At 40.1% G+C, this 57,172-nt stretch overlaps 3 protein-coding genes and 2 pseudogenes across 4 annotated transcripts; 4 read left to right on the top strand and 1 right to left on the bottom strand.

The window, feature by feature from the left end:
• Positions 1–15,204: 15,204 nt before the first annotated feature.
• Positions 15,205–17,526, bottom strand: LOC131304275 (probable mannitol dehydrogenase; annotated as a pseudogene).
• Positions 17,527–33,527: 16,001 nt separating this feature from the next.
• On the top strand, positions 33,528–36,980 carry LOC131304271 (8-hydroxygeraniol dehydrogenase-like). Of its 2 annotated transcripts, XM_058331451.1 has the most exons (5): positions 33,528–33,723; positions 34,257–34,370; positions 35,268–35,781; positions 35,877–36,030; positions 36,503–36,980. In XM_058331451.1, exons 1-5 carry the CDS (start codon positions 33,626–33,628, stop codon positions 36,703–36,705), a joined length of 1,083 nt encoding a protein of 360 aa, XP_058187434.1. In that variant the 5' UTR covers positions 33,528–33,625; the 3' UTR covers positions 36,706–36,980. The 2 variants fall into 2 exon arrangements, with proteins under 2 accessions (XP_058187434.1, XP_058187435.1); XM_058331452.1 differs by lacking the exon at positions 35,877–36,030 and having other exon boundaries at positions 33,548–33,723.
• A 3,336-nt stretch (positions 36,981–40,316) lies between these two features.
• LOC131304276 (tubulin alpha-2 chain-like) lies at positions 40,317–40,804 on the top strand (annotated as a pseudogene).
• A 3,619-nt stretch (positions 40,805–44,423) lies between these two features.
• On the top strand, positions 44,424–47,716 carry LOC131304268 (8-hydroxygeraniol dehydrogenase-like). Its single transcript, XM_058331447.1, has 5 exons — positions 44,424–44,625; positions 45,149–45,262; positions 46,080–46,593; positions 46,682–46,835; positions 47,292–47,716. Exons 1-5 carry the CDS (start codon positions 44,528–44,530, stop codon positions 47,492–47,494), a joined length of 1,083 nt encoding a protein of 360 aa, XP_058187430.1. The 5' UTR covers positions 44,424–44,527; the 3' UTR covers positions 47,495–47,716.
• A 3,994-nt stretch (positions 47,717–51,710) lies between these two features.
• Positions 51,711–56,185, top strand: LOC131304267 (8-hydroxygeraniol dehydrogenase-like). Its single transcript, XM_058331446.1, has 5 exons — positions 51,711–51,981; positions 52,973–53,086; positions 54,203–54,725; positions 54,808–54,949; positions 55,712–56,185. Exons 1-5 carry the CDS (start codon positions 51,872–51,874, stop codon positions 55,912–55,914), a joined length of 1,092 nt encoding a protein of 363 aa, XP_058187429.1. The 5' UTR covers positions 51,711–51,871; the 3' UTR covers positions 55,915–56,185.
• The last annotated feature ends 987 nt before the right edge of the window (positions 56,186–57,172 follow it).

Raw genomic sequence — 57,172 nt, 5'->3', positions numbered from 1 at the left:
CTTGGGGTTGCCAAGTACAGCAGACTCAAAACTTGAAACAAAAGCTACGATGTGGAGGGCCAAGAGGCACAACCTCCGACTCAGAGCTAGACTTAGACGACTCAAAAGACTCTGTGTCAGACTCAGACAAAACGCCAATGCAAACTAGACGCGATTTGAAAATGCAATATTTAAAAAGCTACCCATAGCTTTCCACAAAAAGAGGTAGGATCCAGCGGGTGTCAGGCCCAAGCAACAGCACTTCGGCTTCCTCAGCTTCTTTGACCAAACCTACTCGGTGCTCCCATGAACAATGGACCTCAGCCCGTCAGTCAGCTCCTTTGTAAGTTCCTCATTACTGTCAATCCAGGTGTCGACAGTGAAGATCTCAATTGCCCAACCTAGAGCCATCATGTTAATCTCCGGTTCGAACGGGATGGATACGATTGGTTTGGGTTGGCTCTCTGGGACGATATAGTGGCTAGGGTTGAATATGGTGGAGCTTGGGTTGATTTGAGTGGAGGTGATAGATATTTGACCAACCAGAGGGTCAGAGTTGTGTTGAGGCAAGGAGTTGGAAATGACGTTGGGCTTTGGTGGAACTTGAACCGTGCCATTGTCAATGAGATCTTGAATCTCATGTCGAAGACGATAGCATGCGTCAGTGGGATGGCCAGGCATTTGGTGGAAGGCACAGAAATGGTTGGCATTGCAGTTGGCTGGTAAGACTTTGGGTGGGGAAGTCAGGGTCAAAGGCTTGAGATGCCCGGATTGGAAAAGCTTCTCCATTACTGTAGATAGAGGTGCCTCGAAGATAGAGAAACTCCAGGGTTGGGTTCGGGCTCGAAAGCTTTGAGCGTTTTGAACCTGATTGATATCGGCTGTTGATGGTGGTGGGGTTGTGATGATACCACAATCAACGAGATCTTGAACGGCATGTCGAAGCCGGAAGCAAGCATTGGTAGGATGGCCAGGCATCTGATGGTAGGCACAATAGAGGTTATACTTGAAGTTGGGTGATGGATTTTTGGGTAGAGGAGTTGGATTGAGGGGCTTGATGGAACCAGCATCGAGGAGCTTCTCATAAATTGAGGCCAAAGGTGTAGAGAAGCGTGAGAAAGTCCTTGGTGGGTTTCGGCGAGTGAACTGAGAATCCAAAGCGGAACCCTTGTTTGCTTCGCAGTTGTAACACATTGCCTCATCAATAGGATGCATTCTTTTGCCTTCGGGGCTGAATTCATCACTAAGTATGTCCTCCCCTTTGGCAATGGCTTCGACAAAGGAATCAACATCCTCCTTCGAGTGAGTCTTAGCCTCATGGAATTCAACCAGGTCGTTGAACATGTCTCCTGAGCACAGTTTGATTCCGACCGTTGGAGAGTGGTAGGCTTGAGGAGGTTCTTTGACTAGCCCCATATCTGGCTGCGGGGCTGTGGAGGTAACGAGGCCAACGAGTCCCTGGACCATAATCATCTGTTTGTCTATCTTGTGACCCAATTCTTCTACAGCCTTCTTGAGCTCAGCCAGCTCCATTTGTACTGCCATTCTGAATTGATGAACGAGGCAGGTGATATGACCTTGGAAGCAAAGGTGCAACAGCTCCGGCAAATGTTCCCAAGCAGGTTTGGCTCTTCTTTTCGGTACTCTCCGACGATGCAATGGCCTTAAGCTTTGGACAGCAAAGTAAGACAAAAGCTCAGTGGTGTTCCTACAGCAAAATGCAATGTACACGTCGTTGTCGGTGTCAACCCTAGACTCTAGAACTAGAGACAAGTCTGTCTCATGATGTTCGGACGCTGCCAGAATCCTCAGAATTCTTTTTGAGGGTGTATCCTTTGAATAGATCAAACTGATCCTAAGAGATGTCAAAACAGACTAAGTATTCGACTAGTCCCATTTGAAGATTCGACTTTGAATTAGAAACAAATCGATATTGACGGCGTGACACCTTAACCGGGGTGGCGTGAGCAACGCTGTGCTTTAGCCGGGGTGGTTGTAAGTGACAAGGCACTTGTAACCTGAATGATATCAATGTCACGACATCAATACTTTGTGGTTCCTTATTGTCGGTCGAATCCTTAATCGGGCATGAGCCAAGGACTTAATAAGGTTTGATTTCTCAAAGTCTCGCTGATCTAAGGACTTTGAAAAAAATTAACAACGTGCACCATCGAGATGCATGACTCTTCATTGGGTCTAGCAACGTCCTAATAAGCATAAGACAGACTCGAAAGAGAGAGACAACCTAGAAGCCGCCCTAAACATGCTCCTACGCAAAATAGAATGTATGTATGTACAGTGCATGCGATAGGAAAAGCAGTAACACGTAGACAGTATATGGGGTTAGATGCAAATAGATCTTAACCTGCAGGTACCTGTCCTAGTTTGGAGAGTTCTAATGCTTTGTATATGCAAAGGCTGGTTTTGGTTTGTAACGGGTTCCCCGGACTAGAGCCAAGATATACCTCCCGCTGCCCGCGTAATCGCAGAGCAACAGTCAAACGGTAGAATGACTCATCATCGTTGAAGGTTGTTGGTCATTCGGGGTCCCCGAGCTCCGGTAAACCGTGCCGGATTGCCAAAACGATCCAACGAGGCTTTATCCCGCATCGATGCATATGAGGATGCTAAAGAAATTGATTAATTGAATAGAATCGCAAATTCGTAAATGCCTTTTCAAATTTGGCTCTCTTTATTGATCAATACTTAGAAGAAACTACACGAGAGAACAATCGGAAAAGCCACAGATTGGATGGCCGAACACGAGGTTCCGTTAAATCACCAATCCTTTCTTTAGCAGCGCGAAGCTCACTATTTTGACAGACTTTTGTGGGTTTGTTCTCGAGCGTATTAAAATCTAAGTATAGACCAATATTGATTCGATCCCCAGCAGAGTCGCCACTGTGGGCAGCGTGCCCTTTGGAATTTTCGGATTCCGAGATGCGAGGGCCCAGATCGAGGGAGCTCGAGCGGGGAAGCAAGCGCTCGCAAAATACAGAGTCACCACTCGGGTTTGAAGGTCCGACACCCAAGGAACCGTATTTCGAAGCACTTGCCGCGCTGATTGATTTGAAAAAGTTAAGGAACCAGTCCGTCATAACCATATCTGGGTTCGGGAGCCAGGTTACGAGAGGGGAAGGGTTTTATGGCACCCCTCTCGCCCAATCCGGAGATCGGTCTCTACTTAGGCATTTGCGAAAGATGTTTGTTTGCGATTCTGTTTGATTAATCAATTTTTAGCCAATTAGGGCGGGGGAACAGTTAATCGGGGATTAAAACTGTAACAATTTGCAGGATGTGATAAGATAGCATGGATGAGCAGTTAGTATAGGATGAGAACAGACTGCTGTGAGAGTTTAAACAAACTGGGAGGCCCCTGTTTTGGAATAACGTGCGCAGGAAGAAACCATCATGCACTGAACAAGTCACTGCATGCTGCTTACTCTTGCGCGCACAAAATTCCAAGACAAGCGCTCGCCGGTGAGCTCGAACCCACAGCTCTTATTCTCAAACCATCTGGGCTCTGGAAGGACCAGTGCACACCCATGACAAACCACGCAGTTCATATAGCAGCATAATATACAGTTTAAAGGCTGTAAAGCCCTACAAATTAATAAAACACCCCATAAACAGTGTGGGGACAAAATAATGACCTAAAACTAAGCTACCCGTGCAAGGCCACTCACTGGTCAGAGGCATACTGTCGCGCGATGGAGTCACTCTGGGGCGCGAGGATGCGCCCTGGGGCACTGTCGCGCGACGGAGCGAGTCTGGCACGCGATGGTGCGCCTTGGCGCGGACCAGTATTTGGTTTACACATTTCTGGGTTCTAGGACAGGTCCAGAATGATCCCAGGGGTACTCCAAAACAGAAGACATGCAAATTGAACTACGGCTAGCAATTTCTAACAAAGGAAAGCAGTAAACTGGTTATTAACATGCTCAACAGAGTGATCTATACACAAAATAAAGCACAAAACAGTAGGACACCAATCCCCACGCGATCCATCTCATGCAGCACCGGAGTGTCGCGCGAGAGAGTGGGACCATCGCGCGCTGGTTCCTACCATGACGGTTTTTGAAACCTTGTCAGCTTTAGGACCAGAACTGGTATTGATTACCAGCCTTGGCCCTGCCAGCCCCCCTCAGAGATCAGAACAGAAAATAGAACAAAGGTAAGCTATACCTTTGGTTTTTGAATTTGAAAGGTGTTGAGCCTTGATGTGCTTGAGGCTTGATTGAGTGGTTTGAATGCTTGATAATTGAAGAACAAAGTGATTGTGCTTGATTGGGGTGTGAAAATGGTTGTGGGATGTGAATTTGGAAGAAAAGCACTAGAACTTGTGCTTAGTCTTTCAAATTTTTGGAACCCCAGGTGTATGGGTCTTCTAGCCCTACATGTATCAATTTTTTGAATCCTTTTAATGGAAGAAGAATGGGAGTATTTATAGGGATGGATGGTGATAAATCTGGTTGGTGCAAGGAGAGGAGCTCAACCAGTCCACGAGGCTGGTTGAGGTTTGCTTGATGGCTAAGCATCTCAGCTGATAAAGGTGATGGGGACAGCTTTGACCATCGCGCGACATAGTGAGTCTGTCGCGCGATGGTGCGCCCTGGCGCACTGTCGCGCGATGGAGTGAGTCGGGCGCGCGATGGTGCGCCCTGGCGCGGGATGGTTGCGCCCTGGCGCGCATCAGTAGGGTTTTTGGTTTTTTGAAGTGGCTTAGGCTAGGTAAGGTTCAAGGGTTTTGCAAACACTTAAAGCTCAAACACTCGACATTCCCAGGATGTTCTTGATCCGTTTCATCATCGGGGAATCAAAAACCGTAAGTAAACTAATCTGGAAGTCCAGATTGGGGTGTCTACAACGATTTTATTCCATTAATCAAATTCTTTAGCATCTTCATATGCATCGATGTGGGATAAGCCACGTTGGATCGTTTTGGCAATCCGAAACAGTTTACCAGAGCCCAGGGCCCCCGAATGACCAACAACCTTCGACGATAATGAGTCATTCTACCGTTTGACTGTTGCTCTGCGGTTACGCGGGCAGCGGGAGGTGTATCTTGGCGCTAGTCCGAGGAACCTGTTACAAGCCAAAACTAGCCTTTGCATATACAAAGCATTAGAACTCTCCAAACTAGGACAGGTACCTACAGGGTAAGATCTACTTATATCTAACCCAATATACTGTCTACGTGTTACTGCTTTTCCTATAGCATGCATTGTACATACATATTGTTTTGCGTAGGAGCATGTTTAGGGCGGCTTCTAGGTTGTCTCTCTTTCGAGTCTGTCTTATACTTATTAGGACGCTGCCATGGCCCGATGAAGAGTCATGCATCTCGATGGTGCATGTTATCAATTTTCAAAGTCCTTAGATCAACAAGACTTTGGGATATCAAACCTTTCTAAACCCTTGTCTAATGCCCGATTGAGGTTTCAAACAGAAAACAAGGAACAACAAAGTAATGATGCCATGTCACTGGCGCCACCCAGGTTGAAGTGCGAAGTCACTATACACCGCGGCGTTCAAGGTTAAGGTGTCATGTCATCTATGCCGAGTTGTTCCGACTCCAAAGTTGAAACTTCGAGAACGGAGTAGTAAAAGGCTTAGACTATTTTGACATCTCTTAGTATTAGTCGATTCAAATAAGGATACACCCTCGAAAAGAAATCCAAGGATTTTGGCAGCGTCCGAATGTCATGAGACAGACTTGTCTATAGTTGTAGAGTCTAGGAGGACACCGACGACGATGACGTGTACATTGCATTTCTTTTTGCAATTAACTATTGCTGCAGGAACGTCACTGAGCTTTCAATTGCTTTACAATTTAGTTTGAAACCATTGCACCGAACAAGAAAGTACTAAAAAGAAGAGCCAAACTTGCTTGGGGACGTCTGCCAGGGGTGTTACATCTTTGCTTCCAAGGTCATATCGCCTTCCTCATTCATCAATCCAGAATGGCAGCACAAATGGAGCTGGCTGAGCTCAAGAAAGCTGTAAAGGAATTGGGTCACAAGATGGACAAACAGATGGTTATGGTCCAGGGACTGATTGGCCTTTTTACCTCTATAGCCCTCCAACCAGATATGAGGCAAGTCAAGGAACTCTCTCAAGCCTGCCACACTCCTGCGGTTAGTCTCAAGTTGTGCTCGAAGGACATGTTCAAAGACCTGGTTGAATTTCATGAGGCCAGGACTTACCCAAAAGAGGATGCTGGGTCCTTATTCACAAACATTGTCGAAGGGGAGGACATGTTTAGTGATGAATTCAACCCCAAAGGCAAAAGAATGCATCCTGTTGATGAGGCGATGTGGTGCAATTGCAAAGCAAATAAGGGTTCCGTTTTAAATTCTCAATTCACTCGCCGGAACCCACTGAGGACTTTTTCATGCTTCACTACACCTTTGGCCTCAGTTTATGAGAAGCTCCTTGATGCTGGTTCTATCAAGCCCCTCAATCCAACTCCATTACCCAAGAATCCACCTGCCAATTTCAAACATAACCTCTACTGCGCCTACCATCAAGGGGCTGGCCATTCTACCAATGCCTATTTTCGGCTTCGACATGCCATTCAAGATCTCATCGACTGTGGCATCGTCACAACCCCACCTCCATCAACAGCCGATACTGTCTCCAAATCCTTCCCTTAGTCCAACTCTGGCTCGCAAGTTGGTCAGACATCTACTATCTCCACTCAAATCAACCCAAGCTTCAAGCAGACTGTACCCATCTTGTCTGAGCCCGAGGACAGCCTACTGGCTGCTGTTTATGCAAATGGGACTTTCTCTGCCAACACCTGGATTGACAGTCAAGAAGAACTTTCAAAGGAGCGGACTGACGGGCTGAGGTCCATTGTTCATGAGAGCATCGAGTAGGTTTGGTCGAAGAAGCTAAGGAAGCTGAAGTGCTGTTCCTTGGGCCTGACACCTACTTGATCCCACCTCTCTGTGAGGAAAATAAGGGTAGCTTTTGAAATTGCATTTTCAAACTGTGTCTAGTTGCATTGACACTTCTGAGTCTGAGTCTAACACAGTGTCTGTCAAGTTGTCTAAGTTTAGCTCTGAGTCGAAGGTTGTGCCTCTTGGCCCTCCATGTCGTAGCTTTTATTCGAGTCTTTTGTTGCACTTGGCAACCCTGATGGGCTTTCTTTTGAATGCATTATCTTGCTTCTAAGTACTTCGCTGGCTTTTTGAATAAACTGTGTCAACCCTGACGGCGAAGGGATAGATTTCGATGGGATCATCCTCAAGGAAATGTGTTCCCTCGCTGAAAGGGAAAACGAAAGGCATGCTCAGCCTATTAATTGAAATAGTAGTTTTTAAATAAACTTGAAAGATGAGGTAAACCTCCGAATGGTTCAAATTGGTTCAACGCTGTCCCCAGAGGAGCATTGTGCCAAGCATGCTCGAAGAGTTCATCGACATATTGGCAGGGTCTTGCAAAGACACGCCTGGTGTTGATCTTGAGATAAAAAAGCATCGAATCCCTTTGTTACCGGGTGCCAAACCATGTAAAGCAAAACTCAGAAGGTCCAGCGCCATATACCATGTTCAAGTTTGCAGGAACAGCGGTCCGCTAAGCACAAGTTAGAAAGTTCAAATTGGCCTGGAGCAAGACATGTCAACTAAAGCACTCTGGACCCTGTGCTATCAAAGCCATTTTATCTAGGGCTGCGGCCGAAGGTCATCAATCTCGACAATAATAAATTCAGTACCTTGGTCAAATTGGATCAATTCAAGAGCCTTTTCCCTAAGAGAAGCTCGTTGGGCTGAAAATCCCAAGGGTGGGCAGTTCTAAGCAAAAGTTAAAGCAGTCTGCTAGATCGAAAACCTATGAAGGCAATCTAGGCAAAAGTACATATGCAATATTTGAAAGCTCGCTAGACCGAAAACCTGAATGGGCGATTCTAGGCAAAAGTTAAAGCGTAAAAGGAGAGGTAAAACACATGAGTGAACCTTAGCCTCAACTACGTCTTGACCTGATTCCCAAAAAGGGATACGTAGGCAGTCTCTCTTCGAGGCTCGGTCACAATCTATCAATTTGATTCAAGGCTTTGGTGCATCACTGTGGTCGAGAAGGAGACGAGCTTCATTTATGCAGAAAGGGGGGAAAACCTTTCATCTTTCAATTTTGTTTCAAACTACTACTTCAATTTCAAAGTTGAGCAAAAGCCTTAAAAGATTTTAAGCATAAAAAACAGAACAAAATGTTAGCGAGGTCTAACGACTCATAGTTTATTCTAAGTTCAACGAAGTCTGGTGAAAGCAGCCGCGGCAGGTTTGTATTCACGCACGCTAGTTTGAGGTTCACGTGCCCTTGTTCATAGTTATGCGCATTGGTCTCAACCCTGCGCGCGCTGTTTCAATTCCAGCAGCAAACAATAGCAGTCAGCTACTGCCTTCAAGTCCTATTAAAGGGGCTTTTGCCAAGTTTTGTTATACCGTGCAGACCTAATGTACTGCACGGGGGTGTCAGTTTTAGTCCAGACCTATACGAGTCATCCTATGTCTTTATGTCTGTTTTGTGACATTTTTTCAACTTTCCAATCCATTGTCGCATCAAGATACTTTTCTCGGTTCTTGTTGGTTCGTATAGGTCATTGTACAACTATTTGACCTTATGCAAGTGTCAGTTTCACATGTCTAAAGGGATATTGTGAGTTTTGGCACATTAATGCCCAAAATTTCAATATTTTCTATGTGTCTAAGGGTCCATGTTGAATCCTAGGGCTCTTTCTCCCTTTTTGTTCGAGCTAGGTGAGTCTGTACATATATGTGTGTCTGTGTTGACTCAGTTCGCTTGTCAATGCAAATTAGATATTAGCGCATGGTTTACATGTCAATAAACTGGAAAATGCAATTTTTACGTTATTACCCTAATATCTGTAATCCGCAAGTAGTGGAATCTCGTGGACGGCAAGGGCACGTTGGCCCAAGGCCAAGCAAAGCATATCTCTGGAGCACGCCTGCGCAAGCACCAAAGAATGGGCACTCAGGCCCAATGCCGTTACTCAATCAACTGGGCACGCCAGCCCACTCAATGTCTCTTTGTATGGGTGCGCATCTCAGAAGCAAAGGTAGTAAAGTACTAGGGCTCAGTGATAGTCCTTAAGCATCGTTGTCCTCCTAGGAGCCGCCCTTAGCTAGGGTCTGCATTTTCAGTTTATGTATTCATATAGCATACATCTTTGCATATTGTGTATATCAACTGTTGAAAACATGAAGGTGGCCAGTTTGTGGAAGCTTATGCTTAAATGGTTTCCATCAAGTCTTTGTTGCCGAAGGATGCGATGCAATCTCTTGCGGTGTTGTTTTGTTTGTTTAGCAGAGGCAATGAAAATCTCCCTAACTCTCGATTTGTTTGCCGAAGGATGCGAAGCAATCTCCTGCGGTGTTGTTCTGTTTGTTTAGCGGAGGCAATGGAAATCTCCTTAACTCTCGATTTGTTGGCCGACGGATGTGATGCAATCTCCTGCGGTTTTGTTATTGTTGGTCAGCGGATGCGAAGAAATCTCCCTGAATCCACGATTTGTTTGCTGACGGATGCGATTGAAAATCTCCTGCGGCATTGTTCTCATAGCAGGATACGATAAAATCTTCTGCGGAACAAATCAACAACAGCCGGTCCTGTCCAATTTTTGATGGCTCGATCACTTTGTATAGTGATCCGCCCTTTCAAATCAACGACAGCCGGTCCTGTCCAATGCTCAACGGCTCGATCATTTAGACTGATGATCCGCCCATTAAAATCAACAACAGTCGGTCTGGTCCAATCTTCAACGGCTCGATCATTTAGACTGATGATCCGCCCATCCAAATCAACGACAGCCGGTCCTGTCCAATGCTCAATGGCTCAATCATTTAGACTGATGATCCGCCCATTCAAATCAACAACAGCTAATCCTGTCCAATATTCAACGGCTCGATCATTTAGACTGATGATCCGTCCATCCAAATCAACGACAACCGGTCCTGTCCAATGCTCAACGGCTCGATCATTTAGACTGATGATCTGCCCATCCAAATCAACGACAGCCGGTCATGTCCAATACTCAACGGCTCGATCATTTAGACTGATGATCCGCCCATTCAAATCAACGACAGCTGGTCCTGTCCAATCTTCAACAGCTCGATCATTTAGACTGATGATCCGCCCATCCAAATCAACGACAGCTGGTCCTGTCCAATTCGCAACGGCTCAATCATTTAGACTGATGATCTGCCCATGCAAATCAACGACAGCCGGTCCTGTCCAATCTTCAACGGCTTGATCATTTAGACTGATGATCCGCCCATTCAAATCAACGACAGCCGGTCATGTCCAATTCACAATGGTTCGATCATTTAGACTGATGATCTGCCCATCCAAATCAACGACAGCCGGTCCTATCAAATTTCTCAACGGCTTGATCATTTTGCACACTGATCTTCCTGTCTCCAGTTCAATGACAGCCGGTCCTGTCAAATTTCTCAACGGCTTGATCATTCTGCACACTAATCTTCCCGTCTTCAAATCAACGACAGCCGGTCCTGTTCTATCCACAACGGCACGTTCATCCTGAAGTATGATCAGCCGGTCCTGTCCAATTATCAACGGCATGATCATCCTGAAGCATGGCCAACCATATCATCAATAATAATCAGCCACATCGTCTATCTCTGTCCATTGAGTGATAACAATCGGCCACATCGCCTGTCTCAGTCCATTCAGCGATGACAATCAACCATGTCGTCTGTCTCAGTCCATTCAGTGATGTTCAACTATATCATCAACGACGATCAGAATATGGTTCGATGGCCAACCCATCCGCAACTAATTGTTCCCCAGAAGAGTCCGCCTTGTTCGGCCCTGAACGACTGCCTCTACATCAGTCTAGCTTCACGCGCATCTTCCAGCAGCCTTATTGCTTTGTCTCGGATGATCTTTGATAAGAAGATTGGCTCTGATTCTCAACAGATGGAATTCAACCTGATGAGCACCCAATATTGTAGATATTTGGTGCGACTAGTCCCGTTTTATGTTATTTTATCTTGCTCTTATTTAATCTTTATAGCGATATTGCACGTAAGGTGTGTTTTTAGTGTTTTCAGGTAAAATGTGCAAATAAGGCGCATTTCAACGCCATGGATGGCCCAAGTGCTTCCAAGTACCCGAAGACCCTGTCAGCTCTTTAAAATCTGTCTAAGTATGAAAAAAATGACTTTCTGAAAAAGTATCGATTTTCGAGATTAAAAATGGCGGTAATTGATCTTTGAATTTTTGTAAGAGTAACTACAAAGTTACAAGATTTTATTTGAAAAGCAAGGTCATGTTTTGAGCCGTTTTCTCTTGAGAAAAATGTGCAGCTTTCCATTTTACACTAAAAGTGGGGGGGTTAACATTTTGATTTAATCGGAATCTTGAAATTCTGATAATGCCATTGTTTTCAAATGGGGGTACTTTCTTATTTTCATTAAATAAATTAAAGTAAAAAAAAGGTAAAAGAAAGGTTTAAAATGTAGTTTTTACTTAAGTTTAGAGAATGAAAATAAGGTGCTGTGGAAGCTGCTGGGAGCCGTCGGGTGCCATGTTTTGAAGACTAACCTGAAGACTGGAGATAACCTCTCCGTATCGATACAGCCTTATTCTGTATCGATACGCATTAGCTTCGTGGGAAGACAGGTTTTGTAGTATCGATACGGCCTTAACCCGTATCGATACGGGATCACTACGGGAAAATGCCCTTTTCAACGTAGCAGTGTGATATCGATACTTTGCTTAATCCGTATCGATACCACGAGCCTTCGGCCAAATATTTGCTGCTTTTTGGACCTTCCATTTATGGAATAGTTGCTACTTTTGGTATGTTTATAGGATATTTGTTGGGAGAGAAGTTGAGTTATATAAATACCCTTCTCTCTCACTTTAGTGAAGAATCTACTTTATGCTCTAGGTTAGGTTTTCTCCATAGCTTTTCTCAAGCTTTCTTAGTTTAATTATTCAAGAATTTTTTAAGGTAATTGTTGTTCGTTAATTTTCCGCTTATTAGTGTTGTAGCTATGGACTAGATGCTCCTTAATATCAAGTTTATTTTTGTTTTCTTCGGTTAAACATGTTTTCTAGTCTTTTCCTTATGTGGGAGTAGTCGATTAGGCTTGGCTATTGGGTGATTAATGTCTCGTGACTTACGTTAATCTTGTTTTTCTCAATCTTAGAACTTGAGGTTTGGTTTGTAAATGTGCGTGATTCACCTTTTATGTAACAAAACTTGTCGATGTTAGCCTCCGGTAATCATGTGCTCGCTCACATGGTTCCGTGAGCTATGTCTCACCTCGTGTTTACCAAAAGAACCAAAGAACTTGCTCGTTTTCCAAACTATGCTTCTAGTTCATGACTTTGATATTTAGTTTAAATACAAGTCTTGGCGTTGTTAACCTCCGGTGATCATGTGCTCTCTCACATGGTTCCGGGAGCGATGTCACGCCTTATGTTTAGCTTGTTATTTAAACTCTATATCAAGTCTAACCATTTTCATAGCTAAATCTTCCGGTTGATAGCCTATGCCGTGCGATTCAACCGTATTTTCGTTGAGAATTGTTAGATGGCTTAAGTTACGGGCGTTAGTAACTCCATTGCCTTGCCGCCTTTAATTCTTAGTTAAAACTCATTTTTAGTCTTTTCCATAAGAGTGTTTCTCCACCTTTCAAAGGAAAACCAAAAGTTGGCCGCCTAAACGCCACAAACCCTCACTTCTAAAAATCCTAGCAAGTTATAAAGAATTTTCTCTGTGGGAATGATACCGGACTTCCGGATATTATGCTGACTACGACCTAGCCCTACGCTCGGGGTAAATCAACCTATTCCAACGATTAGGTTGGGACGAAGCACAACCTACCTGACACGACCTACCCGACACGACCTACCCGTGTTTGTTGGAATGTTTTGTGCCGAGGATAACTTGATCCCCAGCAACGACAGCCTGTCCCGTCTGAATCTGCAGCGATAGCCTATCCTGTCCAAATTCGATCAACAAGCGGCGATTCACTCGTCCACTTTTACTTCCATCCCCGACAATGGACCGCCCGTCCATTCCACCAATCAGGTTCCTTAAGTTTACAAGTCTACTTTGCTGGTATGCTTTTGTTCTGGATTGCCTTGAGGGGTGTTTAGAATTCTTTGACGTTACTTATACCAAGTCGATGATGCTTCAAGTGCTGTCAAAGAGGGACTACTGTAGACACCCCAATCTGGGCTTCCAGATTAGTTTACTTACGGTATTTGATTCCCCGATGATGAATTGGTTCAGGAACACCCCGGGAATGATAAATGTTTGAGTTTTGAGTGTTTACAAAACCCTTGAACCTAATCCTAGCTTAAGCCACTTCAAAAGGCCAAAAACCCTACTGATGCGCGCTAATTTGAAGCCTGCGCGGGTAGATCAACTTGACAAGTGTTGGTCAATGGTCAAAGCTTGACCGTTGACTAACGCGTGAGTAGGTGGTACACGCGCGCCAGGCGCAACCATCTCGCGCCGGGGTGCACCATCGCGAGACGGATTGACTCCCGCGCGCGACGGTCAAACTGCCAGATGGTGGTCAACAGTCAAAGGTTGACCATTGACCATCGCGTGCCAGGGCGCACCATCGCGCGACAGACTGACTCCATCGCGCGACAGTCAAACCTACCACTAACTTTTCTTGAGAAGGAAACTCAGCCACCAATGCAACCTCAACCAGGCTTCGTGGATTAGCTGAACTCCTCTCCTTGCAGCCCATATCTACCTCTCTCTCTCTCCCTATTTATACCCCCATGGTTCTTCCATTGAAAGGGTTCCAAATTTGAAGAGTTGGGAAAACCTATATAGGTTACAAAGTCAATCAAACATACATCCAAGAACAAAGCTTGTTCTTACACCTCAACCTTTTCAAAAACCTCAATCAAACCTCAAAGCTCAAATTCGTTTCAAACTCAACCAAGGTACAGCATACCTACTGTTTTCTGTTTTGATCCCTGATGGGGGCTGGCAGGGCCAAAGCTGGTAATCAATACAAGTCCTGGTCCTAAAGCTGGCAAGATTTTGAAAACCGTCGAGGCAAGAACCAGAGCGCGATGGAGCCACTCACGCGCATGACTGTTCCAGTCTGCGCGCGATGGTCTGTGTGGGGATTAGTGTTTTGCTGTTTTTGTGTATTTATTTACATATAGATCACTGTTAAGCATGTTAACAACTAGTTTACTACTTTTCTTTGTTAGAATTGTTAGTCTTAGTTCAATATGTATTTTTGTTGTTTTAGAGTACCACTGGGATCATTCTGGACCTATCCCAGAACCCAGAAACGTGTAAACTAAACACTGGTTAAAAGGCTCAGACCATCGCGTGCCAGGGCGCGACCATCGCGCGCCAAAACGCCTCTGACCAATGAGTGGCCTTACACGGGTAGCTTGGCTTGAGGTCATTATTTTGTCCTTGCACTGTTTATGGGGTGTTTTGTTAATTTGCAGGTCTCTTTTAGCCTTTAAACTGCTTAGAATTGCTTATCAACTGCCTATAAACTGCTTGGTTTATCCTGGGTGTGCACTGGTCCTTCTAGAGCCCAAAGGGTTTGAGAATAAGAGTTGTGGGTTTGAGCTCACTGGCGCGTGCGTGTATTGGAGTTGCGCGCGCAGGAGTGAACAGCATGCAGTGACTTGTTCAGTGCATGCTGGTTTCCACCTGCATACATCACTCCAAAAAGGGGCCTCCCAGTTTGTTTAAACTTCCACAGCAGTCTGTTTTCATCCTATACTAACTGCTCATCCATGCTATCTATCACATCCTGCAAACTGTTATAATTTTAATCCCCATTAAACTGTTCCTCACCCTAAATGGCTAAAGAATTGATTAATCAAACAGAATCGCAAATGTTTTCAAATGTCTAAGTAGAGACCGATCTCTGGATTGGGCGAGAGGGGTGCCTTAAAACCCTTCCCCTCTCGTAACCTAGCTCCCGAACCCAGATATGGTTCTGACAGACCTGTGCCTTCACCTTTTTCAAAAATCAAACAGCGCAGCGAGCGTTTCAAGTTCGGTCCTTAGGTGTCGGACCTTCAAATCCAAGTGGCGACTCTGTATTGAGCGTTTGTCTGCCAAAAAAGCGCCGCTCATCGATCCGCCCCTATTTTTCAAGGGCACGCTGCCCATAGGATCATCAACTAATTGCGTTATTAAAAAAAATAAAGAGAATGTTTCGATACTGACAATAACAGCCAAACAACACACAAACTTAACAAGACATCACACCATCCAATTCGCCCTTTCACGTGGCCATATCACACCACCAACGTAATTCACATCTCGGAAGAATGACCTAGGTCGATCGACTAAGCAGCTTTCAGCATGTTTCCAATGTCAAGGACGAACCGGTATTTAACATCAGCTTTGGCGAGACGCTCCATAGCTGTGTTCACATAGTCCATTGGAATGACCTCAATTTTTGGAGTAATGTTGTGTTTGCCAGCAAAATCGATCATCTCTTGCGTTTCCTTCATTCCACCACTGCAACTTCCAGCTACCATCTTCCTCCCTGCAATACCCAAGTCCGGTAGGACATACTAGTTAAATAGAAGAAACGAGAGACACGTACACACTCATATATACAACAAAAATGCAGACAGAGTTGGCTATGCTATTTAGACCTTGCGAATTTGCAAGCTAAATGAAGGAAAAAGCCCCTCGACAAGTAAGCTTCAATGTATGATTACAGTTATAGTGAATTGGAAAAGCTCTTACGTACCCATGATCAAAGGAAAGACCGGTAAATCGAGTGGCTTTTCTGGAGCACCAACCATGATGACCTTTCCATGACACTTCAACAGAAACAACAATGGTACCAGCGCATGAACTGCAGATACTGTGTCAATGATTCCATCCAAAGTACCCATTGCAGCCTATATATAATAACTCAACAAGTCAATATGTTTAATTTCGCTACAAACTTACGAATCTCTAATGTTTAATATCACTCATTAGGTGGAAAGAAGGAATACCTGCATTTCGTCTTGATTACCGCTGACCAAGAATGAATTGGCACCAAGTGCTTCGATAGCTTCCTGCTTCTTGCTGGGGGAGGTACTTATAACGGTCACCATAGCCCCGAAAGCCTTGGCAAATTTAACAGCCACATGGCCCAACCCACCACACCCACTTTCGTACCAGGCTTATCAAGCCCGAAATATGTCAGTGCGCTGTAAGTCGTGATCCCAGCACAGAGGAGAGGAGCAGCAGCATCAAGTGGCAGATTGTCAGGAATCCGAACGATGTAGCGCTCATTAGCGACCATGTGATCTGAATAACCTCCGCATGTCTTGGTTCCGTCATGATCCACGGCATTGTAAGTTAGTATCATTTTGGGACAGTAGTTTTCGAGGTTGTTCTCGCAGCTTTCGCATGTGTGACAGGCTCCAACCATGCCTCCCACCCCGACTCTGTCTCCAACTTTGTACTTCTGTACCTTGCTGCCAACTTCTGTCACCACTCCCACAACCTCATGCCTGCATGTATCAATCATGTTCATGCTTTTATGCGGCGTTGTTATTGACAAAATCAGCTTTAGCAGAAAGTAAATTATCTTGTTCTTGCTTGATACATGTTCTATAGCTTTAGTCAATAGGCGCTTAGCAAAAAAAAAACAGAAGAAGAAGCTTTAGCCAATAGGTCTTGAAAAATTCATATAATGAAACCACAAAATTCATAAGATTAATCCACCATTTCAGCTTTTTGAACCATTACTTTTATGAATTTTGGTGTTATTAGATTTTTGTGGCAAAATATATAAATTCATATGAATTTTTGCAGTAAAAAAGTCTTCGCAGGTTAAAAAAAAGACAGTGCAAAAGTTACAAAATTTTGTGGTGTTGGTTATGAATTTTTCTGGTCAAAGATACAAATTTTTTTGGTGTTCAATTGCGAGATTTTGTTGTAGGATATACATTTTTGTGGTTCAAAATACGAAAGTGTATATCGTAGGTGTGTACCGTAACCGTGTTTGATCAAACTATACACTCATAATCACAGAGTGTGTGTTTATATATATATCATTGAAAACGTACCCAGGGAGAAGGGGATAAGTGGAATTTCCCCAGTCATTCTTCACAAAGTGAAGATCAGTGTGGCAAATCCCACAGTACAAAATCTTGAAACTCACATCTTCATCATTTGTGACCCTGAAAATGTCGCCACAATCACTCTCAATTTCCAAGAAGAAACAAAACAAAACAAAACAGAACAGAACCCAAAACTCATTACTTGATTTCGATCAATTCATTGCTAGCTGGTAAAAAAAAATATGAAAGAATCCGCCCACAGACAAACTCTAACCTTCTAGAGAACGTGAACGGAGACAGGACTCCAGAAGTTTCCCTGGCCGCCCATCCGAACGCCTTCACGGGGTGCTCTTCTTCCGGTGCTTTCGCCATTGTTAGAGAGAGAGAGAGAGATGAATTTGTTCGCTACACAGAGGGAGAGAGAGATATTGGAGTCACTGGGATGGCATTGCTATATATTAGAGCGTTTGGAAATGCCCTGTGCTCTTGTAGCTTGCTTTGATTAATCAAAGTTTAAAGTACTAAAAAGAATGTGGGGGTGGAGCTGACGTAATCCATGAGGTATCGGGAGTAGGGGTTCCCGATTCTCTGGGTGCTGGCTCACAGAGTCACAGGAAGCGTGAGTAGAGACCGTTGTGTAATTTGTATTTTTTTTTCTCATCTTTAATATATATATATATTCTCCAAACTCATTGTTGTTTGATTTTTTTAAAATTTTTTTGGCACTTATTACAATTTGATACTTTTATTTCGTGAAAAATTGTGGGAACAAATTTATGCAAAGAAACAACTAACTCATGTGTCAATTGACATAAATGAAATCTGAGCCGTCTATTGCCGAACATGGACGGCTCGAATGAGACCTGTTAGCTCCAAAGTGCGATGCTATTTTTTGATTGGCAATCCTATTGACAAAAAGGATTTTCAAATGTATTCCTTTCTTTATCGAGTTGTATCTTTTTTAATATTTTCTAAGCATAGTGAATTTGTATAGGATTAGGGTGAAAGGAATCATAATTTATAATTAAGAGTGAGTGTGAGTGTTCTTTTTGAGCGGATTGATCGGCCTATAAACTCGCATCCATCGGGACCCAATGATCAAGTGTGGCAGCCGAACGAAATAAAAGCAGATGGAGTGACGGATTGATTCCCTGATCGATCGGAAGGCTATTATTATAAAAAGGGGGTTTTCCTTTTCAGCTAGGGCATCGAGAATACAGAGCAGCAGCAATACAAAAAAAAAAAACAAACGTAAGTCTTGGTTCAAAGGATGAAAGGATATTTCTACCTTTGATTTCTTGGAGTTCTCATCAGTTTCTGAAACCACAGTCAACCTCCAAGAGATGTTCTAGATTTTCTTTCAACAAACATAGGTTCGTTCTTCAGTGGATTTCCAAAAGGTTATTTGGAAGGCTTGAGGATTCGAGGCGGCGGTAATCAAGCACAGGGTATGGTGAAAGAGGATTCGACTATCATTCTTAAGTCAATTGTGAGGATTCTCAATTGTGTAGTAAGATAGATTTTAACCGTACAATGTTTTTCTATAGCGCTTGATTCCTTTCCGTGGTTTTTATCCGTTTGGGGTTTTCCACGTATATCTGGTGTTCATCGTTTATTCTTCGTTCCTATTATTTCTTGATTATTGGATTGGTAGGAAAATAAGAATTTCAATTGGTATCAGAGCGGGTCGCTCATAACTCTATAGGAATCTTTCCTGAGCGGATCCTTATTCACGATGAACATAGATATGAATAGGGCATCCTTCGAATCGTATACCAATACTGGATTGTGAGAACTTCGACTATTGGAAGTCTTAGATTAAAGCAATAATGAGGTTTGCAGACGAGGAAATATGGAACTTATGTGTGAGAGGGTATAAGCTCCCCACAAAGATCGTAGACGAGGAAACAGTTCCGATACTCACGCGTTGGTCAACGGTCAAGCTTTAACCATTGACCAACACTTATAAAGTTGATCTACCCGCGCAGGCTTCAAATCAACGCGCGTCAGTAGGGTTTTTGGCCTTTTGAAGTGGCTTAAGCTAGAATTAGGTTCAAGGGTTTTGCAAACACTCAAAGCTCAAACACTTATCATCCCCGGGGTGTTCTTAATCCAATTCATCATCGGGGAATCAAATACCGTAAGTAAACTAATCTAGAAGCCCAGATTGGGGTGTCTACAGATCTGTTAGTTGTGCATTTCGCTTGGGAAGAGCTTGATATGTTTTTGTATCTTGATTGTGTTTACATGTACTCTCTTCTATGAATTCCTATTTTGGCCAAAATAATGTATTCTAGTCATGCTATAGTTTATAAAAGTACTACGTGGCTTGATTGCCTCTAGTGGCTCTGTTTGTGTTGTGCTTTAGATTCTTGAAATCTTTTGTGCCACCATATTTTGATCAATACTAGTGCCAAGTACGTGTAGTCAATATCGATGAAAATATTGTATTCCCTCTGTCTCGTGAAAATAATTCTCTATGAAAGGCGCATAATTTTAGGATCAAACCATAAAGTGTTTGTGCGTATAAATTTTATATTTTTGGAGAGAGAGAGAGAGAGAGAGAGAGAGAGAGAGAGAGAGAGAGAGATTTCTTTTACAAGATGGAGGGTCAAATTTGGCATTTCAGAAAAATCGTTGTTGTCATGGGATTCCGTTTGTTGACAAGACGGTCAACTGAAGATGAGGCTGTAAAGTGGAATATGATTATAAACCGAAGGGAATGGGTTGTCATTTCCCAAAGATGGAAGGTGAATCGGTCTAAGTAGCATACCTTAGGAGGTGTGGGTGAAATTAACCCGGTGCAAATTTAAGAAAGACTAATCATAATCAAAATCAAAATATTGCTAAAGTTAGCAATGTTTACTCAAAAAAATGCTCATATTATGATAACCAAAACTAACAACCTTTTGTTGATAACCAAATTTAATGGACCACGCATCCTTCCAATCAAGTACACTCATTGTTACACAAAAATCCTCTCTCTCTCTCTCTCTCTCTCTCTCATATTGTAAAAAAACTACTTTAAAAAATATTTTTTTAAATAAAATAATTTGTACACACAAATTTTTTTGTTTTTGAATTCTTTTTACACAAAACTGTTTTTCTTATTTTCTTTTTTTTGAAAGCTTTTTTTTGAAAAAATTGTTTTGGAAAATTTATTTTGTATTTCTAATAAACAATTTTTATTAGTTTGAAAGTTATTTAAAAATGTTTTCTCTATTGATAGTTTTTAACTTTTTGTAATTTAGAAAAGGTGATGAATAATCAAAAGGTGATGTGGCAACTTTTGATTATCCAATTTTGATTAGTCAACTACGGATTTTATAGCCAAAATGATGGAAAGATAAGACAATTTAAAAAAAAGTAAAGAAATTATTAGTATTCAATAAGTTAAATTGCTAAAACCGTACGTGTATTTAAAAAAATTTAAAACAATTACTTATTAGAGATCAATCTTCTTGCATTTTAGCTCCAAAAGTGCTAATTATGCCAATATATTTAATTTTTAACTTAGTTAATATATTCATTTTGAACAAACATGATTAACTTATATTTATTGAACACTACACAACTTTTTTGGGGACCCTTCAAAAGTTTAGAGCCCCAAGGTGAACGTCCTTTTTTTTTTTTGGGGCACTTCGGAATATTGAACATCTTATTTGTCTTTACTCAGGACTGGTACCAATCCCAATTGATCGGAATATTATTATTTTCTTTCGGAGCACTACAGGGACTTTCTCTACCATATTTGTGTGGCTCCACCACAATGTATGTGACTCACACACTAATATATGGTGAAGGAAGCTCTTGGTGCATCACGTGGCGGTATTTCTAGAGCACTGAATAATCACTGTCTATACACATCAATTTTTTTCCATGAATATTTATCTGTTTTTTTTAGTCGTCTTCTTTTTTCATGAGAGTATTACGGGATACTTTAACAGGTTTGAATCATGAGTATATTTCTTGAAAAAATGTTTAAAAAGTGAATTCAAAGAAAATACAAAAAGAATCTAACTAGGCCACACTATCTGGATAGGATAGGTTTCTTAAGAATTCAATGACCAAAGCACGATACACGATTTCTAGAAATTGAGATCCAAGTTTGAACCAAAAGTCTTATAGACCTAACCGAACGAATTCGCGAATCACAGTTAGGTTCTAGTTTTTGTCCAGGGTTTCCAATTTAAGCAAAACATGCATTTCATCTACCCAAATGAATTGATAGGTCATAGGATTAGGACTTTAGGAGTATATCATTTTTTTTTTCCCATTTTGGGTATAATTACATTTAACCCCTTAGATTTATTTGGAATAAAGCAAGCATATATTTTTTATTAAAATGAAAAAACAAAACAGATAACATCTTATTATACTCTCAAATAAATATAATTATTTATTTGAGTTACATTACGTTGGCGACAAAAGTCCATAAGTAGCAATTTATTCTTTCAAACTTTTTTCTTCTCGACCTACTCACACCCAACGCAAAAGTGCCAGTCCTCGAAATATGAAAATTGCATGTGCCTCATGTTCCTTACTCATGGAACAACCAAAATAAATGAGGAAAAAGAAGAGATATTTACAAGGATTAATTTTAAGTTTGCACAAAATTAAAACACATTAATTACGACTTACTTGCATATATTCATTTCACACGTTAATATCATTTAGGCGGAATGACCAAACTACACACAGTCACTTATTTTTCCTTCTCTTAGAAAACTGAATTTGATTTCAAAGACAGTAATAATGAACACTTTCCTTCTTTTTATTTTTTCCAAAAACCTATTCCTCTATAAATTTTAAATATGATACGAGCTTTCTCTCTCTCTCTCTCTCTCTCTCTCTCTCTCTCTCTCTCTCTCTCTCTCTCTCTCTCTCTCTCTCAAAACAACCCATTTTCTAATCGAAAATAAAAAAAATGAAAGAAGAAAAAAAGGTTTGTCTTGAATCGAATGATTCGAAGGGGCAAAAAAAAAAAACGCAAAAAACAGAGGTAGAAATTGGTTATTGTGCTTCTCCTATTGTTAAAAAGCGGTAACGAACGAACATATCTTGTTGCCATGGAAAAGATCTATCTACTGAATTGGCGGAAAAATTAGGACTTTTTTTAGGTTTTCAATTCCAAAAGTAGATTCCAAAACAATAAAGAACAGGAGAGAGAGAAAAAGAAGAAGAGACAGAACAGCAACACATAGAAACAAGGTCAAAGGTGTTGCCGTCAGCAGAAATGAGGTCAAACGTCGCCAGCAGCCGTGGATGTGTCCTCTCCTTTGCAGCTATAGAGATACAAATTAGAAGTAGGGTTTTGGTTGGGTCGATAGGTGAGGTGTGTAATGGAGGTTATTATTGGTATTGAGTTAAAAAACCATGGATAAGGTGGTTATTTTGCAGGAGGGAGCTTGGGACAAGATTGGCAATACCTAGTACCCCATGGTATTACTAATCTGCCAAAAGTGTGAGATTACTAATCCAATCCTTTTCTCATTTCCATCATTTGTTTGACAACCAAACAAAGAGTTAAGAAGCACATGGGATTAGCAATCCTATCTATAGACACCCCAATCTGGGCTTCCAGATTAGTTTACTTACGGTATTTGATTCTCCGATAATGAAACGGATCAAGAACACCCCGGGAATGATATGTGTTTGAGCTTTGAGTGTTTGACACCCTTTTGAACCTAACCAAGCCTAAGCCATTTCAAAAGAGCCAAAAACCCTACTAGCGCGCGCTGATTTGAAGCCTGCGCGCGTAGATCAACTTGACAGGTGTTGGTCAATGGTCAAAGCTTGACCGTGGACCAACGTGTGAGTAGGTGGTATGCGCGCGCCAGGGCGCAACCATCCCGCTCCGCGGCGCACCATCGCGCGCCGGACTTACTCCCTCACACGACGGTCAAACTGCCAAGTGGTGGTCAACAGTCAAAGTTTGACCGTTGATCATCGCGCGACAGACTGACTCCATAGCGCGACGGTCCAACCTGCCACCAACTTTTCTTGAGGAGAAAACTTGGCCACCAATGCAGCCTTAGCCAGCCTCGTGGACTGGCTGAGCTCCTCTCCTGACACCAACCAGATTCACCTCTCTCTCCCTATTTACACCCCCATGGTCATTCTTCCAAAGTGTTACCAAAAATCAAGTAAAAAGGCCACACAAGCCCTAATACTCTTGATATTCTCTCATTCAATCCACTTCCATACACTCTTTTGACACCACTACCTACTTGTCCAAGCCATTTTCAAACACTCAAGCAAAGGTATAACATACATATTGCTCACTATTCTGATCTCTGAGGGGGGCTGGCAGGGCCAAGACTGGTAATCAATACCAGTCCTGGTCCTAAAACTGGTAAGGTTTCAAAAATCGTCAAGGCAAGAATCAGCGCGCAATGGAGCCACTCACGCGCGCGATTGTCCCAATCAGCGCGCAACGGTCCTCGTGGGGATTGGTGTTTTGCTGCTTTTTATTTATTTACATATTTACATATAGATCACTATTAAGCATGTTAATAACCAATTTACTGCTTTCCTTTGTTAGAATTGTTAGTCTTAGTTCAATATGTGTTTCTGCTATTTTGGAATACCACTGGGATCATTCTGGACATGTACCAGAACCCAGAATCATGTGAACCAAATACTGGTTAAAAGGCTCAGACCATCGTGCGCCAGAGCGCGAGCATCGCGCGCCGAAGCGCCACCATCGCGCGCCAGAGCGCCTCTGACCAGTGAGTGGCCTTGCACGGGTAGCTTGGCTTTAGGTCATTATTTTGTCCCCACACTATTTATGGGGTGTTTTGTCAATTTGTAGGGCTCTTTCAGCCTTTGAACTGCTTAGAACTGTCTATCTACTGCTATATAAACTGCTTGGTTTGTCCTGGGTGTGCACTGGTCCTTCCAGAGCCCAGAAGGTTTGAGAATAAGAGTTGTGGGTTTGAGCTCATTGGCGCGCTCGTGTCTTGGAGCTGCGCGCGTAGGAGTGAACAGCATGTAGTGACTTGTTCAGTGCATGCTAGTTTTTTCCTACGCACGTCACTCCAAAACAGAGGCTTCCCAGTTTGTTTAAACTCCCACAGCAGTCTGTTCTCATCCTATACTGACTGCTCATCCCTGCTATCATTCACATCTTGAAAACTGTTCCAGTTTTAATCTCCATTAAACTGTTCCCCACCCTAATTGGCTAAAGAATTGATTAATCAAACAGAATCACAAACATTTTCGCAAAATGCCTAAGTAGAGACCAATCTCTGGATTGGGTGAGAGGGGTGCCTTAAAACCCTTCCCCTCTTGTAACCTGGCTCCCGAACCCAGATATGGTTATGACGGACTGGTTCTTTAACTTTTTCAAAATCAAATAGCGCGATAGGTGCTTCAAAATACGGTTCTTTGGGTGTTGGACCTTCAAAACTCAAGTGGCGACTCTGAATTGAGCGCTCGTCTGCCAAAAAAGCGAGCTCATCAATCCGCCTTTTTTCCGAGCATGCTGCCCACAGTGGCAACTCTGTTGGGGATTGAATCAATATTAATCTATACTCAGATTTTAATACGCTTGAGAACAATCCCACAAAAGTCTGTCAAAATAGTGAGCTTGGCGCTGCTAAATAAAGGATTGGTGATTTAACAAGACTTCGTGTCCGGCCATCATGACTGGGGCTTTTCCGATTATTCTCTTGTGTAGTTTCTTCTAAGTATTGGTTAATAAAGAGAGCCAAATTTGAAAAGGCATTTGCGGATTTGCGATTCCATTTAATCAAATTCTTTAGCACCTTCGTATGCATCGATGTGGGATAAGCCTCGTTGGATCGTTTTGGCAATCTGGCACAGTTTACCGGAGCTCGAAGACCCCGAATGACCAACAACCTTCGACAATGATGAGTCATTCTACCGTTTGACTGTTACTCTGCGATTACGCGGGCAGCGGGAGGTATATCTTGGCTCTAATCCAAAGAACCTGTTACAAACCAAAACCGGCCTTGTCTTATACAAAACATTATAACTTTCCAAACTAGGATAGGTACCTACAGGGTAAGATCTATTTGCATCTAACCCCATATACTGTTTACGTGTTACTGCTTTCCCTATCGCATGCACTGTACATCCATACCACTTTACGTAGGAGCATGTTTAGGGCAGCTTCTAGGTTGTCACTCTTTCGAGTCTGTCTTATGCCTATTAGGACGCTGCCATGGCCCGATGAAGAGTCATGCATCTTGATGGTGCATGTTGTCAATTTTCAAAGTTCCTAGATCAACGAGACTTTAGGAAATCAAGACTTTCTAAGTCCTTATCTAATGCCCGATCGAGGTTTCAAACAGAAAACAAGGAACAACGGAGAGAATGCCGTGATGCTTATACCACTTTGGTTATCGTGCGCAACACGTACACCGTTTAGGCTATGGCACTGTGTCGCCTACGCCGCCCCGGTTAAGGTATCACGTCATCTATACAGAGTTGTTCCGACTCCAAAATTGAAATTTCGAGAATGGAATAGTCAAAGGCTTAGACTATTTTGACGTCTCTTAGTGTTAGTCGATCTATTCAAAGGATACACCCTCGAAAAGAATTCTGAGAATTTTGGCAGCGTCCGAACGTCATGAGACAGACTCGGCTATAGTTGTAGAGTTTAGGAGGACACCGACAATGACGACGTGTACATTGCATTATTCTTGTACATGGCTTGCTACAGGAACGTCACTGAGCTTTCAATTACTTTACTGTCTAGTTTGGAACCATTGCACCGAACAAGAGGGTACCGAAAGGAAGAACTAAACCTACTTGGGAGTCTTCAGAATCCGGTTCAAAGACTTGTCAGGCTATATTCCCCTTCAGTTGCAACGGAGGCTTCTCCAGGATCATTGTTGGCCGCCCTACAGTCGGGTTCGCCATCGATATTGCAAAAAGCCACGCCGCTGGCTTCCCCATCTTCAACTTCTTCATCAAGCTCCATTGAAAAACCTACGATGGCATATCAGCTGCAACCGCTCACTCTGGAAACCATGCTCATGAATCTCCAGAATAGTGTCACTGCTATGTAGCAAAGGGCCACTCAGACTGATGCTAGCATCACTTGTTTGAATGATCTTATCAACACTCGTCTTCCACCAGTGCCAGTACTGGAAGAGAAAGGCGAGGACGATGAGGATGTTCATGCAGAACCTGTCTTTGTCGAGGATCCAAATCATGCAGGGCGTTTCATTATTCAGCCCATTCTTAGAGAGGCTCGTACGCTTGCTCCAAACCTGAACCTTGCTGCTGTTAGGCCTGTTCAAAACCCTAACATAGCTGCTCTGATGGCCAAGGTGGCTAAGCTGGAAGAAGCTGTCTCAAAATCCGAGAAGATCAGCGCAAGAGGAATTGACCTGGATCATCTCTGCCTGTACCCTAATGCTAGGCTTCCCGACAAATTCAAGATGTCTGACTTGGTTAAGTTTGACGGGAGCGGTGATCCTAAAACTCATCTATTTGGCTACCATGCTGCAATGAAGTTGCTAGGTGTGGAAAATGAGGCTATGTCTCAGCTGTTTCCACAGACTCTCTCTGGGCCCGCTTTTTATTGGTTTCTGTCGCTCGACATCTCCAAAAGAAGAACTTGGGAGGACATTGGGGCTGCCTTTGTTGCACAGTACAATTACAACTCTCAACTCAAGATGACCACTCGGGAGTTAGAATCCACCAAGATGGAAGCAAAGGAGTCCTTTGCGGATTTTGTTAAGAGGTGGAGAGCCAAAGCCACATTGATGACTGATCGCCCGAGCGAGAGGGATCAACTTCGCATCATCTCGCGCAATCTTCAGCCTGACTATGCCAAGCACCTCGTGCTGGTTCAAGCATCTGCCAACTTTGAGACTTTCTTCGAGTCCGGCCTAGCCATTGAGGATGCACTGCAGAGTGGAATTCTTCCTAGGGAAGAGTCCTCCTCACAAAAAGCTAAGCTCAAGGCTTACTCTGGAAACAGTAGCGCACTGTTTGGCGGTAGCAATTACGCCAATGTGACTACAGACGGGGACAATGCTGCTGCTTCCCCTAATCATATAGCCGATGTCAATCAGGTTCAAAACGCCCAAAGCTTTTGGGCCTGAACCCAACCTCGGAATTTCTCTGTCTTCGAGGCTCCTCTGTCCGCAGTGATGGAGAAACTTGTCAAATCTGGGCATCTCAAACCTTTGACCCCAACCTTCCCACCAAAAGTCCTACCTTCTGGTTACAAGCCTCACCTCTTTTGTGCCTTCCACCAAATGCCCGGCCATCCCACTGACGCGTGCTTCCGTCTTCGACATGAGATTCAAGATCTCATTAACAATGGCACGGTTCAAGTTCCACCAAAGCCCAATGTCATCTCCAACTCTTTGCCTCAACACAACTCTGACCCTCTGGTTGGTCAGATATCCATCATCTCCACTCAAATCAACTCAAGCTCCACCATATTCAACCCTAGCCGCTATATCGTCTCAGAAAGCCAACCCAAACCAATCGTATCCATCCCGTTCGAACCGGAGATTAACATGATGGCTGTAGATTGGGCAATTAAGGTCTTCACTGCCGACACCTGGATTGACAGTAATAAGGAGCTTACAAAGGAGTGGACTGACGAGCTGAGGTCCATTGTTCATGGGAGCACCGAGTAGGTTTGGTCAAAAAAGCTGAGGAAGCCGAAGTGCTGTTGCTTGGGTCCAATGTCCCTCTAGATCCTACCCCTCTTGTGAGGAAGTCAAGGGTAACTATAAAAATTGCATTTTCAAATCGCGTCTATTTTGCATTGACACTTTTGAGTCTAAGTCTGACACAGTGTCTATCAAGTTGTTTAAATCTAGCTCTGAGTCGGAGGTTGTGCCTCTTGGCCCTCTATATCGTAGCTTCTATTCAAGTCTTTTGTTGTACTTGGCAACCTCGAGGGGCTTTTTTATGATATGCATTATCTTGCTTCTAAGTACTTCACTGACTTTTGAATAAACTGTGTCAACCCTAACGACGAAAGGATAGATTTCGAAGGGATCATCCCCAAGGAAATGTGTTCCCTGGCCAAAAGGGAAGACGAAAGGCATGCTCAGCCTATTAATTGAAATAGTAATTTTTAAATAAACTTGAAAGATGAAGTAGACCCCCAAAAGGTTCAAACTTGGTTCAACACTGTCCCCGAAGGAGCATTGCGCCAGGTCAGACAGGCTCGAAGAGTTCATCGACGTCTTGGCATGGTCTCACAAAGACACGCCCGGCGTTGATCCCGAGATAATGGAACATCAAATCCTCCTGCTATCGGATGCCAAGCCAAAAAGCAGAAGCTCAGAAGGGCTCCGGGCCTCATACCAGGTTCAAAGCAGCAACAACAGCGTTCCGCCAAGCACACGTTAGAACATTCAAAATGGCCCGGACCAAGGCATTTCAGTCGAAGCGCTTTGGATCCTTCATTATCAAAGCCATTTTATCTGGGGTTGCGGCCATTTTATCGATCTCAACGACAACAAATTCAAATACCTTGGTCATCATGGATCAATTCAAAAGCCTTTTCCCTGAGAGAAGCTCGTTGGGCTGAAAACCCCAAGGGTGGACAGTTCCAAGCAAAAGTTAGAGTAGCCTACTAGACCAAGAATCTATGAAGGCAGTGTAGGCAAAAGTAAAGGCAATATTTGAAAGCTCGCTAGATCGAAAACCCGAATGGGCGGTCCTAGACAAAAGTTAGAGCGTAAAAGGTAAGGTAAATACTCGAGTGAACCTTGGCCTAAACTACGTTTTGACCTGATTCCCCAAAATGGGATACGTAGGTAGTCTCTTTTTGAGACTCGGTCACAATTTATCAATTTGATCCAAGACTTTGGTATATCACCATGGTCGAGAAAAAGTCAAGCTTTCGTTGGAGCATCAGAAGGGGGAAAACCTTTTGTCTTTCAATTTTATTTTAAACTACTACTTCAATTTCAAAACTGAGCAAAAGCCTTAAAAGATTTTAAGCATAAAAAACAGAACGAAATGCTTGCGAAGCCTAACGGCTCACAGTTTATTTTAAGTTCAACGAAATCTGGTGTAAGGAGTCGCAGTGGACTTGCATTCACACACGCTAGTTTGAGGTTCACGCGCATTTGTTCAAAGTAATACGCGTTGGTTTCAAACCTACACGTGCATATTCAATTCGAGCAACAATCAATAGCAGTTAGCTACTGCTTTTGAATGTCATTCAAGGGGCTTTTGCCAAGTTTTGTCATGCCATGTAGGTTATATGGATCTAATGTGACTGCATTGGGGTGTTAGTTTCAGTCCGGGCCTATATGAGTCATTATTTGTGTCTTATGTCCATGTTTGTGGCATTTTTTCAGTTTTTCAATCCTTTATCTTGTCGAGATGCTTTTCTCGATTTTTGTTGGTTTGTACAAGTCATTGTACATCTATTTGACCTTAAGCAAGTGTCAGTTTCACATGTCAAAAGAAGATATTTTGAGTTTTGGCACGTTAATGCCCAAAATTTCATTATTTTTCATGTGTCTAAGGGTCCACGTTGTATCCTAGGGCTCTTCTTCCTTTTTGTTTAACCCAAAAAAAAAAAATTTGTTTCTACTCCAATGGTATTTCCTGATTCCTTCTTTACCGGATGTCAAGGTTTGAGCCCTGTGAGGTTCTCTGTGATTTAGGATTATGGACAGCTTTTGAGTCTCTTGTAAACTAAAGGGTTCTTTTTTTATAAGTTCTTTTTCTTCAATTTTCAAACTCAAATATAATGAAAATGAAAAATAATTTTTTGATTTTTTTTGCACCGTATAAAAGATCTCAATGAAATTTATCAAATAAGATCCATATTTATAGAAAAATTATTTACGTAAACACATAATTTTTTAGCTTAAAATTACCTACCTTTTTTAAAGGGAGCCGATAATGCCACGAAGCATTTTTTTACTGCCACGACCATTAAATACTCTCCTTGACAAATGGACTTCTTTGTCCTTTGCTCTCGAAAGTAGTCAGAGCCTCTATTCTACGTTTCCAAATTGCCCTTTCCTAATCCTAAAAATGCCTGCCGTTCTTTTAGCTGTACAAAATGTCAAAGTAAAGACCCACTTCTTTTGACAGCTAAGCAAATCCAACCCTACATAAAAACTCGGCCTTTTCCTTGTTTCAAATTTTTTTCTTTTATATTGTTCCCCACTCTTTTCTTTGATTGGTATTAGGCAAATAATATTGCCCCCACCCTTAATAAACAAACACAAGACCAAAGGAGTCTCAATTTTAACTTTTTTGCTCAATTAAAAGAGAACAAACATTTCACAATAGAAAATTTTTCATTAAAAAACATCTCACAGTAGGAAGGCCATTTTTTTTCACTAGAAACAACTAGTATAATTATTCATCCCAAATCCAAACTAAAATTCTGAAAACAAACCTCAAAAAACATTGCCCAACAAAGTATCAATTGTTAGTACTTTTAAGCTCAAAAAAAAAAAAAAACTATCATTTCTCCCGAAAATATAATCCCAAGTTTCGTACAAAATATGAATAGGCCACTAATAAAAGAAATAAATAGGTCACTGCAAAATTATAAAATAAAAAAAAAAGAAGAAGAAGTACTCCAGTGGAAAGTATGAATAACATACCTTGAATGAGAAAAATTTGTTTCCGGTTGTGCTTACAGCACTCAATCGTGACCGTCCAAAAGTGTTCTGAATGGTCCAAATTTTAATAAAACTTTTCCGGAAAAGAATTAATTGTGACCGGTCATAATTGAAAACGAACCTCAACAATTGATTATGCGAATAGACGACTGAAATTGGCCGGTGTGTTACACCTCAGCTGGAAATAAGTACTATGGAGTACTAGTATTTCTCACCTTCAATATGATAAGGGCTCCTGTCAACTTTGTAATCCAAAAAGCCTAGTCATGGAGATGTCCAATCAAAGAGAAGAGTGCTGTTAATCGCACCCCGTGTCAGGTCCCCTGACATGGGCTCCTTTAATTTCTCATTTTACCCCTGGCTCTCCAGGCTCTCTCTCTCTCTCTCTCCCTTATTTTATTTTTTGTTATAAAATTTTAAATGTTAATAACTTTTTTTTCACGTAATTTTTTAAAATAAATTTTATATTTTTGAAATCTACCCAACGAAACCTATCAAACGATCCTAATATTGATGGTGAAATAATGTAAAACAGAAAAACTCCATTTTTGTGGTAGTTTAAACTATCGAAAGAGGTTGAAAAAGAGGTTAAAAAATCAAGTGTTTTAAATTTCAATCCGTTTGTACCGGTGGAAAGATTTTAATTTTCTGATCATTTTGTCCTTAATGATCATAATTAAATTTTGACCCTAGGGATTTTGTTGATTAACCCTAAGAAAATTGTAGAATCAAAATATTTCTTAGGGTTAATCAACGAGAGCCCTAAAGTCAAAATTTAATTATGACCATTTAGGATAAAATGATCAGAAAATTAAAATCTTTTCACCGGTTCAAACGGATTGAAATTTAGAATACTTAATTTTTTAACTATATTTTTTAATATATAAATTGTTTAAAGAGGTTGGAATCACTTATTTTTTTAAATAAATTTTATATTTTTGAAATTTACTTAATAAAACCTATCAAACAAGTCTAATATTGAATATGAATATGAAATCGTCGTTCCGGCGGATCTATATTCATTACTTAGTCAATATTAAACTACCACAAGTATTGGTTCTTTGCATTTCTTGTATTTCCGATAAACTTTCGATGATCTGTCCTAATTTGATTATTTTATTTCTAGATTCATGTTATTTTCAAATTACTTTATCTCTTAAGTTTTATTGTTTTATTCTTCCATTATATTCAGATTTTTTCAACTTCTTATTTGCCCGAGCATGCATGCATCTGATGCATTAGGAATGTTGAACCAATTATCCAAACTTAATTTTTGTTATTTCTTCTTTATTTAATTAATAATGTTTATACACTGTATTTTTTTCTTTTTTTATTTATTTAAAATTATTTTAGTGTTCCGATTTTCAATCCAGTTGAATCAGTGGAAAGATCTTATTTTTTTTTATCATTTTATCTTCGATCGTCATAATGAATTTTTGGCCTTCGCAGAATCAAATATCTCTTAGGGCTAATCAACAAGAGCCCTAAAGTCAAAATTTAATTATGACCATTTAGGATAAAATGATAAGGAAACTAAAATCTTTCCACCGGTTTAAACGGATTGAAATTTGGAACACTTAATTTTTTTTAACCTTTTTAGACAGTTTATATATTAAAAATATAGTTAAAAAATTAAGTGTTTCAAATTTAAATCCGTTTGAACCGGTGGAGAGATTTTAGTTTCCTTATCATTTTATACTAAATGACCATAATTAAATTTTGACTTTAAGGCTCTCGTTGATTAACCCTAAGAAATATTTAATTCTATGACTTTCTTAGGGCTAATCAACGAGAGCCCTAGAGTTAAAATTTAATTATGACCATTTAGGATAAAATGATCAAAAAAAAACTAAAATCTTTCCACCGGTTCAAACGGATTGAAATTTGAAACACTTAATTTTTTTAACCTTTTTAGATCGTTTATACATTTAAAAATATAGTTAAAAAACTAAGTGTTCCAAATTTCAATCCGTTTGAACATGTAGAAAGATTTTAGTTTCTTGATCATTTTATCCTAAATTGCCATAATTAAATTTTGACTCTAGGACTCTCGTTGTTTAGCCCTAAGAGATATTTGATTCTACGAAACCAAAAATTCATTATGACCATTAAAGATAAAATGATAAAAAAAGAAGATTTTTTCACCGATTCAACCGGATTGAAAATCGGAACATTAAAATAATTTTAAGTAAATAAAAAAGAAAAAAGATACAAATTATAAAATTTATTAATTAAATAAAAAACAAATAACAAAAAATGGGTTCGAATATTTTTGGGCCCAACGGGGGTATTTTCGGTTTAAGGAGAGGTGGGATCGGGGGTAAAAGGGAGAAACAGTGACCCGTGTCAGAGAGGGGGTCTGACACGGGGGCGATTAGTAATTGCCCGAAGAGAAAGAGACAAAACGTAGAACAGAAATGGCAAAAGTCTGTCCAAAGGGAATACATAACAACAATTTAGGGGAAAAAATCAATAAAAGGACAATTTGAGAACATAAAGTAAAGGCTCTGAATACTTTTGAGAGCAAAGGACAAAGAAGTCCATTTGTCAGGAAAAGCATTTAATGGTCGTGGCAGTAAAAAAAATGTTTCGTGGTATTATCAGCTCTCTTTCTATAAATTCTTTTTTCTAAAAACCGGAACACCCACCTACTTTAACTGCTGCTAATGAATACCCGTTGACAGAATACCTTGAGATTTCGTGAAAGAAAACTGAATAGATGATTCCAGAATGGTTCCCCACTGGTTCTTTGCGTGAGCCAGCGCCCAGGATATCGAGACCCATCTAGTCACACCTCATCGATTACGTCGCCCCTACCCCACCTCATTGATTCCGTGCCATAATATCCTAACGCTCTCTTCTGCTCTATAAATACCATCGCAATCCCATGCGTCCAATATCTCTCGTTCTATCCTCCTCAGTCTACAAAGAGAAACAAATCTCTCACTCTCTCTCTCCTTTACTTTACTCCTAAGAAAAAGATGGGGAAGGCGCCGGAAGAAGAGCACCCAGTGAAGGCATTCGGATGGGCGGCCAGAGACGCTTCTGGAGTCCTCTCTCCATTCAAGTTCTCTAGAAGGTTAGCATTTCTCATTGGGCTTTCTACAATTTTTAACTTTGTGTCCGGATCAACTTTCAAGACCATTGATTAATTATGGGACCAATCTTACAGTCAGTCCCACGTCGGTTCCAATTAAAGTAGAGAAAAACTCTGTATGGACTGACCTAAAGAAATTGATAGCATTAAGAGAATTTGAATATGTGATATTAAAGGGAGCAATCTCTTAAATCTAAGCCACCACTAGGACAACGGTTAGCTTTGGCCCAACCGTTGTCTTAGTGGAATGAGGATGTGGGATTTGGTTTTTCCTTTTTTCTGAAAAATCCAAAATAAAATTTTTGGCTATTGTTTTGGGGTTTGAGATAAAAATGAATTGAACTGAACTGAACTGAAAAAGAAAATGCATTTTGGGTTTTGTGGAAAACCCTAAAACCAAATGAGCCAAAGCCCCAAATGGTTGTAGCGATTGTTCGGGGTTGTGAGACAGAATTGGGAAATGTATTTAAAAAATGTTTTGTTTGGAAATTGAGTGATTTTGGTGATGTTTTCAGGGTAACAGGAGATGAGGATGTGAGGTTCAAGATTTTGTATTGTGGGATTTGTCACTCTGATCTTCACAGTTTGAAGAATGAATGGGGAAATTCCACTTACCCCCTTCTCCCCGGGTACGTTTCAATTACATTCTCCATGATTATGACTAGTTGTGTAACGGGTGTGCTTTTTGATTCTACTCCTTGATTTTTTCAAGTATATAGTTGGATTTGGTAGATATATGTTTTTGAAATTCTACTTGATTAGTGGTTTGAGTTTTCGATTCTTGTTTCTGGCCTTTCGGCTTGTAGGTAAACTTGAGATTTATGGATAAATTAGTTGAATGTTACGTGCTTATTTCCTATAGATTCTTTCAATGTTATTGTCACCCAGAAAATGTTGTGGTGGGAATTGTACTCGATTTAGAATACTGGTGTGGTGTCTGGAAGTGATTTGAACGCACAGAGATCACAGCAACACTCACCCATTTATTGATTTCAAATTCAGAAATTACAAAGATTACAAACTCTCGCTCGCTCCCGTATATTTATCCCTTTACTCTCACACACATGTTCTTGCCCTCTCTTTCAATTCTGTGTTTCACTCATTCACTGGATTCCACGAATTACATGATACACAATCGAAATGCGATATAGTCACGTCTTCTTGACCGAAGAAAGTTGAATTCACACCGAACCAAGAAGACAAAAGAACGGGTTTCACTTCATGCCTCGATAATTGACTGATTCCTATGAAGTGCATGGTTGCTTGAGCATGTTTTCTTGTTTATTGGCAGACCATTATCTTGTGGAGTTTTCATGACTGCAATACCTTTCTTTCAACTTCTTATTGTTTTTGGTGTAGAGATTTTGCAAATATATTAAATTCTGCTTCGCTCTATCTCCAAATGTCCATATTGCTATTATTGATTTCTGTTCCTTCTTATTTAATTACTGCCCAAAACATAAATTGGAGTGTAGCCCTTAACCAACTACAATGTATAAACGTGTGATCATGATTGATACACACAGGCATGAGGTTGTCGGAGTGGTGACCGAGGTTGGCAGCAAGGTACAGAAGTATAAAGTTGGAGACAGAGTGGGGGTGGGTTGCATGGTTGGAGCCTGTCACACATGTGAAAACTGCGAGAACAACCTCGAAAACTACTGTCCCAAAATGATACTCACATACAATTCCGTGAATTATGATGGAACCAAGACATACGGAGGTTATTCTGATCACATGATAGCTAACGAGCGCTATATCGTTCGGATTCCTGACAATCTGCCTCTGGATGCTGCTGCTCCCCTCCTCTGTGCTGGGATCACGACTTACAGCCCACTGAGATATTATGGGCTTGATAAGCCTGGTACGAAAGTGGGTGTGGTGGGCCTAGGTGGGTTAGGCCATGTGGCTGTTAAATTTGCCAAGGCTTTTGGGGCTATAGTGACCGTTATAAGTACCTCCCCGAGCAAGAAGCAGGAAGCTATTGAAGTACTTGGTGCCGATTCGTTCATAGTCAGCACTAATCCAGACGAAATGCAGGTATCTTTCTTCCCACCCGGAAGTGATATTGACTATAGAGATTCTTAAGTATGTGCGAAGTAGTTACAAAATATTGATGTGTTGAGTTATTATAGGCTACTATGGGTACTTTGGATGGCATCATTGACACAGTATCTGCAGTTCATGCATTGGTACCATTGTTGTTTCTATTGAAGTCTCATGGAAAGATCATCATGGTTGGTGCTCCAAATAAGCCACTCGAGTTACCAGCCTTTCCTTTGCTTATCGGTAAGCATCTCCGTTTATACATATGTGTTTTGGCTTATATATCGAGGCAATTCATTTGCTTCATTAAGGTTGAGAGAGTAGCTGTGAACCACCTTCCTGCTTAGGCTTGTGTTTTATTCCCTTCATCCCAAATTGTCCGTCAATCTTTCTATTTTTTTTATGTTCCTATATTTTTAGTCCTTTTCGAATACTTAAGTAATATCCTTAACATAGTAGTTATGACTGGAGACATATCGTCTTATCATCTTATTGGGCAACATGGGGAAAGGGAATTAATGCCTTTCAACTTGAGTTTGAATGCAATTCTCAGTTTTTCATTTAGAAAGTTGAAGTGTCATATAATAAACCAAGATTGTAAACCAAGATTGTGAGACGGAGTTAGTAACTCTTTGCAAGGTTGAAATTTGCATGCATTGAGTGTGTCCGCCTTGTTGCTGCTATTTATATGTTACATTTGAATTGGATTTTACAGGGAGGAAGGCCATCGCTGGAAGTTGCATTGGTGGTATGAAGGAGACGCAAGAGATGATCGATTTTGCAGGAAAGCACAACATAACTCCACTAATTGAGGTCATTCCGATGGACTATGTGAACACAGCTATTGAACGTCTCGTCAAAGCTGATGTTAAATACCGATTTGTCCTTGACGTTGGACACACACTTAAAGCTGCTTAGTCTTAGACTCCTAGTCCTAGGTTATGCCTCCAAAGTATGATTTTGGTGTTGGTGTGACCTGGTCACATGACTCACATATAAGTGTTAAATTTATGGTCTGATCGCTTCCAGTTTTTGTGTTGTTTTGGCGTCAGGGTGTTGGTTTCAAAACATTTATAACCTTCTTAGTGAACTGTATTGAATAAATGAACTAGTCGGGGATCCGATGGTTATACAGGTTGCTCGGAAAGAGCTTGAAATGTTTTTTGTCAATTGATGTGAGTGAATTACCTCTATTCTCTGTTTTCCTATGGTCTTTAAGTTACTTTTTTGCCTAAATAGTGTTGTCTAGCATTGCCTGGTTTTGATTATTTGGTGTTGCTGCTCCTCCCCTCGCAAAAAGTGTTGCGCTTACACGCTTTTGTGAGGAGGAAAACTGGTCCTCCCCTTGTAGGAGTGTGGCGCTTACACACTTTTGTGAGGAGGAGGAAAACTGTTCCTCGATCACAAAATATATTTTCGTGCTAGTGGTGTTCTACTTTTATTTGTTTTTCGGCTTCCTTTTATTGTTTGGTTTCTTTAAAGGTGAAATTCTCGTAGGATTTCAACTATTTAAGGGTAAAATTGGGGGCTACCATTACACACAGAATTTGTACTGTTGGGCTGCCCTCAGATACGAGAAAGTATTTTGTGAAATTGTGATACCACATGTCATAGTGTCAACAATTCATTCTTGATAGGTTGCGTATGTTTGAGGCGGGCCCAAAATCATCATTGTCAGTTCCTCGAACACACATAATAATAAATGAAGAAATTAGTAACACCATGTCAACATGCCTTGAGGCGAGTGCAAAACCGACTTGACCACCCAATCACTAATGCCAGTTGCTCGAACACACACAATAACGCATGAAAAAATTAATGCGTCAACATGCCGTATAGTGTCAGCGTTTGACAGAGTCTTTTCCCCTTGGATAGAATAGAAACTTGGGTCAAATATTGTCTCCAATGGCTTGGATTTTGCCAAAATAAATAACATATCACGAAATCATATTTTAGTCCCCGGATACCCGAAAAAGAAATATTACTGTATTTCTCTGCCAGTGGAAAAGATCCTAATAAGAAATGCCAAAAGTGATCAAGCAATGCTAAATTGCTGACAACAAGAAGCATGGAATTCTATTCCGTGCATTGTATTATTTTTCCATATCTATTTAATTAATCAATAATGCTATGCGTACACCGGTTGTGTACACTGCCTACGTGGTGTACGGCTGAGACCTATTGGTTCCACCGCTCTACTCTCTCTAACCCCTCTCTCTTCTCTTTAAAAATTGGCGCACAAATCGTCCAAAATATTTCAAAAATTTTAAATTCTTTATCAAAACTCCTCTCTCTGTCTCTATTTTGAAACACATCTCTCTCTAGTACTCTCTGAACCAGAAAACTCTCTATCTCTCTCTTTGACTGTATTCAAAAATTAGACACCAACGGCAATGGCAAGGTTTCCGTCTCCGAGCTCCCGTCGGTCTTCAAAGCCCTCAGTTTTGATGTTGGCACGTCCTCCGCGGATTTAACTAACGCTATGATGGAGATTGATAAGGACGGTAATGGTGCCATAGACCTCCACCCAAGACGCCGGCAAGAATAGCAATGATTGAAGTTGTTTAAAGGGAATAAATTTTTTTTGGAAAAAAATCGAAATGGTCCATGTAGTTTAGTGTTTGTGTTAATTTGGTCCCTACAATTTGAATTAGCTCGATTTATACTCTGTAGTTTTCATTTTGTTCCAATTTGGTCCAATTACTAACTGTCGTAGCCTCTGTTAACCCCAGACACATATGGGTCTCTTTTTTAGCGAATTACTGAACCCTTTCTTCTCTAACCTTGCAGACCTAAAGCCTTTTCCTAAAAACCAAAACGGAGTCACTCTTTTCTAAAAATCGGGTTCTCTGGCCCGTGTTCTTTTTTCTAAAATACTTGAACTATTCTTCCGATATTCAAGAGGTGATCAAATACACTTAAACTCTATGTCCGGTGGAAACTCTAAGTTATTTTCTAAACCCCTTTTGTGGCCCGAACTACGGCCGGACTTGACTCTCCTTTATCCGGAGATATGTAGGCAGCTTGATAAAAACTCGGTCTCTTTTTAAGATAAAACTCACTTCAATTTCTAAAATTCATGCATTTTTCAAAAATATCCAAACCCCTTTTATAGAATACAAAACTCCTCATTTTTCCTTTTTTTTTCAAGAACCACGTTGCAATCCATAGGAACCCGATCACTTATCTAGGCCCTAATTCCTCTCGCTCCTTCCCCCGACGGAGAATGAGACACGTTTCGGTCGAATGTAAAACCCCGGGCGCCACAAATGGAGAATGAAAGCTGTGAAAAAAAAATAGAGAATGGAACAACGAGGCTCTATATTTTGGTTCAGAGGTATATTAGGGCAAGAGGAGAATAGCAGATTATAGTTTTAACTCTAGAAAAGGGGCTCATTCGTGTATGGGGTTAATGGAGTCTAACGACTGTTAGTAATTAGACCAAGTTGGAACAAAATTCATTGTAGCTGATGTTCGGGACTTCCTTAGCTCAAGGAGAAAGATGAAACAGTCTCTGAAGAATCAATCTTTGTGCAGGAATTGGGGCTCATCTAGTAGGATTTTCTTACCTGTTTAGTTTTTTTTTTTTGGTTCTTGTTTGTTAGTTTTGATGGCTAGTTTGGAGTTGTTTAACTGGTTGTTGTAAGGGACTATATCTCTAGACTTTATTGTTTGAGCTTAATAAGATCTGCACTTATCAAAAAAAAAAAAAGTTGGAACAAAATTAAAACTACAGAGTGTAAATTGAGCCAATTCAAATTGTAGGGATCAAGTTGACACAAACACTAACTTACAAGGCTCATTTTGGTTTTTTTCCCATCTTTTTTTTTTTTCGATCGGCAGTTTAAAGGGAATAATTGAAGTTGACGGTTGATTAGGGGTTGAAATAATTGGATTAGGATGTTTATTATGTACATATTTTGACCTTAATATTGCCAGAGGGTAACTACTGGTGTGTTGCTCTGCTTTGAACTTCAAAACATAAAAAAGGGTTGGGTTGGATTGAGTTTTGAGAGGGTCGGATTGCAGTAAGCGGACTCTTCTCAACCATTGATGGTACACCAGAAGAAACCCAAGAAACCTCTGTAGAAACTTTCAAAGCTATTTGTTGATTTCCGTTTTTGTTGATAAATAGGTGATGTGATTTAATCCATATGTATCAATTGTTAATAGCTAATTATTATTTGGTTCATCACAAACTTCTCCAATCACGGGTTTGCCACCAGTTTGTTCTTAATGTGTTGGTTATTTACATTAAAAAATTTGTCTAGATCCATTATAGCATGTTTGTAACCCCTCTAGTCCACTTCTAAAGTTCATAACCCCTTTAGTTCACTAATTAGGTTTGGTAAGATCTTTAGTCCACTGTTTTAAAAAAGAAATTAAACCAAGACTAAAATACCCTCTTATATAAACTGTTTTACAGAGAGAAACCCTAGACCAAACATAAATCTGGAGCAGAGCCTCTCTCTCTCTCTCTCTCTCTCTCTCTTTCTCTCTCTCTCTCTCTCTAATCCCGTCCAACGAATATGAGAGAGTGCATTTCGATCCACATCGGACAGGTCGGGATCCAGGTCGGAAACGCCTGTTGGGAGCTCTACTACCTTGAACACGGCATTCAGGTAAAACAAACTCAACTCCGTCGAACTTTCCGTTGTCTTTGACGCCATTCTGTTTCGATTTAACCGATTTGTGTTTTTTTTGTTTTTGGTTGTTTTTTCGCAACCTGATGGGCAAATGCTAAGCAACAAGATGGTGGGCAGCGGCGGCGACGTGTTCAACACCTTCTTCAGCAAAGACCGACGCTGGGAAGCACGTACCTCTCGCCGTCTTTGTGGATCTGGAGCCCACCGGCATCGACGAGGTCAAGACCGGCGCCTACCGCAAGCTGTTCCTGTAACATCCGTTAATTTTGGATTTAGTAATTTATTGGGAAAAAGAAGAAAAAGATAGTAGATGAGTCGGCAAATTATGCATGGTACTTGTATAGGTGGCAATATGTGAGTTCATGAAGAGAGCTTGGATTATCCATAGGTCATGTGCTTGAGTCCTCCGTCGAAGAGTGTGGCGGAGCGAGCCACGATGTCCATATGTCTACTATTATATGTATTTGTTTTTTGTTTTTTTCCTGTAGATATACACATATAATATTATATGTGATTGTGTTGGCATAAAACATGTAACGCCCCGAGTTTTTGAATAAATGCATAAGATTATATGTGTGTTTTTCCTAGGGTTAGAGATCTGAAGTTTTTTGAATAAATATATAAGGTTATATTTGTGTTTTTCATCAATCACTTATTAATTTGGTCAGCGCAGCGGCCTCTCCGACTTGCTTATGATATATTTAGAGTTTTTTGAATAAATATATAAGGATATATGTGTGCTTGTTCTAGGACTAGACATATAAGGTTGGAACAGGTTGTATTTTTTTGTAAAAATATATAAGGTTATATGTGTGTTTTTCGTGTCACACAAAAAATATATTTTTGTGTGTTTTTGTTGTTATTTAATGTCATTTTTTTAAAACATTCTTAGTTAGAGAGAGCTATAATAATATATAATGTTAAATGTTAAGTGTAGCAAGTTCAATTAAAAAATCGAGGAAAATGAAAAAATACGTTTTTTGTTACACATATAACGTTATATGTAGCGTGATGGCAGCGGCAAAGGTGGTGGCGACGGCCGCGGTGGCAGTGGTGGCGGCGGCTTGATTGCAACAAAAACGAAAAAAAATGAAAAATATATATTTTCATACTAGCCAAACAAGACCCTTGTTTCTTAGGTAGGGTATTTTTGTCATTAAAATTATTAGTGAATTTAGTGGGTTATGAAACTTAGAAGTGGACTAAGTGGATTTGGAAAATGCTATAGGGGACTTATGAAACTATTTACATCATCCTTGTGTCTGTATCTCAATTCTTGCCAATGCAAAGGAATAGAGTTTTTTGCTTGAAATTAAATTTAATGATTTTCCACTGCTTCAATAAGCACACCAGTATCAGAAAAAATCTTTTAGCATTACATTGATCCTAAAAGTCGTAATACATAGTATTAACCAAAAAATTGCTAATCAAAAGTCAGTTCACCGTGTTCTTCACAATATACAGATTACACTAATATTACAGACAAAACCAAAATTACATTTGTTGATCAACCAATACTTATATCACACCCGTATACATTATAGTTCAACTAGCAACTAATCCAAAAAAAAATATCGTTTTAACACTCCACTTCCCGTAAGTTAACAAATGTTGTTTTTTCTTTAAGATTGAAAGTGATTCTTGCAACTGAATGCTACATCTTGAGTTAATTTTTCCTTTTTCAAATCAAAGGAATGCTACATACCTACAACTGAGACAAATTATCAAACACTACTACTTCGAATCATGCATCCAAAAAATAGGTGAAACAACTTGTTACTGGAAAAAACTAAATTTATTCTTTTGTGACTAAAGTTTCTATAATGTTTTTCTATTGTTACCTCAGTTGACGGAAGAAATGAATTGAATAGAGTTCTCTGATGGATGAGTGAACATGTACAATGCACAATACCACAATGATAGATTTTAAGATTGACGATAGGGAGAAGAAAACTTTTTGATAATAAAATGCATATTGTTAAATAAAGAAGTAAGGAAAGAAGGATCGAGAGAGTAAATAAATTTATTAAAGGAGTTGATTGGACGGCTATAACCTATTGAAAATTTGATTTGACGGCTGAAGAGGTGCTCTTATTTGTATGTGTAGACAAAATTGCTCTATTTTATAATATAGATACCTACTTTACGGTTCGGTTAACCAAAAGTTTGAGGACCAAATCATGTACTACAGTTATCAAATACTCTCTCCGTTTCATATTGAGAGTCTCACTTTCTCTCTCGTGCCATATTTTAAATAAAAAAAAATCAACTATTTCCGTGTATAAATTTTTGAATTTTTTCGCACCAAATTGAAGTACTAATCGATATCTTTAATACGGTGCGAAAAAATTCGTAAAATTATACACGGAAGTAATTGATTTTTTGATTTAAAAAATGACACGACTTTTCAATGTGGACTCTCAATGTGGAACAGAGAGAGTATTTTAATTTGTGTTTGGATCCTTGATGAGATTATTACAACTAGGTACAGAAAATAAAAAGTATTTCCTATTAAAGTAAGATAAAATACTTAATTACCATTAGGTTCACTTTTTACAAAATAAATTTACTATTAATAGAAGTGTTACCCTAGGACACTCTAGAGTTTTAGGATACAATAGAAATTTAGAGTGCCCTAGGATTTTAGGGTTTAGGGTATCCTATGGTTTACATTTAGGCACTTTTATAGAGTTGTAGGGTTTGAGTTTAAGTATTTTTATATGTGTTTTATGGTGCACTTTCCTATCATAGAGCTTTAGAGATTTAGACACTTTCATAGGGTACCTTAGGGTTTAGGCATTTTCATGGGATACCCTATGACTTAAGCACTTTTATGGGGTACTCTAGAATTTGGGCACTTTCATAGGGTACTCTAAGGTTTAAGCACTTTTCAGGGTTTAAGGTTTTAAGTATTTTCATAGAGTTTTGGTGTTTCATTAATTGAAGGTGACCTAGTAGAAAATACTTTTTATTTTCTGTACTTAGTGGTAAAAATCCATTTTCATTGCCGCCCCAAATTTGACAACTTAAATAACCTCTAGAAGAGCCAAAGGGCTTGCAGCCGAATGAACTTCCTGGTCCTTCATTCTGAGAGGTCAGGATTTGAGCCCCATTAAAAGCGTTTGTGATTTCTCACAATTTATTTACTATCGGAGACTAATCCCGTTGGTGTGTATCGCTTGGAAAAAAACAAAAAGTCTAAATCAATCAACCGGCACGTGAGGCCCACTTCGAGTTCCACACGGATGATACGAGCCATTCAATAATTTAAAAAAAAAACAAGTAAGTATATTAAAAATCAGTTCAATCCAATATATATAGATGTTCAATCCAATCTTTCATTTGTTTTATGAATCCAATATTCACCACTAGTACGTTTTTTTCCTTCATGCGTAGGTCACTGGTTACGTCATCGATTACGAGTCCGCTACCTCACGTCATCGATTACGAGTCCAAAAAGAGCAAGTCTACACTTCCGGATCGGGAAATCCCGATCATCCTGACGTCCCGCCGGGAACGCTCTGGCCACTGGACGGCCGATCCGAGCCGTCCAAAAATTCTATAAAAAAAAATCGAGTGGGCTTTCGTGAAAATAAACGGCATCCGACATGTGTAAGTGGTCGATCCAAGCACTTCATTTTTGTGTTTGGATCGGCCAAAAATGAAGTGTTTGGATCAGTCAAAAATGGAGTGCTTGGATCGGCCACTTGCACAAGTCGGATTCCGTTTATTCTTGCAATGTGCCCACTCAATTTTTTTTTTTTTAATTTTTGGACGGCTCGGATCAGCTGTCCGATGGCCAGATTCCGACTAAGATTTCCCGATCGGGAACTATAGACTTTCTGGTCTAAAAATGAGGTAGCGGCCCCAGCGCCCAGGACGACGGCACCCATCTAGCCACACCTCATCGATTACATCACCCCTACCCCACCACATTGATTCCGTGACATAACCTAACGCTCTCTATAAATACCATCGCAATCCCAGGTGTCCAATATCTCTCGTTCTCTCCCCCTCCGTCTACAAAGATAATCAAATCCAGAACTCTCTCTCTCTACATTACTTTACTCTCTCTCTCTCTCTCTAAGAAAAAGATGGGGAAGGCGCCGGAAAAAGAGCACCCAGTGAAGGCATTCGGATGGGCGGCCAGAGACACTTCTGGAGTCCTCTCTCCTTTCAACTTCTCCAGAAGGTTAAAATTTCTCAATGGGGTTTCTCCCAAATTTTTTTTATAACTTATTAGATGTTCGGACCAGCGTTTGCACAGCTCAATTAATTCTAGGGGTTTGAGTTAAAAACGAATAGAACAGAGAAAAAAAAAAAGTGTTTTGGGTTTTGTGTTTTTCATTTTGTGGAAAACCCAAAAACCAAATGAGCCAAAACCCAAAATGATTCTAGCTATGGTTCGGGGTTGTGAGCTTAAAAAAATGTATTGAATTGGGAAATTGTTGACGCGCTTTTTTCTCCAAGAAGCAGGAGATATAGAGCACCAACGCAAGTTGGCGTGTGAGGAGATATGAAATGTCTCCTGGCGGGTGCAGGAGACTAAATAGGCACCTCAGCCTCACCCCAGCCGAAATAAATTAATTAATATAACATTAATTAATTTTTTACACGCATGTGATAATTTGGGTCGGCCCAAATATGGTCCAAACAGAAATATATTAAAAAAAATGTTTTGTTTGGAAATTGAGTGATTTCGTTGATGTTTTCAGGGTAACAGGAGATGAGGATGTGAGGTTCAAGATTTTGTATTGTGGGATTTGCCACTCTGATCTTCACAGTTTGAAGAATGAATGGGGAAATTCCACTTACCCCCTTCTCCCTGGGTACGTTTTCAATTACATTCTCCATGATTATGATTACAAAGTTTAGTTGTTTATGTTTTTTTATTCTACTCCTTGTTTTCTTCAAGTATATAGTTGAAATTTTACTTGATTAGTGGTTTGTGCTTTTGATTCTTGTTTAGGCTTGTAGTTGTAGTTGAATGTTACGTGCTAATTTCCTATAGATTCTTACAATGTTATTGTCAACCCAGAAAATGTTGTAGTGGGAACCTTACGCGATTTTGAAACGCACAGAGATCAAAACACTCACCCATTTATTGATTTCAAATTCAGAAATTACAAAGATTACAAACCCTCTCTCGCTCCCGTATATTATTCTTTTACTCTCACACAAAATGTTCTTACCCTCTCTTTCACTCTGTGTTTCACTCATTCACTGGATTCCACGAATTACACAATACACAATTGAAATACAATGTACTCACTTCTTCTTGACCAAAAGAAGTTGAATTCATACCGAACCAAGAGGACAAAAGAACAGGTTTCACTTCATGCCTCGATAATTGACTGATTCCTATGAAGTCCATGGTGCTTGAGCCTGTTTTATTTTTTGTTGGCAGACCATTATCTTCTGGAGCTTTCATGACTGCAATACCTTTCTTTCAACTTCTTATTTGTTTTTGGTGTAGAGATTTTGCACATATATTAAATTCTACTTTGCTATATTTTCAAATGTCCAGATTGCTGTTATTGATTTATGTTTCTTCTTATTTAATTATACTGCTTGAAACATGAATTTGGAGTGAAGCCCTTAACCAACTACAATGGATAAACATGTGAACATGATTGATACATGCAGGCATGAGGTTGTGGGAGTGGTGACCGAGGTTGGCAGCAAGATACAGAAGTACAAAGTTGGAGACAGAGTGGGGGTGGGTTGCATGGTTGGAGCCTGTCACACATGTGAAAACTGTGAGAACGACCTCGAAAACTACTGTCCCAAAATGATACTCACATACAAATCCGTGAATTATGATGGAACCAAGACATACGGAGGTTATTCTGATCACATGGTCGCTAACGAGCGCTATATCGTTCGGATTCCTGACAATCTGCCTCTTGATGCTGCTGCTCCCCTCCTCTGTGCTGGGATCACGACTTACAGCCCACTGAGATATTATGGGCTTGATAAGCCTGGTACGAAAGTGGGTGTGGTGGGGCTAGGTGGGTTGGGCCATGTGGCTGTTAAATTTGCCAAGGCTTTCGGGGCTATAGTGACCGTTATAAGTACCTCCCTGCGCAAGAAGCGGGAAGCTATTGAAGTATTTGGTGCCGATTCATTCTTAGTCAGCACTAATCCAGACGAAATGCAGGTATCTTTCTTCCCACCCTGGAGTGATATTGACTGTAGAGATTCTTAAGTATGTAGTTACAAAGTATTGATGTGTTGAGTTATTATAGGCTGCTATGGGTACGTTGGATGGCATCATTGACACAGTATCTGCAGTTCATGCGCTGGTACCATTGTTGTCTCTATTGAAGTCTCATGGAAAGATCATCATGGTTGGTGCTCCAGATAAGCCACTCGAGTTACCAGTCTTTCCTTTGATTATTGGTAAGCATCTCCGTTTATACATATACTTATATGTTTTTGGCTTATATATCGAGGGACTTCATTTGCTTCATTAAGGTTCGAGAGAGTAGCTGTGAAACTACTTAGGCTTGTGTTTTATTCCCTTCTTCCCAAGTTTGTCCATCTTTCTATTTTATTGACGTTCCAATATTTTTAGTCCTTTTCAAATATTTGAAAAATATTCTTAACATAGTAGTTATGACTGGAGACATATGGTAGTATTGGGTAACGTAGGGAAACGGAAGGGAATTACTGCCCTTTTAACTTGAGTTCGATTGCAATTCTCAGTTCTTCATTTAGAAAGTTGAAGTGAGTCATATAATAACCAAGATTGTGAGACCGAGTGTGTAACTCTTTGCAAGGTTTAAATTTACATGCATTGTGTGTGTCCTCCTTGTTGCTGCTAAATATATGTAACATTCGAATTGGGTTTTACAGGGAGGAAGACCATCGCTGGAAGTTGCATTGGTGGTATGAAGGAGACGCAAGAGATGATCGATTTTGCAGGAAAGCACAACATAACTCCACTAATTGAGGTCATTCCAATGGACTATGTGAACACAGCTATGGAACGTCTCGTCAAAGCTGATGTTAAATACCGATTTGTCCTTGACGTTGGAAACACACTTAAAGCTGCATAGTCTTAGTCCCTAGGTTATGCCTTCAAAGTATGATTTTGGTGTTGGTGTGACATGGTCATACATAATTGAAATTTTTGGTCTGATCTCTTTCAAGTTTTTGTGTTGTTTTGGTGTCTGGTGTTGGTGTCGAAACATTTATATCCTTGTTATTGAACTATATTGAATAAATGAACTATTCGGGGATCCGATGGAACCTGCAGGTTGCTCGGGAAGAGCTTGAAATGTTTTTGTCAATTGATGTGAGTGAATTACCTCTATTCTCTGTTTTCCTATGGTTTTGAAGTTTGACTTTTTTTCCTAAATGATGTGGTCTGGCTATGCCTAGTTTTGATTATTTGGTGCTGCTGCTGCTCCTCTCGCAAAAGTGCGGCGCTTCCACACTTTTGTGAGAGGGAGCCTACAGGGGCTGTAGGACGGCCGATTCGGTTATTTATTTCGGCAGGGACAGTTTGAATTTAGTCCAAGCTCCTATTGATTTTTGTGAGAGGGAACCTACAGGGGCTGTAACAAAGACTATTCGTTATTTATAATGAGCAATAATAGAAGCGTATTACACAAAGACTAAGAATTACATTACCAGATTGAGTAGGAATAGGATTGTGATTTTTGATGACACATCGGACCAAAAATTACATTACCAGATTGAGTGGGAATCAAAAATCTCATTTACTTTATGGAAATCATCGTAAATTCCCGTCTCAATCAATACAAAAAGGAAATGTTGATTTTGATAAATTTTCAAAGTAATTAATTCCTGCATAATATTACTAAATTAATTTAAACGCTGGAATGAAATTCTACTCAATAAACTTCCAGCTATTAAAGAGACTAAAAGCTATGTAAAGTAAAAGAAGAAAAGGGCACCGATTGCATGTATGTGAATATGCGGACTACCTATACCTGAACAAAAAAATTCTATGAAGTTTTACTGTTCCCTGGGATTGGCTTTGGGTCTTTCCTGTGCAGCTTAGTTGGAGGGCTATCCCTTCGGGAATATTAAGATAGCGGAGGTACAAATCTCCCGAGTTAGGCTTAGAGGAAGAACCAGCGCCCCCCTTCGTCAGGTGGTCCTTGTGTGGGGGTGCGCCACCAGAAATCGGGCTTGAAGCTCTCGAACGAGCCAACAGCTGATGGCTATTAGTCACGACTACAACCAAAAAGCTCTAAAAAAAAAAAAAAATTGAATATTTCACATGGAGGAGGCATTTGCGCATTCCCTGGTAAACATTTTGTGCGCCTTTCTTTTCCTAGGAATTTAATTCGTTGTAATCATATTCCTATTTCCACTGAAGATTCTAGTCATCCAAACATTACCTAAGAGCATCCACAGTGGAATAACCAAAAGTTAATAATCAAAAGTTGCCACATCATCTTTTGGTTATGCATTTAAGGGGTTGCTAACGTTAGCAATGTAGAGGTCCACAATGGTATAATCAAATTTGAATAACCAAAATTTGCCACATCATCTTTTCAATTTATAAAAATCTAAAAATTGTGAACATAGAAAATAATTTTTTAAAAATAGGTTTCAAACTAATAAAAACAGATTATTAGAAAAAGAGAAAATAGTTTTTTGAAAACTTTGATTTAAAAAAAAAAGTTTTCGTGAAAAAGTTAAAAAAAAAACAGTTTTCGAATAAAAGAATAGTTTTTGAATTTTTTTTAAAAGAACAGTTTTTGAAAAAAAAATCAATAAAAAAAGAACTGTTTTTGCCAAAAAAAAAAGTTTTGGGAAAAATAGTTTTAATAAAAAAACAGTTTTTGCAAAAAAATAGAAACTTCTTTTAAAAGTATTTTTTTTTAGAAATATGTTGAAAATGGAAGAGATATAAGGTTTTTGTGTTATGATGTTGTACTTGATTGAGGAAATGTAGGGACAATTAAATTTAATTATTGGCAAAAAGTTGTTAATTTTGATTATCCAATGGTCAAAATTTGATGAGTTGCTAAGAAGTTGCTAAATTTGATTATTCCACTGTGAGCTCTTTTTTGAGCAAATGTTGCTAAACTTAACAACATTTTAATTTTGATTATACCACTGTGGATGCTCTAAGTGTAAAATTGGGGGCTACCATTACACACAGAATTTGTAATACTGGGGAGAAAGTATTTTGTGAAAATGTGATACCACGACAATTCATTCTTGTTAGTTCGCGTGTGTTTGAGACGGGTCCGAAACCGACCTGGCCATCCAATCACCAATGCCAGTTCCTCAAACATACATGATAACAAATGAAGAAATTATTTGATATTGCTTCCTCTCTCTCTCTCTCTCTATGTTTCATCATTTTTGCTATCTGCTGTCAATTCCAGAATTGTTCTAATGTTGCTATAGATGATTGGGATTTCTTTTCCTATGATATAGCTGTGCGTGCCATGCATGATTTTTCATATCCAATAAATTAATGTGGTTGGTAAGTAGTATGTGATGACTGTTGATTTCGAATATTTTATTTCATTGATTTTTGTCTCCGACAAGTGTTTCCTGTACGGCGATCCTAACGTTTGAAAAGATTAATAATGATTCTTAATAATAATGCCCAAAGACGTAAGAGTATATTCAAGAGGTGTCCCGTACACCTCTGTCACAATTTTTGTCCCTCAATCTAATGGAAAATTATTCATATTATTAATTTTTCTTATCATTTGCAACATGGATTTTCTTAAATAAATTTCAATTAATTCTCTGACATAAAATTTTTCGAATTGCATAGATATTAAATAAGTTAGTATAATCAATTAAAAGATAGAATGCACTGATCCTATAATGGATTAACAAAATGGAACCGATAGAGTAACAAATTTATATGATGTAATGATGTAATTTTTTGTGTTTTACAAAACTCGAAATTTGACATGGCACCCCATGCTATTATTTTGTGCTACATTAACAATGCTCCTCCACACACTTTTCGTGAGAGGGAAAAGCATTGCGCCTGGAACATCGAATAATCTCCAATATCGTGGGCACTATATGAAGGCTGGGTTCTTGTAAATTTATTTGTCAAGGTCTTTTTTTCGGTATTCTTTATTTTCACAACATTTGTTTTAGTTTTTTGTTGTAATTTTTAGGATTCATCATTCGTCTCCACGAGAGTAATTGAAAAAAATATAAAAATGTGAACCGATGTTGAAATTTTTTTATATAAGACGACAATTTAGACTAAAAAGATAGTTTTTTGATACTTCTTTCGTCTTTGGTGGCATTTTTTTTTTGCTTTTGATAATAATTTTTTACTTTTTAGACTTCTCTTATTGTGACAGATGATTAATCCAAAAATATATCGGATAAATCTAATACTTCCTACGTCCCACTTTGTTGTTCCTGTTTTGTTTTTGGCACCTCACAAATAATTGTGTATATCCCATAATCTATAATATTTTTATAATTTCGAAAACTTTGTTTAAAAGAATTAATTGAAATCTATCAAACAAGATCCCTATTGAATATATAAAATATTATAAATAAAGATATATATATATATATATATATATATATATAATTTTTTGAGAGCTCCAAAAATGTAAACATGCATAACAAAGTGGGACGGAAGAAGTAATAATTTAGAAAAGAAAAACAAAACACATAAAATAAGGAAGAAAAATAAAAAGTTTACAAGAATGAGGCTCGGCAGAAAACCAAGGGGCCTATCACAACATACGTGTTGTGCACAGTTTGAGCCGTTCATTCGGCAATTCGACGATCCGAATCTCATCTTAATGCGAAATCAGATTCGGATGGCCAAATGGACAGCCTAGATTGTTCACAACACGCTCGCTGGCACTTGTGCGCAGGAAGCCCCTCATTTCGGCTGAAGTGTGCTTGCATAACACGTGTCAGTTACTTTTAAAAAACACGTGACAGTTAATCGCCAGTTTAATATGCCCCAGGTGAGAGTATTTCAAAAAGACACCCCTTCACACCTCATCGATGACGTCATCATTTCCCTATTCAAAAATGCCACTTGCACAACAGTTGTGTTGGCTATATGCGTAATTCTGATCGTCCAGATGTATATGGACGGTTTAGATTTTAAAAAAACTCTCCCAAGGAAAAGTTTAACTTTTATGAGGGAATAGTTTGAGCGAATTCTAACAATTTATTATAGCTATGAACGACTAAAAATTGGTTATGTTTTGTGTTTTACAAACCGTGATGTGTGTAGCACTTTTGGGTTTCCCTATATATAACTGGTTCCTTCATCCTCTGAACAGCCTAACACAAACCCCACTCTCTCTCTCTCTCTCTCTCTCCACGGCCAACACAACCCCCCAACCCCCCCCCCCCCCCCCCCCCCCCCCCCCGGTTCTCTCCCCTCTCTCTCTCTCTCTCTCTCTCGTGATACCTGAAATACAGTCATCGGGTTGAAGTGGAAAATGGGGGTAGATGGGATGGTATTACCAGAAGAAGAGCACCCAGTGAAGGCCTTCGGATGGGCTGCTAGAGACCCTTCCGGCATCCTCTCACCCTTCAATTTCTCCAGGAGGTAAAAAAAGATGTCCATTCCCTTCTCTATTTTCTGGGTTGATTTCAATTTTGGCCACTTCTTTTTTTGTTTAGGTATATTAATTTAGGACACTCTTATTGTCTACAAACCCTCTGTCTTTTGGAACACTTTTTTTTTATAACTCTGGTGTACGCGTACCTGTCTTTTCAAACATTTTGCTATGAATAATGGATTCAACAAATAGATACTGAATTGTTTAACGCAGAATTTTACTCAAAACAGGGGTGGTTTAGGTCACCCTTGGGCTATTTTAACCCAAGGGGTTGGCTTGGTCTCTTGGTCTGAGACTTACGTTCCCTTTAGTTGCACGGAAAGGATGGTAAAATTAACTTTTCTGCAGCTTTCCTTTCCTTGTGTTCAGTTACCAAGATAGTTACCAAGATAGACGTGGGATTCACAACTTCAACTTTTTCATTGAAAAATACTTTCCTGCAACGAAACTTGATTTACTGGAAACTAAATTTACTTTTCCTTTAATTCACTTCACTTTTCTTGAGAAAGCATTTCTTATACAAGATTTCCGACAACTGAACAGAGCCTTAGTGGTTTGTTCTCTCCTAAACTTGAGAACAAACCACTAAGTTTAAATCGCTATCAATTTGTGTGTACCGGTTCAAATTTGACTTTACTGATCAGCCTTTAATTAGGTCCCGTTAGTGATGGTTGGGATTGGTCAGGGATTACAGATCAGTTCGAGGTGTGCACACATTGGTTCTATCCACACACACACACACGAAGAAGACTTTTGGGGCTATTTTAACAATCTATCGAGACTGTGTATGAAAATATTAATTTTGTTTTTCTTAAAATTGTATAGGGTTATTACTCAATTGACCTAACTTGCCCATAGCTTGCTCCACAATTGGATATATTGTACTTTTTTTGCTTTCTTTATTGTTATTGTCGATGACAACGATGGCGATGACGATGATATGGTGTGAGGTTTTTGGAACTTTATGGGTTTTTGCAGGGAAACAGGGGAAGAAGATGTGAAGGTAAAGGTTTTGTATTGTGGTATATGTCACTCTGACCTTCACAATATCAAGAATGAAAGAGGCACCGCCAAGTATCCCATGGTTCCCGGGTATGTTTCGTTTCCAACCGCTTTGTATCCATATATGTGTGCATACACAAAGAAAGTATATACATATGACAGCAACCCAAAAGAAATGATATTGGATTTCAGTCAATCAAACCCTTAAGCCTTTAATCTTGCCAAATTCACTACTTTCAGGTGGCGGTGTGCGTTCCAAGTCTGTATTTTCAACTATTAAGTTGAAAAATACCCAGAGGATATATGCACCTAATAGACACAGATTATCGCCACATTTATAAAATTTGCATATCCGCATCCATGGCTGCAGATGAATTTGATAAGCTTTTTCCCGTGATACATAGATTCCTAGGTCTTCTTATTCGGCGCATAGTAGGACTTCACAAAGTGGCATGCGTAGCCATAGCTCCGCCCCTGTGCGTAGCCAGGAATATCGATCAGGGGCACTACAACATACAAACACAACGAAAAAATTCTGCAGTTAACAACAATACCTCCATAAGAACTTTTTTTCAATGAAAATACTAACAAAACTCTTAAGGACGCAGTCCTGTTATCGCTCGCAAATTATTCTCCCATTCAGTTGCGTTACGAATTTTTCACATTTTCAGATTGGAAAACACGATCTCAGTAGTCATTGTAGTAGGTATAACAAGAGAAGTTAAAGCCGAAATCAAGAGCAAGGAAACTTGAACTTGACGAAATAATGGTGAGTTTTTAAAAACTTGAACGTAACACCAAATTAAAAACTCAAAAAATGCAGCGGGGCTGCACATATGCTAGTTCCACCGCTGCTTTCACCACCACATAACTAGTACCTAAATGAATTCCATGACGGCCACTGCTCCTAATTCCTTTTGTATTAGGGATCTACCTTTCACATACCCTATTGGACTAGAGCACATAGACGTCAAGATCCTACACTTACTAAGACTGTACAAGTACAAACCAGAATACATGATTAAGCAGTCGAAACATAGCAACTATGTCAATACGAAACTGTTAAACTATAGGCACCCACCTTAATGAGATATTTGATGATCATCATTCACCAGGTTTTATGAAACAACAAAAACTGTGAGCATTACTTTGAGCATTCGAACATTTTTATTTCCTGGTGTGGACTAAATGAATTGGTTAATGCAGTCATGAGATGACTGGAGAGGTGATTGAGGTGGGAAGCAAGGTAAGAAACTTCAAAGTCGGGGACAAAGCTGCTGTTGGGGTCATTATCGGATCGTGTGGATCGCCTGACTCATGCCATTACTGTGCCAAGGATCTTGAGAACTACTGCTCCAACCGTATGCTCACTTATAATTCCATGTTCTACGATGGAACTCAGAATTATGGAGGTTACTCTGATATAATAGTCGTTAGCGAGCATTTCGTATATCAAATTCCCGCTAACTTGCCTCTTGATGCTACTGCTCCTTTGCTCTGTGCTGGGATCACTACGTACAGTCCCTTGAGGTACTTTGAACTTGACAAGCCCGGTTTGAGCATTGGTGTTGTGGGTTTGGGTGGATTGGGTCATATGGCTGTGAAATTCGCCAAGGCTTTTGGGGCAAAGGTCACTGTCATTAGTAGATCTTTGAGTAAGAAGAAGGAAGCCATTGAACGTCTTGGTGCTGACTTGTTTATTGTTAGCAGTGATGCAGATCAGATGAAGGTGGGTGAGCGTGTTTATTAGTATTCTTAGCGGCAACTCCATGGATTGGACTGATTTCATGTTTTTATGTTTGTTAATGCAGGCTGCTGTGGGTACTTTTGATGGTATCATTGATACGGTCTCTGCACTTCACCCTGTCATGCCGTTGATTAATCTCTTAAAGCCTGATGGGAAACTTGTCTTGCTTGGATCAAAAACAATTGACTCACCGGTTGCGATTGGTGGTAAGCATTTCATACCATTTCACTATGTCATACTATGAAGCTGTTGAGGCATCTCCACTTTACCCCAAACTCCCTTAAACAATCAATGCCAAATACACTCATCATACGGTAGCAAGGTGGTTTGGGGTCAAGGATGGGGACAAAGGATCTGGTGTTCTTGTGTTGTTTATGAGCTAGGCTTTGACATCTAGTTTCCTTCGCATCGAATTTTTTAGGGATCAGGGCTTCGTTCCCTTGAAATGATTAGAAGAATTTTCGTTGGATTTTGGTTTGTGTCTATGCTACATGGACTCCTATTTAGTAAAAGTATCCCAGTCTAGGGTATGGGATTTGTGACCGACATGTTAGTTTTGACGTTCACCTAGCAAGCATGTTTAGTGGTTTGAATTTCAATGAGCTATTGATAGAGCTCCAGTGTAGTGCATGAAAGTCCAGGTGACCTTCTGAACAGAATTTACCCTATATAATGTGAGAAATATGGTAGAAAATACGGATATTTGGCTCCTTTGTCCTTGAGATGGAATACCTAGACGCGTACATGCACCCGACACCCATACCAAGTTTATGTAACTTCGGTTAGGGAGTGCTTATGAAAGCTTTGAAGAATCAGCTTTTATCAGAATTTAAATTTTGACAAAAACACCCCTTATAAAAACCCAGCACTGGCCATTTGGTCCTACTCTTCAACATTTGCATGGTTCAAATGCTGCATTATTTTTTTATGAACAAGTATTGTCGCTAACAAGGAGTGTGGAATGACAGAGAGGAAGGTTGTGGGTACTAGTGTCATTGGGAGTGTGAAGGAAACACAAGAAATGCTGGATTTTTGTGCTAAGCACGACATAATTTCGGATATTGAACTCATTCCAATGGACTATGTGAACACTGCAATGGAGCGACTGGAAAAAGCTGATGTCCAGTATCGATTCGTCATTGATGTTGGCAACTCGTTGAAAACTGCCTAAGCGCAGCTTCCTTGATCTCGAACTCCACGTTCTCTGAGTCCTGGCTGCTGTTTTACTATTTCGTAACTTTACGAGACACTATGAATCACATGTCCATGGAAATCTCATTCCTGTCGTCGCTATCGAGCAAGTTCTTACCGGGGAGATAGCCGGAGCATTTGGTTTCTGAAGTGCGTGGCGTATAGTGAATGCCTACTTTTTCTGTATGCCTACATATCTATACCTTGTAAACCTTGATGGTTATGGAATGAAAGCTATGTTGGTCTAGAAAGATTTCCTTCTAATGAAGTTATACGAATAACAGAGCATGTACATACACATTTCTATTTTTAACAAACAAAGCTTGAATGTGGATGACCCGGGATGCTACTCGGCAGCTCATTGCTGAGCGGGTGCAGAACGGCCGATCTGGCGGTTCATTTCAGCACAAACGACTCGGATTGAATCTGAGCGCATATAATTCTAATTGTGCATTACTCGGTTAAGATCCGGATCGTTAATTGCCGAGACAAGCGATTAGATCGGCCGTTCTGCACCGCTCTATAAGAAGATGCTTGGCAGAGATAAACAAAGTTTGAAAAAAGTCCATTACTATTATCTTCATCGTTGCACATGTGGTCAAATACAAAAATTTTGAGTACAATTTCGGAATTCCTTGTTTTTCTGCATCAGTACCTCTACATTAAATTTAAAATGACTAGTACCCCTCTGTCCCGGAAAATAGGCCATTATGAAAAGACTACAATTTTAGGATAAAAAATAAGATACCTCCATTCATAATTTTCCAATTTTTTTTATGAACATCAAATTAAAAATCTCAATTAATTCTTCAAGGGTCATGAAATTTGTTAAATTATGCACAAAAGTGCTTTAATTTTTGGTAAAAGTACAAAACATCCCCTCAACTATTATTTTTTCATAAACATCCCCTCACATTTAAAAGTGCCCATGGAAATCCCCTCAACTACTTGAAACGAAAAAAATCTTAACTACGTTAACGGAATGAAAGAAATAACCAAGATACCCTTTGTCTCTCATGGAAGCCAGAGGCATCCTGCTCCAACTAAACACCACCCACTCCCTCTCTCTCTAGATTCATGAACCCAATGTTTGATCTTTACTCTGTCGTCGTCGTCATCTTCTTCTTGTTCCTCTGGATCATTCTCGTCAAGCTTGACCAAAGCGTGGATCGTCCACGGCATGGTGGTTGAAGTCAATTGGAGGGGCAAACGAAGAGCTCGCGGCCTCCGACGCCATG

This window comes from Rhododendron vialii, chromosome 10a (assembly GCF_030253575.1).
Source record: "Rhododendron vialii isolate Sample 1 chromosome 10a, ASM3025357v1".
Taxonomy (NCBI): domain Eukaryota; kingdom Viridiplantae; phylum Streptophyta; class Magnoliopsida; order Ericales; family Ericaceae; genus Rhododendron; species Rhododendron vialii.
Note: the sequence above shows the minus strand (reverse complement) of the source record. Positions and strands in the feature narration are given on the sequence as shown.

What these genes read in the sequence shown, in the direction of transcription:
- LOC131304271 (XM_058331451.1), top strand. Translation starts at nt 33,626, where the DNA reads ATGGGGAAGGCGCCGGAAGAAGAGCACCCAGTGAAGGCATTCGGATGG. An exon ending in CTAATCCAGACGAAATGCAG is followed by an intron (nt 35,782 to 35,876) that starts GTATCTTTCTTC and finishes GAGTTATTATAG; the next exon opens with GCTACTATGGGTACTTTGGA. An exon ending in AGCCTTTCCTTTGCTTATCG is followed by an intron (nt 36,031 to 36,502) that starts GTAAGCATCTCC and finishes TGGATTTTACAG; the next exon opens with GGAGGAAGGCCATCGCTGGA.
- LOC131304268 (XM_058331447.1), top strand. Translation starts at nt 44,528, where the DNA reads ATGGGGAAGGCGCCGGAAAAAGAGCACCCAGTGAAGGCATTCGGATGG. An exon ending in ACTTACCCCCTTCTCCCTGG is followed by an intron (nt 45,263 to 46,079) that starts GTACGTTTTCAA and finishes TGATACATGCAG; the next exon opens with GCATGAGGTTGTGGGAGTGG. An exon ending in CTAATCCAGACGAAATGCAG is followed by an intron (nt 46,594 to 46,681) that starts GTATCTTTCTTC and finishes GAGTTATTATAG; the next exon opens with GCTGCTATGGGTACGTTGGA.
- LOC131304267 (XM_058331446.1), top strand. Translation starts at nt 51,872, where the DNA reads ATGGGGGTAGATGGGATGGTATTACCAGAAGAAGAGCACCCAGTGAAG. An exon ending in CCCTTCAATTTCTCCAGGAG is followed by an intron (nt 51,982 to 52,972) that starts GTAAAAAAAGAT and finishes GGGTTTTTGCAG; the next exon opens with GGAAACAGGGGAAGAAGATG. An exon ending in AAGTATCCCATGGTTCCCGG is followed by an intron (nt 53,087 to 54,202) that starts GTATGTTTCGTT and finishes TGGTTAATGCAG; the next exon opens with TCATGAGATGACTGGAGAGG.